Source organism: Microtus ochrogaster, unplaced genomic scaffold (genome assembly GCF_000317375.1).
Source record: "Microtus ochrogaster isolate Prairie Vole_2 unplaced genomic scaffold, MicOch1.0 UNK3, whole genome shotgun sequence".
NCBI classification, from domain to species: domain Eukaryota; kingdom Metazoa; phylum Chordata; class Mammalia; order Rodentia; family Cricetidae; genus Microtus; species Microtus ochrogaster.
The window spans coordinates 14,326,366-14,398,454 of NW_004949101.1; positions in this window are offsets into that span (position 1 = coordinate 14,326,366).

Sequence of the window (72,089 nt, forward strand, 5' to 3'; positions counted from 1 at the left end):
AGTGTGTGTTTGAGTGGGTAGGGTGAGTGTGGGAAGGGATGAGTGGGGGGGTCAGGTGAGTGGGGGGTGAGTGGAGGGGGTTGGGAGAGTATGCGTGTGGTTCAGTATATATGTAAGTAGGTTGGGTGTGTGTGCGTGTGTGCACGGGGGTCAGTGTGTGTTTGGGTTGTGTGAGTGTGTGGGGTGAGTGGGGGGGACCAGGTGAATGTGTGTGTGTGGCTGACTGTGAGGGGTTAGGTAAGTATGTGTGGATCAGTGTATATGTACATGGGTTGGGGGTGTGTATATGTAAATGTGTGTGTTTGAGTGGGTCCGCTGAGTGTGGGGGGATGAGTGTGGGGGATCAGGTGAGTGTGGGGGGCTTGGGTGACTATCTGTGGGTCCGTGTATATGTAAGTGGGTTGGGTGAGTGTGTGTATGTGTCGGGGTGGGTCAGTGTGTGTTTGAGTGGGTTGTGTGAGTGTGACTCGGGGGAAGTCTGAATGAATGTGAGGGGTTGAGTGAGTGAGTGAGTGTGTGTGGGGGGGGGGAGAGTTGAATCAGTGTGGGGAAGGGTCAGGTGAGTGTGTGGGTCAGTGTGCATGTGAATGGGTTAGGTCAGTGTTTATGTCTGTGTGTGTGGTCTGGTCAACATAGGGGGGTCAGTGTGCATGTGAGTAGGTCAGGTCAGTGTGTGTGTGTGTGTGTGTGTGAGAGAGAGAGAGAGAGAGAGAGAGAGAGAGAGAGAGAGAGAGAGAGAGCAAGAGAGAGATGGGGGAGCATTGATATTGATAATCTTAGAATAATTGAAAAAAGGGGTCACAACCAGAACTCGTGGCCCAAGGAAACTATTAGCAACTTTGAGTTCTGGAAGAGATACCCTAATATCTTATTACCCCACTACCAAACCTCCTTGTGGCTTTTATGACACTTCTGATACCTTTCTATTCCTTCCCAAGTCACCATTATCTTAGTGACTTAATATAGATATACCCGTTTTCTCTTTCTTATTTTGTGGGAGGCAGGTTCACTGAGGTATAATTTATTTAGCCTGTTTTGACAGGTGTTTCAGGCAGCCCTGAATAGTTCCTCTCCCTGCAAAACCCCTTGAGCTGTTTCCATGTCCCCTCTTCCTAAGATTAGGGTTAGGAAGGTCCAGGCAGCTGCAACCAGTGTTCTGTCCCTCACAACTTCGCTTTTCCATAGGTATCATCATATTTGGGGGGCTGTGTAGTCAGTAGTCTTTTCCTACATGGAACACCACATGGAGATTCCTTCACACTGCTGCTCAGGATATTAGTTTGTTGCTTTTGGTTTTTAGGAGCTCATTGACCAGCTGCACCCCCGATATGTTGTCGGCACACCACTAACTCATCCAGTAGTTCTCTTTATATTTTATCAATTATTGGTAAACCCGCTACAAACAACTACACATAACTTTGTCCGTGAACCTCGATTTTCATTTGTCTTGAGTCAAAACTCAGACGTGGGATTCCCATTTTGTATAGCAAGTATCATTTAATATTATGGATATGCCACGCCGTGCTTAAAGAGATCCTATAATTGATCCACTTATCTAAAGGTTTTTAAAAAGCCAGCAGGGCCCCTGGTCTTGCCTATTAATGCAGGAGAACATGGAGTGTCAACAGAATCATGACCCCACTTCAGTATGACCAGGCAACTGTTTACCCATGTGACTAGTCCATTTGTTACGTTCAGTACGGGATCCAATTTATCATGCAAAATGTCCGACATTTTATTTTATTTTATTCCTTTCTTTCTTTTTTATTATTACTTAAAAAATTCCAATCTAAATTCTCCCTCCCTCCCCTCTTCTCAGTCCCCTCCCTCTCCCTCCACAGACCCTCCCCCACACCCCTCCAACCCTAAGGGAGTGCCATGCACCCCACCCTGTGAAAAGTCCAAGGCCCTCCCTACTACATCTAGGTTGAGCAAGGTTTACATTCCAAGAGAATAGGATCCCATGAAGCCGGTATGTGCAGTAGAGACACATCTCAGTGTCACTATCAGTGGCCCCACAGTTTGTCCCAGCTGTCAACCCCCTTCAGAGGGGCTTGGTTGTTCCCATGCTCCTTCACTTCCAGTCCAGTTGAAGTTGGTGAGCTACTATTAGCTCAATCAAACTGTCTCAGTGGATGAACCCCTCATGGTCCTGACTTCCTTGCTCATATTCTCACTCCTTCCACTCTTCAACTGGATGTTGGGAGCTCAGTCCAGTGCTCTGATGTGAGTCATTACCTCTGTTTCCATCTGTTGTGTCCAACATTTTAAAATAAAGTAAATTTTGCATGAAACAACCTTAATACAAGTGTTGTGAGCCCATTTAAGGCAGGTGATTTGGCTGTAAATGCCTACTACATTCAACAGAGTGACTGTGTTCAATGCACTTTGGACTTAAAGGTTTTTGATTTGCAATGGCCTTAGGGGGTCTTTGTTCCTCTGTAGGTCCAGGAATATGCGATATTACAACTTTCCGGCATCATAACACTATCTTTGCCATAGCACTATGGCCTGTGAGGGTCAACTTATCCACAGGTTATATATGACTAAGTCTTTCTGGCTCATGAAAGAACCAGGCCTTTTTGCACCAGTTTCTCCATTTCCTGGAGGAGATGAAAAGACCTGGAGAACTGAAGAATGACCTGGTGTGTAAATGTTCTGGTACCTAATTCCTACTGCCATGGTGACTCATAATTCTAGTACACAGCCTTGATGAAACTTGGTATCCTAAAGTCTGGGATAGAACTGCCCTATTGACTCAACCATTGCTTGGGACAAAATTGGAGGAGCGTCCCATCCGAGTTAGAGCTCCTAGTCTCATGGCATCATGGGCCAGGGCACCTTTCTTCCCAAGAGTGACAAAGGCCATTATCATGCCAGTCCATAGGTAGAGACTCTCATAAAGAGAAGCCACGGACGAGCCCTGTGAGACACAGTGAGTCAGAAGAGCTTGAAGAGTCCCCGGGACTCTTGCAGAAGGTGCTTAGTGACTCACAGACTCCCTTCCATCTTGCCTAATTTCCAAGCTGAGAACATTGTCGAACATGTAACTTGGTCCTTCTCAAAGGTGTTAATAGGCAAAGTCATTCATCTACCCATGGGCTACATTACTGTCAGGTGCCCCACCCCCACCGACATAATTCCTTAAGAAATTGGTCTAGGATGAGTCTTTGAGTGTCCCCTTGTCCCTTATACTATGCAAATAAACTGCTTTCCTTGAAATCCTCATTGTGGGTGTCATTCTAGGAAATCTCAACTAAGACAGATACCCTTGTTTACACACACACACACACACACACACACACACACACACACACACACACACATATTTTCCCCCTTAAGGCATATAAAGAATTTCAAGATTTCCCAAAGAAGTGCATGATTCATTTCAAATAACTGAGCAGACTGGGGGCTTCTGCCAGCAACTGGGGTAGAAGAATGAACAGAGCAAGGGCCAGAGGCAGGAGCAAGACACAATCCCTAATCTCCTTTGGAGGAGCCTGGAGTTCCCCAGCCCTACGAGCCCTCTGGGGCATACAGCCTCTGGTGGCTTCCCCTTCACTTTACACAGGGCTAGAAATTGATCTTGAGGTAATGGGCCCCAGTTGCTTTGGTTAGCTACTGGATTTACAAAAGCTGCTCAGGTACCTGGTTGGCATTTGCTTCCACACCCCTCCAACCACTTTGCTTATCAGTCGAAGCATCAGAAGATGCTATGCTAATCGTAATAAGGGACACATGCTTCCACCCTACGAAAACCCCCTCTCTTTCTCTTTTCATAACTCATGTCCTCTACCAGCCTCAGAATATGACCCCGTTTGCTATTGAAATCAGCCTACAGGAAACTTAAACTTATACACACTATATTTTAATTGATCACAACTTCTCATAATCTATAATAAATGAAGACAGTAAATTCCCAGGGATATTTTTATTTGAGGAAGTAGGTCTACTGTGTATGAGGAATCCCAAGAATTCTGGGTACCGTAAGGGAAAATTTTAGTCAAAGTAGTAAGGAAAAGAGTGAAGCCAGTAAGTGTCGACCATGGTTCTAATAAAACAGTGCTTGTGTGTTTCATCATGTAGATGAGACTCTGGCTACTGAGTTTATATGAGAACACAAATCTTACATGCAGACCAAAGACAATTATAAATCTTACAAGCATATAGGATGGACACAATTGCTTTTAACTGTCCATAAAAGTAAAGGTGTGTACCTCTCTAGAAAAGGGGAGCAGCTAGGGGGTGTCATTCAGACAGTTTTACTCACTAATTTATGACCTGTGATTCCCTGTGTCCTCAAGTTACTCTAATGTATGGACCACACACACACACAGAGACACACACATGCACGCACACACACACACACACACACACAAGTGTACTCATTTCAAATCAAATATACAACATTTTTCATATCCAGTATCAGTATTAAGGACTAGTATCCATCATAGTGGTCAGTCTGAGGTTTGTTTTGTAATCCCGAGGAGCCGTGAAAATGTATAGACAGGAACACTGTGTCATAGCGGGGCTTTTGCTAGTTTACAGAATCTGAAATTCAACACTATCATCGCTCCCAATGTTCTCACTTACTTGCCTTAGGAAAAGGGGGAAAATTCATTTTCTTCAGCAGAAAACCACTGTCTCGTTTGACAAAGCTCGTGTTTGATCTTCATGTACCTACCCTGGCCAAGAAACACAGATCAAATCCTAGTCCTGTGACAGGGAAGAAATATAACCTTGAACTTATTAAAGAAACAGCATGGATGTGTCATTGCCGTGGAACATTGCCAGACAGAGCCACGGGCTTGTGAAAAGAATCCACTCTTTGCAAATTAGCAGGGGCTGTGAACACCCGTCAGTTCCACTGTCCGGAAAGGAGAGATGCCTACATGTAATCAGACTACTTCCTTCATGCACAATTGACAATCGCCACCCTCTCCAAGCCAAGTAAAACTGTTCCAAGCTGAAGGAGTTGGAATTGGGCATTCGCTGTTGGACACACAGATGCTTGGGTCCGACATGCCCATTTTTAGGGATGCCACATGGCGCCTGACGAAGAGTAAGGGTTCAGTTGGACAGAAAGTGACCTAAAATTTTAGACATAGAGCAAGACTCCAACTTCTAGATTCAGGAGATAGTTCAGTCATTAAAGTCATTGCCTTGAAGACACGAGGACCTGAGGTTGAGCCCCAGAACCCACATTCTGAGGGCTAACCCCTGAGAGGTAGAGTCAGGCGGATCTTTGGGATTTGCTAGTCAGTTAGAATAAGCTCACTTGGCAAATTCCAGGCCAGTGAGAAACTCTGTCTGCTAAAACTGGACAGCACCTAAGGAATAGCACCCCAGATTGATTTTAGGCCTCCATACCATGTGCTTTTGTGCTCTCTCTCTCTCTCTCTCTCTCTTTCTCTCTCTATCTGTACCTCCCTCCCTTCCTCCCTCCCTTTTTCCCTTTCCCTCCCTCCCTCCTCTCTCTCTTTTTCTCTCTCTCTCTATCTGCACCTCCCTCCCTTCCTCCATCCCTCCCTCCTTCCCTTTCCCTCCTTCCCTCCCTCCCCCCTCTCTCTCTCACACACACACACACACACACACACACACACACACACACACACACACAGGGTTTAGCTTCCCAGCGAGATTCCATGCTAACTTGGATGCGATTCTATCATTCTGGAGACAGCGCTGAAGTACGTTGTGAGACCTGGAATTTCATGCAGATGTAGAGCCTTTTTTTTCTCTCCCCAATTCACTGCACTTTGCAAAATAGTGTCTCTTCACTGTGTTTCCTTTATTTGCCCTCCTTCCTCTCCTCATACTGCATCTCCACTACTTTATCACAGTACCAATCAGATCTGAGAGCAGCAAACACTATGCCCTCAGTGAGAACTCTTCAGAGCCAGATCCCAGAAGAACAAAGCACAGCAACAGCCAGGGAGAAGCCATGGGATCTCTTCCAGTCAGGTCCTCCTCCATAAAGAGCACCGCACTGCGAACCCAGAGATCCACTTTTCCCCTTTCTGCCTGTGAGGTGGAATTACACAGACATGCCCTTCTGTGCCTGGCCTTTTATGGTCTTCAGTGCTGTTTGTGATGTCTATCATGGCTTCCTTCTTGTTACCTCACCGTTGCACTTTGTAGTCCTATGTACACATGCCATGCCAATAAATACCATTGTCTCTTTGTAAATTGTCACGCTTGTGGGTATTTGGGGGCTTTCCAGTCTTTGGTATCATAAACCGTAGCCATTATAAACCTTCTGGAGTAAGTTACTGGGTGATCATAAATATTTGTTTCCTTAGAGAATATACTCAGAAGTAGAATTTCTAGATCTTACATCATGCTTAGCTCCTGTCGATACAGCCAAACAACTTCACAAAAGCTTTACAATTGGCATTTTTAATATTTTGGTTATTCTGTTCTGTGTATTCTTTCGATTTTCAGAATTTAAAAAAGTTTCCGAAAGGTATCACAGTATCAAGCATGCCCTTGGAACAAACTCCAAAGCCTGATCTTGGAAATTCTTCTCAGAAGAGAGATGTAAAACAGTGACCACAGCTGAGGATGATGGGAGATGTGATAAAGTCCAGTGAACGACATGGTAGACACATCACGGGGAACTCATCAAGTCCTCTAAGGAGGTGATTAGGGACGTATGAGTTGAGTGTGGAGGGATGAGGGGATGCAGAGGAGAAGGTGAGCAGGCAGACATACAGAGACCAGAGCAGACTGTGAGCAGCTGGAACACCATTTACACCACGTAATGATAGGAGAAGGTGAGCAGACAGACCTACAGAGACCAGAGTGGATTGTTGGAACACCGTTCACACTCTGCAGTGATAGGGAAACCAGAGAAGCTGAGCACTCTCTCCAGGTCTTCATGATGCTGGAGCAAGGCTAAAATGACTGGATCACACTTTTTTTTTTTTTTTTGGTTTTTTGAGACAGGGTTTCTCTGTGGTTTTGGAGCCTGTCCTGGAACTAGCTCAGTAGACCAGGCTGGTCTCAAACTCACAGAGATCCGCCTGCCTCTGCCTCCCGAGTGCTGGGATTAAAGGCGTGCGCCACCACCGCCCGGCTCGATCACACTTTGAAGGTATGATACTTGCAGCTGTACTGAGTCTCCAAGGCAGAAGAGGTACCTGAGGGTGTTGCCTACCAATCTTGGAGAAGTGGACTTTTTTTGTTTAAGATTCCACTGTTTGTCATGGCCTGAGTTCAAGTCTTGTCCCTGGAATGGGCTGACGATATGTGATGCTGGGAAACTAGGTTTGAGTTTTGTTATTTGTACAAGTAAGTCCAGCATGCCCTCGAGCAGCTGGAGGGAGATTAGCCAAACAAAGGCCTCAACTGATCTCTGGCATAACACAGGGGTTCTAAGAGTTAATTCTTAGGTTAAAAATTAGCGATGAAAAGTACCAGCTGGTGGCGTGTGCGTTCCTGGGAGAGCACTAGGCATGTTTCATGTACAAACGCGGGCAGGCAGAAGAGTTGACATGCTTGAAGATGCTCTGTGAGTCTAATATTCTTCTATGGCTTCAACAGATTGATAGTGCAGATGTTCTTTAGGCAACATGGGTAGATGATAAAGTCAACAGGTTTGAACACTTTTGATTTTCTGTTTTCATCTTCAGCAGGCTCAAGGCTCCCACGGGGAAGGCTAATGCTGCGCAGTCCAGAACCTGAGAGATAAAGCTATCTCTTCTGTTCAGAGTGACCGCTTTTCTTGACTTCTTACCCCCAAGGTGTGAAGAGAAAGCAGTTGACTACGTATGGGACATTAAAGAGGGGGTGTTGAGAAATAGCAAATAAATGAGATTCAAAGAGTAGGCTGAGAACGGGCTGTAAACATAAGGACAGCGGGGCGTGGAAGGACAACGCGCAGAGACAGTAAGATGATTAAGAGCAGCCATACAGAGTGACTTTCAGAGGCCACTTCTTCTGGCGCAGTGTGCTAGTGAGGCGACAGTAGTCATGGATCTATTATGTCCCTTAGAACACTTTTCTGGGGCATCAGCTTTGTGCAAAAAAAAAAAAAATGTTGCAAGTTCTTGAGACAGAGTCATCTGGATGAGATAGCCCTTCCATCTTGGGTTCTATACTTATTTATCAAGAGAGATAAGCAATAAGTAAATTAAAAAATGACAAACAGTGTTAGGTTCTAGAAACGAAGTGCAATGGAATAATGTGATGGTGTGCTTGGTTTAGACAGGAGGGGGAAGAAGACAAAACACAGAAACTGACTTCATTTTTTAACACTACATTTATTTGTGTTTGTGTATACGTGTGCATATACGTGTGCACGCACAAGCATGGTGGTGAGAAGACAGCCTGCAGGAGTTTGTTCTCCCTTCCACTACATGGCTATGAGGGATTGAATTCAGGTTGTCACGTTTATCAGCAAAGTCTCTCTGTTGAGCCATCTCACCAGCCCTAGAGCCATGGTTTTAAAGGATCATGAAAAGAATGGTCCAAGGAAAAAAATCTTTGAAGTGGAATTTCATTGGAGGGGCATGAGTTTGGGAATATAAGCAGTGCTTGCTCTTGTAGAGTTCTGCAGGTTAGTACAGGGGTAATTTTATTCCAGCTTCAATGAGAAGCCAATGGGTGGGGAACTCAAGTTGATCAATGGCATACCAGCAAGCCTACTGTGTGGCAAAGGAGGTTAGATCAAAGGGGTAGAGAAGTCTGGCCTCTGGGTATTTTCTAAGGTGAAGTCCACTGTATCTGTTTCATATTAGTAGGATCCAGAGATGGGTAACATCTATGTAGTTTCTTATTCTCTTGGTCATAGGAGAGGGAGGTCCATGTTTACCAGACTACCGTGAGAATATAATGATTTTAAGTCAATGGATAAGGACTCATGCAATCAAGACTATTCATTGCTGCTTCCCCTATCAACCTGTAAAGCTGGAGCAGTACTAGCAAGCGTTAATCAATTAAAAAGAAACGTAAGGAACTAAAATGTTAATCAAAAGTAAACAAGGAATAAATCAAAAGGAACCAGGCACCACTAATAATTCTTATTGCCTTTTCTGTGGCCAGCAAGGGGATTTTAGGTGAAATTCCCCCTTTGGCCTCCAGGAAAGGGTGACTTTATTCAAGGAAAGGAACTCCTCTTCCTGTGTCTCTGGGTGCCCATGGTCCCTAAGGCCTGCCTTCCTTTCACCGTGCTCAAACAGTGGCATGATGTGCAACATCTTTCTGCCGCCTTGATTTCTCAGTAGAAAAGAGGCGTTCCTCAGTCCAGATTTCAGAGCCCAAGAAATGAATGTGAACAGCTCCACTAGGGAACAAGGCGTAATGTGAGAGATGGGGATTGCATGCGGGCTGTCTTCAGCATCTTCAGCATTCCCACTAAGGAGGCTGCCAGGGTTTACATTAGTAAAAACCTTCAACTGACCAGGACTGTGAATCCCTAAGGCACTGTAAGGAGTAGGAGAAATCACAGAAAATGTAGATTGGCACTGGTTCTACATTTTTTAAAACTATAAACTGTTGGTGTCGGTGAAGAAAAACTATGAATTGACTATAACTAAGACGTTATTTTATTTTGTATTTTGAAGTGGTTGAGGGTGGGAGATTTTCATCTCTTCATGCTTTAGCTACCTTTGTACAGTCTGACATTCTAAAATGAGCAATTATTGCTTCTATAAATTAAGAAATTATAGAAATTACACTAAATAAAAATATTTTACCCGTGAAGCTCGTAAAGCTTATGTCTTTCTCTCTGTTACTGCCATACCCAGTAGTGGAAATCTAGTATAACCCCTATGATCACTGTACCTGACAATGTGAAACTGTCTGTCCCTTGTCATAGCATAACTCTGGAAGCTCACCATTCATTACCCATTATGGTGTGCTAATTTGTTTAATCATTAACGTAAAAGATGAGTGCACTAGTAAAAACAGGGCAAGCAGGAAGTTTCAAGACTGAGCTGACTGAAGCAGGATGCCTTCATTGCTTAGCTCTTCACTGACATAGCTTAAGAATTGTTTTGATTTACTTCCAAGAAACACAGATATGGAAACATCTATTACGTGTTGAAAGAGCATCACCCTTAACCCAAGGGTTGATGCAGATATGGTCGGGCACCCTATCTGTGATGCTTCCATTCAGAAAGATAACTTTCGTCCACCTACCAAAGCCTCCGATCAATGATTCTATAACAAGTTATTATAGAGGTTGTTTTCTTGTTCTTGTTTATTGCCTCTAACATTTCATGAACTTTTTGTAACACAATAGTTCTTGTTGTTCTTATATAAATGATCAAAATCAGTCTATTTCTAGAGGATAAAATTCCATACTTGCTACTCACAGAGGAGCCTCCTTAGTTAACTCAGAAATTTCAGTTTTGATGTGGGCAACTATAAATTTAATTTTGTGCTAATAATATGTTCAAATTACGAGTCACACAAGGGTGGAGTTGGGTGTCAAGGCTATAGCTCTCTTTTCTTCCCTGACTTCCCATTTTTAATTTATGCCTTTTTTTTTAGTTTTTAGGAAGCTGGCGTTGACACAGTCTTTCATGGCTGTTTTTTGAATTACACTCAGAGGAAGCATATCATTAAGTTAAATGTGATCAGAATGAAATTTATGATGAAGTACCAAAATACGCTTCATCCATCACCCAGCAGAGTTGCTTGAAGATTATTGCAGGACTGATGAGCTCTGCAGTCCCCAAGAATTATTGCTTAATAATATCCACAGTTATTATAAGTCGTGTTCTTTCCCTAATCTTACATCCACTTTCTTCTTCCCACTCAACCACCGCCAAACAAAAAATGTCTCGGAAACCAAATCTGTCTGTTTGTGGAGCTTTCCCTGATGATTAATAAATGCCCATGGCTGATGATGCAAGGCTAGGGCACTCTTTAGGGTTCTAACTATTTTAAGAAAATTCTTCACGTTTTTACTAATACACATTTACTATTTTCGATAAGCGCTTAAAGTTACTGGGGATGACCTGGGCACAATGGTGCACATCTTTAATCCCAGCCTCTGGAAGGAAAAAGAAGAAAAAAATTTCAGGCCAGTCAGGGCAACATATTGAGACCTTGTCTAAATAAATAAATTAATAACTAGGTATATTTTAAGGAGTTTTGCAATTGAGATGCATTGTTGACAAAATTGGTATACCATATATTTTCTATATAATAATATTTATGCTCATATTCATTTGAAGACCTAACACTCTTATTAAGAAGCAAATGCCTTATTTTAAGAGGAAATGACCCAAACTGAAACCTTCTAATATATCAGCTTTCCCCCAAAGACTTCGAGTACTTTGTGCACTTAAGTCTACTGCTGGAGAAGTTTTATTGAATTAAACTTTGCATCATTCACAGACAATCTTGGCTCTAAACATGTAATCTCACAGTATCAGAGCTAAAAAAAAATAAACTTGATTTAACTTAATCCAAGTATTTTTTTTTTATTTTAAAGACAGAAATACTAGGAGATAGAGATGATGAATGCCTTTCCCAGAGTTTTTATTAGTTTAAAAAGTCCTTAAAAGAGTATTCAAGTCAGGCTTGTTGGCCCATCCTGTAAGAGAGGTAACGGCAAGCAGATCAGGAGTCAAGGGTCATTCTAGGTTATCTAGCAGGTTGGAAGACTGCCTAAGCTATTTGCAACTACATCTCAATAAATAAATTTAAAGTAGCATTCAAAGTAACCAACATATATAATACAAGAGACTAGGAAGTAGAAAAGGACTTAAGTAGTGGCTAAACTCAGCACAGCTATGGTTCTGGCTGTCGGTTCAGCAAATGCAGAATACATCCTCTAAAAAGAAAAAGGTGCCTCTGAGGCACATCAGATCAAAACATCACTTTGCACACTCCCAATGAAGAAGAATTTCTTGTGTTTAAATGATGGTTTTAAAACAAGGAAATGAGAATAAAAAGGAATGACTATAACCCAAAAGGGTTCATAAAGAGTGGAACAGTCTTCAATAGAAGAAGCAACTGTGAGTGAAAAAGGACTGTGGTCACAACGGGCTCAATCTTTCCGTGGCCTCTCTTTTTAAATATTGAAATTCTAACCTTTAACATGATAGTATTAAAAATGGGGATTTTAGCCAGGCACCAAAGGTGCATACCTTTAATCCTAGCTTTTGGGAGGCAGAGATAGGCAGATCTCTTTGAGTTTGAGGCTAGCCTGGTCTACAGAGCAAGTTCCAGGACTGGCTCCATAGCTACTGAGAAGCTTTGTCTCAACACAACAACAAAAATTGGAGGAGGAAATTGAGTTGTGAAGGAAGAGCAGTTGGGAATGGTACCCAGCTCTCTCAGAAAGCCCTTGCTTTTCCATCTTGTGAGCATGTGTAGAGATGACAGCAGTCTATACCTGGAAGAGACCCTCACAAGAGTCTGACTGCCTGTGACTAGGACTTTCAGGCCTAAAGCCAGGGGAAAGCATCATTTATGAGCCTCTTGTATGCTATTTCTAACAGCAGCTTGAGCTAAGACACAGCTGTAGGGGAGAGAAGCGGGGAGCTAGGAGAGTGAGGAGATCAAGCAGGGAGCAGAAGCTCAGAGTACAAACAATGATTGAGACTGCTTCTCCGGAGCTGTGAGAAAGAAGACCGAAGTGAGGAAGACAGAAGGGAGTAGTGTCCCCACTTCAGCATCCAGGGATGCTCATTAACGATGCTAGAAGACATGTGGGCATGAGTGTGATCCTGACAGCAGTGAGGGTACATGCAGCCTTAAAGCAGTACATGAAGGTGTGGCGCGGGTTTTTGTTTAACGCATTTGTTCTTTGCCGATTTTTCTTGACAAGAAAGAGCATCCTTTACCAATTGCCTACAAAATTGAAAAGATGATGGTGTCTCATCTTTTCCATGCCTGCCTGATGAGGCCAGAGAAAATTCATGGTTGAAAACACAATCAAACACTCTAGTTCTTGCCTGATGTATCCCGGAGCAGAAGGAGTCCAAGTGGCCCAAGAACGGCCTTGTATAAAACTTCAAGCATTTCGAGGATGGAGTGCCTTCTCTGGTCTATGGTTGAAATTCTACACCCTCCCAGCGCAAACATTCCCTTCCTTGCTTGGCTGGTTCAACCTTCGTACACTACGGGAAAGAACACTTCCTTTGGATCCTTCCAAAATTTTCATGGTCTTCCTAATGTGTCCTAAGGTGATCATCAGGACTAAAGACATCCAGAAGGAGAAAATGATTTGATTTACTTACTCAGTATGTCCAGGTCCAAAGGCATTCCATTGCCTCTTAAGTTTAAAACTATTACTCTCCTGTTACAAGAAGGTGTCACATGTAAAGGGGGCAGTCCTGGTGCTGTCCCACCAGGATCTGGGGAAATCAGGATGTATCTATCCTTCGTCATGTGACATAAAGATTGTTCTCCTGCTGTAGAAAGCAAAACAAATTCTTTTCCCTTCTAAATATCATATTGCAAACTGTGAAATTTGCCCCCTGCCATATTTCTCTAGATCTTTTTCTGGCTGACTGGTTTCTAGTTTTTTTTTTTTTTTTTTAACTCCAATGGAATATCTGTGTTTCTCATTAATTTCCACAGATGTATTTCCCTTCCCTCTAAGTGGAATCTTGGCATTCTGTGCCTGGTCAGGTTTCTCACCTACAGACCTTAGCCCATTGCTTCTGTCTTGGTAGGGTGTTCTCTCTGCCTCTACTGCTCTCAGACAGTGAACCCGGACAAACAAAGCCAAGTGAAGTCAGGCAGTCAGAAGCATCTATGTTCCTTACTCACTGGCTAGACTTCCTAGTGCCCATTGCATCTTGAGATATTTTTTAATGGACTAGTCTTTCTCATGGAAAACTACACCAGTGGCAATCCCTTGAATCCCTTGTGCTAATGGACAATAACAAGCTCCTCTCTTGAACTGCTTAGTTAACCCTGAGTGGAAAGGAAACGAGCTATTCCCATCAAACTCTGCCTTATCATACAACAATAGACAAAGAAAATCAGCATCACTTTTAAGCCACTAAGGTTTGTGGTAACTTCTTATGTGTGATAGTAAATAGGAAAAGCTGTAAACCAAGGAGGGGATTAAACATGACTTAATTTAGGAGTATATTTTGATGGGGTAATAATTCAAAATAAACAACTATTAACAAGAAAGTCATTCTTTTCTTTGAGATTCTCAGAAAATAATCACGGTTCCGGTTTCCTTTTTGCTTATCAAGAAAATTTAAAAATATCTATCATCTTTTCTCCTGGCATGCGATTCAGTCACTTCACTAATCCCAAGGAAGCTGTGCATTGGACCTTCATATAGCTATCACAAGGCTGGCTCTCTTGTGCCTTCTCAGAACTAGCTGGAGCATTGTCCTGGGCTCTCATCTCCAGAAACACCCTCCCATGCTTTGGATCAGAGGTTTCCTCTTAGCCGGGCAGTGGTGGTGCACGCCTTTAATCGGGAGGCAGAGGCAGGCGGATCTCTGTGAGTTTGAGGCCAGCCTGGTCTACAAGAGCTAGTGCCAGGACAGGCTCCAAAGCTACAGAGAAACCCTGTCTCATGATGGCTCTTCAAGCTGATGAGGGAGAGGGACTTAATCGGGGGAGGGGGAGGGAAATGGGAGGCGGTGGCGGGGAGGAGGCAGAAATCCTCAATAAATAAATAAATTAAAAAAAAATAAAATCCCATTTTACAAAAGAAAAAAAAAAACAGAGATTTCCTCTGTGTATCTATGATGGCTCCCATGGGTCCATATCTCTGAATGCTTAGCTATCAAGGAGTGAAACTGAGAAGAATTGGAATTAGGCATGACTTCCTTGGAGTATGTGTGACCTTGTTAGAGAAGATGTGTCACTGGAAGGGGGACTTTGCAGTGGTTTCTAAAGCTCACACCACCACCACAACCACCACCCTCTGCTGCCTAAGGATTTGGATGCAAATCTCAATTACCACTCCAGTGCTAGTGTCTGTCTGCTTCCCAGCACAATGATCATGGACTAATCCTCCAAAACTGTAGGCAAGCTCCCAAGTAGGACAGAAGGTGGTACCCAGCATGAGGTATTGCTGTGACTGGTTTGACCAGGCTGCTTGTTGGAGGGAGAGGAAGACTTTAGGGCTTTGGACTATTAAAGCAGTTGGATGCTTCAAAAGCAGGACTTAATGGTCAATCCTAGAAGAATCGTGGAAAACAGTGGTGCCGAGAGTGATGTGGACTATGGGGGCCCAGTCCAAGAAGTTTCAGAGGGGAAGAATATTATCAGCTAAGCTAGAGACCATTCTCGTAATCTTTGGGCAAAGAACGTGTCTGCTCTCTGCCGTTACCCTAAAAAATCTCTCTAAGGTAAAATTGAAGAGTTTTGGATTAATGGCATTGGCAGAGAACATTTCAAGAAAGCCTAGGATTGAATGGGTCATGTGGTTATTATTGATCGCTCTTAGGCAGGTCATCAATGAGAGGAGCAAGTGGAGCAAAGAAATATAAAGTGTACAGTATGAGGAGAAAAGGAACACGGAAAACTGTAATGCTGGAGTCAAGTCCTGTGCTCAAGTTCGAAGAAAGGGCTGATTCAAGAGGGAATGAAGGAAGTGGTACCCTCAGGGTCTGATCCCACGCAGCACAGCTTCTAACTTGTGAAAGGAATTAGCGGAAAGCTTAAGAAAGGAAGGAAACTGTCAACAATGGAAAACATATGCAAATGTAACTCCATGAAGGAGCAAGGTTCTGGCCCCAGCAAGCAGAAGCACTGATCGCCTTGGACACCAGGCTCTGGCTTTCCAGTCAAGAAAGATAGAGAAATAAAGGAGTTGTGGAATCTTCCTCCCCAGTTAAAGAAAGCAGCTAGCTAACATGTGGCAGGGGTGTCCCTTCACGGAGCAAAGCCGGGAAAGAGAAGCCTGGATTGTGTTGGAGATCCCAAGATGTTTGAGATTTCTGAGCCTGGTGTACTTGCCATGGAAAGCCGCACACTGTGCCCCCTTTCCTCACTGTGGGAATGATAATGTATATTTTGTGCCACTGTATGTTGGAAACATGTGGTTTGCTTTTTGCTTGGGTTTTACATGGGGTTACAGTTAAGAGATTGCTTTGAGTCTCAGAAGAGACACTGGACTTTTAAACAGTGTCAAGACTGTTACAGATGATGGGAATTTTAGAAGCTGGACTAAACTCATGTTACATTATGACATAGCTATAGGGGCCAGTGAGCCGAATGAGGTTGTTTAAACTAAGACAATGTCTTTGAGAATACTAATCATATATGGATTATTTCAGTGACTTGTTTGGTTGTTCATTGTTCATTTCTGCCTGTTTACCACTCTAAAGGTAGTGAAACCTGGGAGAATAGAGCTTAAAAAATGAGATTGGATCAAAGTCTCATGCAATAGCCAACTTTATCCAGAGCATCAAACAGTTTATACTCTGAGGTCACATGAGTAAAGCTCTCATGAGTTTAGGCTATATATAATCACAAGGGCAAGCTGCTCATGGCAAAAACCATGTTTTTTTTCATAGAGGCATATAAACGAATAACAATAAGCAGTTGTAATGAATAATAACAATGGCCAGTCATAATGAACAATCGGAAGCAAACTTACTCCTATCTGCTACACCTAGAAGGAGCATAAAAACACATTCTAAGAGCAATTCTACAGTTTTGAGGAGATTGGGGTCACAAGACTCTTGTCTTGTTTACTTATAGTTTTCTCATAAGTAGTCAGAATTCCCCTCACAGGATTCTATTCTTGGTCTACCATCTGCCTACTAGAGTTCAATTATTTAGTGTTCTCTGTCGTTCACTATAAACCCATACAAGCTTGACAAGAGTAAGTATTTGTTGGATGAATGGACAATAATTAGAAGGCCGCTGTGCTGGCAGGTAGAAAACTGGCTTCCAGCATTGTCTTGCAGTTATGTAGTTTTAGAAGCAAGGGCCCTGTGCTCTATGCCTTGGCTGCAGTTTGAGTGGTAGAAACATGACCTCTGAAAGCTTCGTGTATCTCCCTTCTGTGGCTTAAGCTTGTGAGGATTTCTCATGGCCCGAAGTTCAACTTTAACCAATCCTCTTACTATTAAAGTGGATTTTTTTTTCTTTTAAACCACAGAAGTTGTATTCAGTCATTTTCAGATCTGGGTTATAGTTTCATCTGATAAAGCCATTTATTTGGGGGAACATTTGGTTCTGGCATGCACACCTCTGTTCTCAGTCTGGCCTGTCTATTCCAAACACGATTCAGACAACCCGAGGTAACCAGGTTACCTCTGACTCCGCTCTACTATACAACCCTTGGTTCAGGTAAGTCTCCATATCCAGTCCAGGACAGGGTGCTGCTAGTACTTCCATCCAGAAAACAGGCCAAACCAAAATCATCCGACATAAGTAAGGACACTCGGTCATTATTATCTAAAGCCTAGAGATTACCAAGGGAGCAAAGAGTTCTATTCCCTTTAGTTGGTCAACTGAAGAGCCATTGATGCCCAGTCTATGAGCAGCAAGGCTATGATAATATCAGTACTTTATCAGCTGTTGTAATTTTTGCACTGTCTGTCTTATAACAACAACATTCAGAGACTGGCCAGGAGAAAGCATTTCCCTAGAACAAAGGCAGCTGAGGGAAATGAAAGACAGGCTTATCTACTCAATTGTAGGGAAGCTTTGTCTCCATGTGTATGCAGTTACGCTTCATGAAAAATCATTGTGTCAATAACATTTCAGGGTCCCAGAAAGAGGAAGCTGAAAATGAAGAGTCCCACCTTCCCCTATGTTAACACTGTTTGGTGTGGTCCATGTCTACAGATGATGAACTATTTATCCATTACTATCGACTAATGTCTACCAACAGCATGAGAGTTATACTGATGAAAAGTCAGTCTGTAGACTTTACCCGTACACGATAACTTTTTCCAATATTTCAGTGTGATACTCAATAGTTCAATGCCCTAAAATTATGGGCGATTTCACCTATTTATCCCTTTCTCTCTTCTCCCTGTCTGACATGACCACTGATGCTTTCCCTGTCAACACAGTTTTCCTGTTTTACGTTTTAAGTCCCATAGTTAGAACCATGGAGTATTTAGCCTTCTTAAACTGGGCTACTTTCCTTTAGCACTAAAGATGGATTTGAGCTTTCTTTGTGTCTTTTTATGGATTGACAGCCCTAATTTCATTCCTTTATTCCTTCAAAGACATTTTGGTTCCTGCAAATTAATATACAAACTGTTACAAAATGATGATCCAGACAGACTGGAAGGCACTAACGTGCATGATTTCAAGAGTGCAGCGTCGTTTTTCTGGAGCAGTGTCTTCATATAATTGGGAACTTCGGGAATGACAGCACCCTCTTCACTCTCAGGAGTAACGCTTCATTGGCCCGCCTTACTGGAGTCTTCTCCTGAGCCTTTACAGCAGCCTTATCGCAGTAGCCATGCTGTTAATTTCTACTCAGCTTCTCTTCTCTCCAAACTCTATTTAGTCTAACCAAGCACAGACCTGTCTTATGAATGTGCGAAATAAAAACAAAACCTTCAATGCCCTTGTCTTTGGAGGTCTGCTATGGGCTCCTGCAGACCCATAGACAGGGGGCCCAACTTGCTGTCATTCGGTGTGTTCTAGTCTCAACACATTTAGATGCTCTATGCTGGGTAATTATTTGTTGCTAGGAGCTGACTTTGCACTGAAGCACTCTTAGCATCCTCGGAAACATCCCGGTTTTTAGACATTAGGTACCAGGATCCTCTGCTATGACTACACACCAGAAGCATCTGCAGATATGTCCAAATGTCCCCCAGACATAGTTTGCACTACCCCCACCTCTCTGCTTGTGAGCTCTCTCCTAGGCCCTAATTCTGTCTATTTTGTTGTCTAAAACAACCTCTTTTACTCAACAACAACATCATTCTGCTTTTGTAATAGAAGGATTTGCAAAGTAGATCCCAACTTATTGTTAGAAATGCTCTCTTCTAGAAAAGTCCATTGAGAGGAAATATCTTTTCTGTCGCGATCCTTTGTTGTTTCCCACTGTCTTTTACCCACAGTCAAGCGATTCCTGCGTTGTCTGTTATTGTGTTCATCTCTGAAACAGAAAAGCCCAATTTTAACCCACTCCCCACTGTAGTCAGCCCTCTTCCACTGAGGTAGTCAGTGTTTAGCAATGTCCAGCCCTCCGACACACAGGTGGTACTGTTGCAAGGATAGAATGTCCATCCTTGGCTTACCGCTTCGGAAGTGAAGGCCACCTATTAGCCTTGCTATTTTGGGCCTGTGCCCAGGCAAACAGCTTAGCAGGAACATGCAGCAGAGCAGATTCTTTTATCCTATGGCTGATATACAAAAGGGAGCAACAAAAAACCAGAGTCCCTCACCTTACTTCACAGGTCTTCAAAGGGTGTTTCAGATGTCCATCTGAACAACTTTGCTTATTTACATATGCTTGTCGTGAAAGTACTACTGTGAAACATGCCATTCTATGGCATGTTCTGTTTAAACAGGGTACCATTTTCATTTACTGATTCCGGTGATGCCTGACTTAAAATTAGGTCTTAGTAGATCTCAGCATCCTTTCTGCAGATGGGTTGGATCAGTGATAAAGGCTATGGAAGGAGCTTCAAGAAGAGTTGGAATATCGGATTTGGATGTTCTGAGATCTGTGTGCTGGATACAGTTGGCAAAACACACAGCAGTAATGGCTTGTGTCTCCATCATCACCGATTTTCTCTTAAGACGTATTTATTGTCCTTGTGTAAGACTAGAATGCATCAGCTTCCTTCAAGTATTTGAGAGAAACTACTCTTCAACTTGTCCAACAGCCTTTTACTTCAGGGACAGCTTTATTTGTTTATTTTTTATCCTGCCTCATTCCAAAAAAGGTTTTGAGGAGAGCGAAGAAACTGAATGGCCTGGGTCAGTGAGAAAGAAACTGGAAACGACATTCTCCAATCCGACACTATTTTCTGAAACAATGTCAAGCCCTTACAAGGATGGGAAAATAGCTAAGTCACATACCGTGAAAGTCAAGGATTCTCTCTCAGGGAATAAGTGTCCTGGAGCCACTGTCCTCCCAGTACATTTGTGAGCTTAGCGGTTTGGAATGTCAACACAAAGGGTGACTAGGGGCAGAGGCCTGCAGGAGGCTTTGTGGCCACTCATTGATCAAGGCATGGAGCAGAGACAGAACTGGAAACTGTGTGCAAAGAATGTGCAGACTAAGCTCCTTGAATTAACATGCAAGAGACATTTCTCTTTCCCAAGCATGAAATCAATTCTAAATAAGAATTGAGCAAACAGGCCTTCTGAATACTGTGCAGTGAGAGGGGGGAAATCTATTCCCATAAATGTTTGCTGTTTGGTATCCTTCACTGATCAATCTTGCACATATACAGGCAAATATCCAGCCAAGGAGATGGGATCTTGTACTTTGTTTTATAGTAAAGTTCAAAGCCAAATCTGGGCTTGACATTTTCTGTGTTGATTCATAAGAAAAGAAAGAAAGCCACGGTGAGAGTGAAGAAGGGGAGAAAACAGAAAGGTGCAAGGGAAGAGAACACAATGTTGGAGGGCTCTACTCTGCCATCTTTCAGAAGAGGAAGTGGTTTTAGGACCCAGTAACTGGGTAAACACTCGGAGAGGGTTTTGAGCTTAGCCAACAACAGATGCAGCTGGCAATCCTTGCCACAAGAGGTCCAAGGTATCTCAGCTCTTATTGTCCTGTGTTAAGACCCAAAGGCGCAGACTACCAACAGCACCTGCATGCATTCTGCAGACTCCCACATTTACTGGGAGGACACAGGCTTCAGACAGCTTATTTTGTTGTAACTCACGCACTAGGGCTAGGAATAAGGCAGGAAGTAGATGTAAGCCCATGGCTGACCAAAATGTGGAAAATGCAGCTCGCAATTTGCCCAACCTAGAGCAGCAACAAGGATATGCCAGATGTGTGTGTAATTTCAGATGTCCTAGGAGTTATATTTAAAAAGTAAGAAGAAATAAAGAAAATGATTTTGAATAGTGCATTTTAGCTATTCCATTGTATCAAAAATGTTATTATTATCACGTATAAACAGTAAAAATGTAACCAATGAAGTCATTTGCATTTATTTACATGACATGTCCTTTGTCACACTTTTGTTTACTATATTGGACAGAACAGTGTCACAAGAAAGTGACTATGAATTTTAATCTCCCAGTAACCTAGTGCATTAGGACAAACCACCACACATCAATGGGATGACTCCATCAACGTGACTGAGAAACAAGAGACAATAGAGACAAGAGTTAGGAGAGCTGACTCTGCTCTCTGTGCCCAGGTAGCTGTGTGACCTCAGGGATACCAATTCATTCTGCTGTCATTTGGCACTGTGTCTACAGCAGTGGTTCTCACAATCCCTTTGGGAGTTGAACGATCTTTTCACTGAAATCACATATCAGATATCCTGCATATCAGACAGTTACATTACAATTCATAACAGTAGCAAAATTACAATTCATTATGAAGTAGCAATAAAAATAATTTTATGGTTGGGGGTCACCACAACATGAGAAACTGTATTAAAAGGCTGAAGCATTAGGAAGACTGAGAACAACTGGTCTATAGACTCCGTTAAACTGAAATACCCACAGACTCTAGACTGTGAAAGATGCTTGTGCTAGTTTAAAAGCCATCACAATCTCTCCAATAATTGTTCCCATTTATGCTGAGGTCTGTTTCTACCTATTCAGAATGAGTTAGATTTGTGATGTGCTTCTAGAGAATAGGGTATGCATGGCAGAAGTTATAAGACATTGCTTCAAGGGTTAGGCTATAAAAAGATTGCCTTGGGTTCTCTCTTCTCTCTCTTTCTCTCTCTCTCTCTCTCTCTCTCTCTCTCTCTCTCTCTCTCTCTCTCTCTCTCTCTGCCTCTGTCTCTCTCTGGGGCAACCAGCTATCCTGCCAGGAGGCCACCTAAGCAGTTTATAGAGAGGCCCCTGTGGTAAGGAGCTGAGGCTAGCCTTCATCCTTGTGAGTGAATTTGGAAGTTTATCATCTTCCACTTGTGTCCAGGGGTGACTTACCCAAGCTAACAAGGTGACCGCACTCTCACAAGAGAGCTGGAGCCGGAACTACACTATTAAATTACTTTTGAATTTCTGGATTTTAAAAACGAAGATGATAAACATGCATTTTCAGTAGCTAAGTTTGGGCGAATTTGTTACACAATAAGAGATAGCAAATAGAACACTTTTGATGAATGAAAGACAAGTTGAATAAATTTAAAAGCAGGCCGACTACAAGTTGAATAGCCCAAAACCATCCATTCCACCTTACAAGGGTATTTCCCGGAAGCAGGGCTAACAGCTGGCTCATACGCTACAAGAAGTAACGTTAACTCAGTGTTTCTGTGTACTTAGCACTGCTCCAAAACTTCCGTGCGTCTTAACTCACTTAATCCTTACGAAGTGGATCATATTATTAATACTCTATTTCACAGATAAGCAAATGCAATCATAAAGCTGAGTAACTCTCCGAAGACTATATTAGGCTGCAAAAGACAAGACTGTGATTGATTGGAAGAGTCATGTTCACCCCTCCCCCTGTGTTTTTCTAGGAAGTGTCCTTGACAGAAGATTGGTGGATAGTCTCCCCTCTCCAAGGTCCACTCTACAGAAATGATCCATAGGCTTAGCCAAGGGCCCAGATGTGGGGGCGGTCACTGTTCTTGTGCTCTGAGACAGGACAGTAGAGAGTCGAGGTCATCAGACCATGAAAGAGTTGCAATTCGGGTAGAATGTATTTCTCAGGCAGCAAGCTCAGAGCATGGTGATGTTTTAAGTGTATGACATAAGTGGGCAGAAATGAAAATGTGACCCTAAACCACAGCAGATAACAAGTAAAGACAAGGTCAGTGAGCATTTCCTCACAGAACATTCTGGAATGTAACCCGTGGGGTTTCCTCCCCTGGAGTTTCCCTCTAAGATTTTCTTTAGTACAACATTAGAAGAGGGGAGAGGTGAACTTCATTTGAGAGGAAAGAAGCATGCTTTAGAGTCAACTGGTTTGAAACCAGTTAGCCTTGTCCAGTGTAAGTCATTGAAACTCAGGTGACCCCCAGGCATACAATCCATAGTGCAAACTGACCTTAGCCAATTTGTCCCTTATCATCATCAGCTCCCTTGTGTTGATGCTGGCAGCTTTTCACAGTGAGAGGTTAGTGAAAAGCCTGCTCATCAACCTCCCTACCAGATAAGATGAAAACAATTAAAAAAAAAAGTTCAAAGAGAACATTTCCATAAATGCAAACGTTTGTCATAAACAGGTACCCCATGCCGGGATGTCGGGCCTGCCATTTTGTCTTGCTCAGAAGGTTCATTTGTAACAGACAACCAACCTCTCCTGGGGGCAAAATTTAGGCCAAGGTGGGAAGCAGAATTTTCCCATCAGTCATTAGAGTTAGAGCGTTGCATAGTCAAGGGCTGAAATTTTATTTAGAATTTTACTTACTCTTTGGAGTCCAACACTCTGTTCACTAAAGGATGGTACAGCACAACATCCCACATGGTACCCAGGGCTTAGCTAACCCCAGTGCTGACAACACCAGACCACTTCGGTTCTTGCTTGCTAAGTTTCTAATGTAGGTCAAGAAGGAAGAGCTGTAGCGACTCTGGTTGAGCTTTTGAAGTACAGTAGCATGCTAGTAAATTATATCTCAAACAAAATGTATTGTTTTTTATTTCCATTGTGTAACTATTCCTACCACACCGATTTTATGCTAAGAACATGCAGTTTTTGAATGCAGACTTAGAAAGAATTGGGCATTCCTGGCATAGAGCTGATTCAGGTTAGCTCTGCATCACAGTCGAATATGATTTTAGGATTTGAATTTTCCAAATGCACACTACCTAGTTCTGATAAAAAAAAATGTCTAGTGTTAACAGATTTCATTCAGGACAATTATTTCATGTTGCTTAAACAGTGACCCCTGACCTAACTAACATCTGAAAACAACACATATTCAAGGAATCTTGTCATGACAGCTAGATTCTGTCTTGGGAGGCTACAATGCAGGTGTTGGCCATATTTATGGTCTCTTTTGAAGACCTAGCTAGGGAAGGACAAACTTCCAAACTCCATCTAGAGGGCACAGAAAGTTAGCTAGAGGCTGCTATAATTGCTTGCCGTGTGGCTTTGTTCAGCTGGAGGAAAGAGGGGTGGGAGGAATGAGCAGAAGTTGGAAGTCTCATCACTTGCATCCTTTTACCTGTGGAAGAATGAAGCCATAGCAGCCCGCATTCTGAGGGGAAATACACAAAGTCATGGAGACTGGCAGGTATGGATCCCAGGCCGCTGTTTGCGAGGCAATATACCATGAGATCTTAGATCAACGTGAATTCTCTGTACCCATGGGCTCCATGTCTCTGGCTTCAACCTACCTGAAAAAAAAAATGTTTGAAAGAAATGTGCCCGTACCAACTGTGTATCTATTGCTTACTTTCTATGAGCTGCTGAACAATACCGGGCAAACCTTATGACCTTTTATGTAAGAGATTTGAGCGTCTTCAGATTAGGGCACCTGTGCGAGTCCTAGAACCAATCCCACATGGATAGCAATAGAAGGCTGTGCATATAAGAGATGCCACACCGCTCATGATGAACATATTTTTCCTAATTAAATTATAAGCCATATAACAATCTAAAAATGCTTTGTAACTTCTCCCTTTCTTACCCTTAGAATTACAAAATGGAGAAAGAAGGATCTACAATTTGAAAGTTGGTAGCTAAAAAACTTCAACCTGGCTAATAAAGTGCTGAAAACATTTGAGGCTCTTTATGCATGGATTTCCTCTCCTCTTCACCTAGCTGCTACTTCTCATAAAACCAGTGCACAGTGTGATATCATTGGCCTGGTCCCTTGGATGACTTGCATGTGGCACTCCCTGACATTGACAGTGGCAATCTAAAGTTCACATAACACTTTCCCTAATCTCCATTATTATGGTGTGTGTGTATGTGTTACAAACAATCTTAGGCAAGTCATATGACATAGAGCTGGATAAAATATACCCCTGTGGTTGATTTAAAGCCCAGTGTTCATTTTATTTATTTTTTCCTTTCAAACTTTAGTGTTTCCCAACATAATTGATCTGAAAGTAGAAGAAAGCAAATCAGAGGACCAGAAATATTTAAAAAATTAAATCTTCTCATGCAAAAGAGGAGCCCTCGTCCTGTGGCGCTATGGGTATGTAAGATAGTCCAAAAAGATCTTCCAAGCGTGGCCGGGCATCAGAGAGGCTAACAGTGGTTCCCAAAGTATGGTTCCCAGATCAGCAGCTTAGTATCACTGGGGATTTACTAAAAAGTGGGTTTCTGCCTCCCTTTCTGAATCAGCAACCCCATGAACAGGGTTTTTCTGTATTAAGCTGTTAGTCCCTGTTCTTTGAGAGCCACCACACCAGACCGTGTCAGAGATGAGAGAAGTCTTGAGGGTGACATATTAAATACTGAGTATTTCCTCAGTACTGAGGAAACTGAGGTGGCAAACAGTGAGGTGATGGTTTATTCTGCCAGGTTGTGAGAAGCTGTCCCCGAAGACAGGTGTTCTTGAGTCTTCATATCTCAGGCAAGCTATGGGCTGGGTCTCTGGTGTCAGGCCCGAGCTCCTGCCTAAACCCTTTCCTTTGCCCAGAGTCTATCAGGCACCTCCATCCAGTCATGTACCGCACGTCCTACCAGGCTGTTGGGTGTGGTCATGTCCTCAGAGGTGTGTGCTGGAAGAGTTAAACAATTACCAACCTTTGATGGCCTTCCTGTTCTTTAATGCCACATGCCTGTCCCATTACCTGTAAAGGTGAGCTCAGACAGAGGCTGTGAACGCACACCTACCTGGACGCCTGCCAAACGCATCTGGGGCTGGGATCGGACCTCTAGGCCTGGCACCTCACTTACACAGTTAATGTTTGGACAGTAAACTTGAGCCTCCCTAGCACAACTTACCCTGACACACAGGATCACGGCAAAGGGTACAGATACCCTGACTCGGGTATAACCGTTGAATAGCACAGTGGAATGCACAGACCTAGCAAAGACACATCGTGTTAGGTGGGAAGTGGGTGGAAGGTAAGATCACAGTGAGAAGTGTGCTTGGTAGAGCGAGGGAACCATCATTAGTCAGAAGAGATATGGAGATACTGATAGCCCTGTCATCCCATCTCCATGGAGACTGAGAGATGAGAGTCCTCGGTTACGTCTCGGTAGAGAAAGTGCTTTCTGTGCAAACATGAGGACCTGAGCTTGAATCCCCAGAACTCAAGTAAAGCTGGGTGTGGCAGTACGCAACCGTAATCCAAGTGTTCCTTCCACAAGGTGGGGAAGTGGGAGGTAGAGAGAACACCCCTGAGTGCTCATGAGCCAGCTAGCCTGGAATATGCAGCAGAAAATAAAGACTGTTTCAAATAAGGCCAAAGGAGAGGGAAACACACACACGAGCCACGGCATGAGCCTTTACTCTCTCCTCAAATATGTACACAGACAAACACACACACACACACAGCAAGAGGAGCCTAATTTTAACCTCGCTTAAATTCTTATGCTCGAAGGCCAATGTAAAAAGCTGGTGCCCACCCCACACATACATCTGCGCCATGTACAGACGTGTTTCATAGTGCACATTTCGAGTTTGATTTGTTTTTTCCTTGTTTGTTTCAATCTTATTCTTTTTTTAATAAATTTTTTTCCTTTTTTTTATTGAAAAAAAATTTCTGCCTCCTCCCAGCCTCCCATTTCCCTCCCCCTCCTCCCGCCCCAGTCCGAAGAGCAGTCAGGGTTCCCTGCCCTGTGGAAAGTCCAAGGTCCTTCCCCCTCCATCCAGGTCTAGGAAGGTGAACATCCAAACTGGCTAGGCTCCCACAAAGCCAGAACATGAAGTAGGAACAAAACCCCATGCCATTGTCCTTGGCTTCTCATCAGCCCTCATTGTCTGCCATGTTCAGAGAGTCCGGTTCTATCCCATGCTTTTTCAGTCACAGTCCAGCTGGCCTTGGTGAGCTCCCAATAGATTAACCCCACTGTCTCAGTGGGTGGGTGCACCTCTCGTGGTCCTGACTTCCATGCTCATGTTCTCCCTCCTTCTGCTCCTCACTGGGACTTTGGGAGCTTAGTCCGATGCTCCAGTGTGGGTCTCTGTCTCTATCTCCATCCATCGCTAGATGAAGGTTCTATGGTGATATGCAAGATATTCATCAGTATGGCTATAGGATAGGGTCATTTAAGGTTCCGTATCCTCAGCTGCCCAAGGAACTAACTGGGGACATTGCCCTGGGCACCTGGGAGCCACTTTAGGTTCAAGTCTCTTACTAACCCTAAGGTGGTTCCCTTAATTAAGTTATGTGATTCCCTGCTCCTCTATTCAACCTTGTTTTATCCCCAATAATCCCGTTTCCCCAAGTTCCCCCCATCCTCCCCTTCTCACTTTTTCTCCCCTTCTCCCCTTACCCCCATCCCACCCCACCCTCCAATGATAGCCTTTGCTGGAGAGGTTGTGGAGAAAGGGGTACCCTCATCCATTGCTGGTGGGAATGCAAACTTGTGCAACCACTTTGGAAAGCAGTGTGGCGGTTTCTCAGGAAGTTTGGGATCAACCTACCCCTGGACCCAGCAATACCACTCTTGGGAATATACCCAAGAGATGCCCTATCATATGACAAAAGCATTTGTTCAACTATGTTCATAGCAGCATTATTTGTAATAGCCAGAACCTGGAAACAACCTAGATGTCCTTCAATGGAAGAATGGATGAAGAAAGTGTGGAATATATACACATTAGAGTACTACTCTGCCACAAAAAACAATGACTTCTCGAATTTTGCATGCAAATGGATGGAAATAGAAAACACTATCCTGAGTGAGGTAACCCAGACCCAAAAAGAGGATCATGGGATGTACTCACTCATAATTGGTTTCTAGTCATAAATAAAGGTCACTGAGTCTATAGTTTGTGATCCTAAAGAAGCTAAATAAGAAGGTGAACCCAAAGAAAAACATATAGTTATTATCCCTGCTATGGGATATAGACAAGATTGCTGAGTTTGATTTATTTTTAAAGTAAAGGGTGTTTATTGGTATTTCTAGGGCTGAACGATTGGAGTCTAGGCCTCATATTGTAGACAAGTCCTGTCCGGCTAAGCCACGGCCCCAGCTCCGAGGCAAAGCTTCGACTCGGGGACTGCAATAGATAATATATCTACACAGAGTGTAGAAACTCCTGCTCCCCATGTTTTTCTGGGGTGGAAACTCACTCCTGAAGCAAGAGCCAGAGTTTAATTCTCCTCCACTGGAGTCTGGATAGGTCTGCCACTGTTTACACTGGAGATGAAGACTGAAGAAACACCTTACGATGTCTAAGACCAGATCTTAAAAGGCCATGAAGCATTCCCCTTGTTTGAGGGAATCTTCAGGCATGCAGCTCTGAGTCACCATGGAAAATGTCTGCATTGGTTAGAATTTACGGTCAATCTGACCAATCTGGTGTCACCCAGGAAGGAGAAACCCAGTTGAACAAGTACCTCCTCCAGACTGATTTGTGAACATTTCTGGGGTACATTTCTTTGATTGCTACTTGAAACACAGTGGTCCATCCCACTGTGATTAGTGGCTGCCCCAGGCAGGTGGCCCTGGGCTGTATAAGCAAGTTAGCTGAGCATGAGCCAGTGAGAGAGCCAGAGAGCCAGCCAGTAACCAGCATTTCTCCATGGTTTCAGGTTTTGGCTCTTCCCTTGGCTTCCTGCTGCGGCTTTCCCCCATGATGGATTAGGAGCTGGAAGGGTGAGGTGAAATAAACCCTTGCCTCCCAAGTTGTTTTTGGATGGACTACTTTCTCACAGCATTAGAAATCCAAACCAACACAATGCCCAGCTTCTCTGAGGCTACCATGATAAGACAGAGAGCTTGGTCAATTGGCAATTTTGGTCATTGAGTCTTTCCAGAAAGATCTCTAAGTAGTCATTCCCATGGTTCCAGCCTCTGATTTTCCATGTTATCAGCTCAGACTTCATTCAGACATGGAAGAACAGAAGCAAGGCAACCCCCACTGTGTCTGTGAATACAACCTGAAGAATCTATGAGAAGCAATAGGATGGTTGCTAAGTGGCTATGTATGAAGGAATTTATTACTTAACTAGAATGATAGAAGTTTCCATATTTTTCTTTAAAAAAAAAAGTACCATATTTCCTGGAAAATTTGGAGGGCAAAACCAGATAGAAGTTGGAGATCCACACAGGATTTAGAGAGCCGTACTCAACACTGCAGGCTGAGGATTGCTGGCACGCTGTCAAACATCACCTGTTGTTTCCTTTTCAAGGGGGAGATAAAGGCAGAGAACGTTCTGACCTCATCTGCCGGCACCGTCCTGCCTGGTTCCTTATGTGTCGAAGTTTGCAACCCTTGCCCTGGAATAGAGAAAGCACACGATAAATATTTGTTGAATTTCGAAATCCATCCATTCTTCCTGCTGACTTTATATTTATCTCTGTGTTCTTGGAGATAGAAATCTACTTTCCCACACGTTTAATAGAGTGTAAGTCTCCCGTGTTTTCTTATGTTCCTTCTTCATTTCCCATCCGTTCTTCTCTTTCCTTCTGTTTTTCTTAGTCCATTTTCTGATGCTACAGTAAAATACCTGAGATGAGGTCGCTTAAAATCGGCAAAACTTTACTTGGTTTATGATTGCAGAGGCTGCGGTGAAGGTCTTATTTCTGTATTCATAGCATATCTTCCACAGCACTGTGGAAGCCTCTGAAGGGAAAGATAGCAAGGGGGTAAACATATCTCCCCCCCCTTGTAGCTACCCGTCCTAGTGATAGTGGCCTTAAATCATCCGCCAGTATGACAACCCCACAGTTAAAGGCCTTTCACAGCTCTCAACACTCAATACCATAAAAATGACACTTGCATTTCCACTTGAGTGTGGCAGTGTGGCTTCCTCCACCCTCTGTCTCTCCCTCTGTCCTTCCTTCCAATTCCTGTTCTTTTACAGCTGGATCTGTCTTTTCATGTCACTGAACAGTGGCTACCCATTCACCCCCAACTCTGAATATAGGACAGTAAGAGATTTTCAACTGGGCAGAGGCTTCTTTTTTTAGCAGAAGTGTCATCCTGTTAAAGAGGCACCTCCTTCAGAAAAGCTGGAGAGTTCTAGAAAATACTGAAACCAGGCCCCCTCTCCTGGAAGCCAAGAACAACATGGCCTGGCCTTCACTAGGCACTTCAAATGGTGCTATTGCCCACTGCAGTATTGAACATCATCCTGGCCTTCTTCAGATAGCTATAGGGAAAGTCTGTCACCCAGGAATGAAGTCAGAAAATGTGTATAGAAAGTCATGAGAACCAAGAAGGGGCTGCAAAGCTGCAGTTAGTGCCTCTAACGCATAGCTTGGGTGATCAGCAGTGTCAGGGCAAGCTGAGGCAGGTTCTTTATCCCAGCTCCTGTGGACGAAGCTCTGGGAAGTTTATATTGTCTATGAACTAATGGCCATCTGAAAAATTTCTTTTCCTTTAATTATGAATATACACAACAAACCACGGTAGCAATGGATAGAAAGAAACATTACTTTGTCCCTAAGAAACAAAATCATAGTTATTTTTAGACCCCAGATAATTTATTTTTACTCATCACTACTTCCAAATGATGATAGTTTTAGGTTTCCTGCTATAATATATTGACTATTAGAGGAACACATGTATTATTATAATTTTAAAATATTTTGATTTCCTTTTCAATGCCATGTACTCATTACTACTATGGTTTTAACATATTCTTCAGAAGGGATACACAGCCTTCTCCAGACGGTCATAAGTCCAGGGCCCAGAAGCCTGGATGAAAGAGACAGGCAATTTGTGGCACAAGCCAGCTTGGTCCCCCCAAGCTGGTGCACCACAGAGATCCAACCTGCTGCCCTTTGCCTAATCTCTTTCTCAAAAAGGAAGAAGCTGAGGCTACCAGAAAAGAAGCCCTGAAGTACAAGCTAATGGGCTAGGAAGTATCTAAAGTCATTTTTCCACCTTCACAAAATGTCCTACACACTTCAGAGGTTTTTGTTTCTAGTGTAAACATAAATACATCCATTGTTCAGAGGAAGAAAAGGAAACTGTGAGACAAATCAGTAGATGTTAACATCTATCAATCATTGGCAATGCTAGTAATTATCAATTACAGATGATGTGCATGAATAATGTTATAATAATGTGATACTTGTCCTCTATATTACATTAATTACAGTTCATAGTTACTTTCTAATATCTTCACGATAGCGATTAGTACTGATAACAAACCGAATCCTGCCATGTACTAGATCATGGATTGTGCATGCTCCTTTCAGTATCTCATGCAATCTCAACAGAATCTGCTAAGTGGACAGGACCACTGTTGTTATTTTCTACGTGGAGAAGTCTTAAGCAAAGTCTAATTATCCTCTTGGAAACCTGGCATGTGCAGGGAAGCCTGGTGTGTGCAGGGAAGCCTGGTGTGTGCAGGGAAGCCTGGTGTGTGCAGGAAAGCCTGGTGTGTGCAGGGAAGCCTGGTGGTGTGAGATAATTTTGTATTCTGCCAATTATGTTTTAAATAAATGCTGATTGGCAAGTAGCCAGGCAGAAAGTATAGGCGGGACAACCAGATGGGAAGTAGAGGTGGGGGCAGGAGAACAGGAGAATTCTGGGAAGAGGAAAGCCCATTCCTCTGCAGTTGTGAGCCCGCCACAGAAGAAGCAAGGTGTACCTCCCCTGCCGAATAAGATACTGAGCCACGTGGCTAACACAGATAAGAATAATGGGTTAATATAAGTTATAAGAGTTAAGAAGAAGCCTGAGCTAATGGGCCAATCAGTTTATAACTAATGTAGACCTCTGTGTGATTTCTTTTGGGGCTAAACAACTGGGGGACCAGGCAGGACAGAAACTCAGTCAACAGCCTGGTGTGTGGGCAAGCCTCTGTGGCAGAAAGCACATGATCTCTCCCCTTGCCTTCAGGGTGACTGGTCCTCAATGCACTACATTGGTTTCCTTGGCTCTACACATTCCTGGCTAGTTAGAATTAGAGACTCAGTCATGGGGTCATGGAGCCTTCCAAGAATTTGAGGAGGAGAAGGGGGTTCAGCTTCAATGTTTCAGAGTTGTGGAGTCTCTGGGGCTTTACTTTGGCACAGAAGTGGGCAAATATCCTTCCGCTATCCCTTATGCCTTCCACGACTTGAGTCAGCAGCTCAGCAAAAGTCGCAAAGACAATCCCAGGAGGTGTGACGTGGTCAGGAATAAATAAGGCAGGAAATATTTGAACCAAATTGTACAGAAACCGGACAACCAGGATGTGCCAGGACACGCCAACTCATGACTTACAAAGGCTACGGCTTTCATAATGAACATTCACATCACTTGGTTAAAATCAAAATAACAATAACTGTTGGGGTTCTCCTGGGCTCTGGGGCTGTGCTGTGTGAAAGCTAGTATGGGAAGAGCTGTGAAGCTAAAGACAACGTGGATATTTCTGTCCTAGAAAAGAAAGAGTGCAGAGGAAGATGAAGAGCGGAATTTCCCCAATTCCATGATGCCCAAATCGATGTTAGGAATGAACTGAACTGCCGTGTAAGACAGCATCATGTATTCATCTGTCTACATCAGCTGCTGCTCTCATAGCTCCACGTTCCTATAAAGAGTTTAAAGCAAACACTGTGAGTGGCTAAAAGAACAAAATGGTTTCTGACTCTACTAAAACCCAATTCATTCACAAAATGGGTTTCTGAACTTAAAATCAAGGGAGGGGAGGAGAGAGGGTATTTCACATCGTGTTCACAATGAAAACCGGCACAGAAGCCAACCACATACGTTAACATAGCCTGGGCTAGTTTAAAGCTTATGAATACTTTTCTGTGGGAAACTGTGGACATAGAAAAATCCATTCTCTTATTTTGTTTTTTTCCAAAAAGCAGTGAGTTCAGGGCTCAATGTGTATTCAGAACCTTGCCCAGAAATGCCAAGTGAGTGTTGATGGGGGAAGACCAAGTCTGAAGGAGACAGGAAACCAGAACAGAGGAAGGAAAGAGGCCTGCCAAACCCTCACCAGGGGCAGATTTCCACACTAGTCAGGAAAGGGGCAACTGGAGGGTCTCCACCTCTCTCGGATGCCGTCCATGCTTGTGGAAGACTCCTTGAATCAAGAGGACAGAGCATCCTAAGTCTTGTACAAAACACAGCAACCTTTTAAAGGAGGAGCATGGGCCCGTGGGTAGGGAACTGCACAAAGCAAGAGTTAAGAGACTGATGTGATGAGTTTGTCACTCAATTTTGATCACACGAACTTTCCTTGAATAACTTAGCATTGAGAAACAGAAAGCAACTGATTCCTCTAAAAGCTGCCTTGAAGCTAGAGGTGTCTGCTGCTATTTCTTCAAGCTTTTGTTAATCTTCAGGAACTAGTAGGAGCATTGTGTAACAGTTCTCCTGGAGAATAAAAAGCCCAGCAAATTCATTCACACAAAGAGAAAAATAGTTTAGAGGTAAATGGGCTAAAAACTTTGGTTTATAATGCAGAACACCATTCTTCAGTATATTTGTCTACTCTCGATCCTTGCATGTCTACGTCTCTTTACACACCTATCTCTCCGTTCATTTACCTGTCCTTCCATCTGCTATAGATCCCCTCAACAAATATTATTCAAAACCCAAGTCGCACAAAATACTATACAAAAGTCTATAGATGACCTAAGATGGTCACCATTCTTGGAGTTCATCTTCAGTGCATAAAAAAACCAGAGTTATGAATATTGATCTTAGTATAGGACAGAGAACATACGCGGTCATTACTTGGGAAAGACATAATGTATAAACCAAGAACAGAACGCTAAGCAAATACATCAGAAACCATTTTTGCTGGCAAAGAACATGAAACACATATGATGTTGAAAAAAACTACAAAAAAAAAACCAAATAGAATGTTGAAAAAGTTATCAATTAGTGTATTTCCAGGAATCACTTGTAAAATATTCACAGAGGACTTCTTTTGTGGCATGGTCCACTCTCACCCTATAACACAGGCGCACTCTGCATGGTCACTCCTTAACTACACCTAGGAAGGCAGACAAAAGAGACAACGTCTCTCTACAGCAGTGGTTCTCAACCTTCCTAATGCTGTGACCCTCTAATACAGTTCCTCATGCTGGGGTGACCCCCAACCATAAAGTTATTTCGTTCCTACTTCATAGCTGTAATTTCGCTACTGTTATGAATTATAATGTAAATACCCGTGTTTTCCTATAGTCTCTTTGGGGTTGCAACCCACAGGTTGTGACCTACTGCTCTAGCATGAAACGTAATGCCAGATCAAAAGGTTGACCTACCAGCTTGACGAGGAAGCAGAATGTATGAATGACGTCTAAACGCCTTTATGACCCATGGTGCCAAACATTCTAGGTCTCGTACCTCTGCCGAAGGTGATTACAAACACTGCCAGTTTTCAGCAGGGAAGAGGCATGGCAGTGAGTACCCTCTGGACCTCTGCTACTGGCACCTAATGAAGACCAGCCTAGGGTAACTGTGGTAGCAGCCAGGAGATGACTAGGGCTCTCATTCTGGCAAGATGGCGGTGTCACATGACCTAGGACCTTTCCGTGGAGGTGGTTGATGAATAAGAGCTACATAGTGGATTGGCACTGTAGGAGAGAATAATGGAGTCTATTTGGGGGGAAACAAACTAACGGAAAAGGAAGAAAATGTGCATCTGTTGCAGAGTGGACACTTCGGAAATTGAGGAGATTTGGGGGAGACTCATGTTCATTACTGGGGTGGCTATAGGTGGGCCGCTTCTGAGACATGATGCTCCCCTAACTCACCTGACACTAGAGAAGCAACTGTGGAAGCATCTTCCAGAATGCCAACTGCTTCATCCACTTGTGCTATTCTTTGTGAGATCTCAGCCTTTGTCTCAGTTTGCACTGTGATTCTCCTTGACCAAAAGGAAGCGAATGACAAGTCCTTGATGTTTGGAATTACAGGTCCTCACATCAGAATAAATTATTTATAAAATAGACACATAAATACTAAAATACTATTGTTTTCAAATTTAAATTCTGAAAATCGTGAAATAAAGTAGGGCAGCGTGGACTATACCTGTAATCCCAGAACTGGGAAGGCTGAGGTAGAGGATCACTGCTTTCGAGACAGTGCTGAAAGAGAGGAGAGTGGAGGGAGGGAATAGGCAGCAGGGGACGGGAAAAAAGAAAAGCCTGAAAGAAAAAAAAGTGACTGGCTTGGAATCATCATGCTTTGGCAAATCCGTATGTCTTACGTTTCAAAAGAGGACACATTCTTCTTGCGTATGGGTTCGTGACACACCAATCACCGCCATCCACACTCATGTTGTCACTGTGCGTGTAGGCCGTCTGTCGCTGTGTGGACAGTGTTGTGTCATCAATGACCTTGGGCTTTCTGCTAGTGGACTTTATAAACTGCAAATCAGAATCCCTTATCTGATCAAAACACAGGACCTAGATGGCATACCATAGGAATCGTTTTCCTACACACACTTGGTAAGTGGTTTCTTTAAAAAAAATAAAATAAAATAAAACAGGTGTCATTTTGCCAGTCATCCACTCTGAGTATGACTGAGCAATGTGTCCAGTGGTAAAATGGACCAGGGACTCTAAAAGCAGACGCAGGTGACAAGGGTTTGTGCGGCTCGTGCATCTTTTACAATCTCCACCATTTCTTTCCTTTGTTACAGAAAGAAGGTAGGCAGGCAGGCAGAGAATAGAAGGTGGTTCTTGTTATTTTTCAAAACCAGTTCATCTTTTCTGATGAGTCACATCCCTGTGTCTCAGCCAAGTTCTTCCATGTCCCCACTTGGCTTGAGGAACCTGGGTGTAACTCACGGGTCATGATCCTGAAGACAGAGCCTTATATTTCTCCAAAAACAATTTGGGCCCCTCCACCCGTGATGCAATACTCCAACCCCATATAAACCAGTGGGAGCTTTTACGGGTTGACTAATCTGTTAACACCCTGTGATCCAGAAGGGGAGTTGCTTAACCCTTTTTCAGGCTGGGTCATATAAACTGTGTCTCAGACCGTGGTTCTAGCGATCTTAATGTCCTTCACGAAGCTGCCACAGGATGACACGGACAGGCGACCATCAGTAGGCAAGGATTTGTGCAAGCTCTACCTATTTGGACCTGGAAAGAGATCAATTCCTGTACATTGCCTCTCAGCCTTAAGCCACCTTGTATTATAAGGACTGCGCCTAGTTCCCAGGATAGGAAGTGGGAATAATAATATTTAAGTCTCATAACTTGTGAACACAATTCCATTTAGCCACATTCAAAGGGGTGAATGAACTCCAACTTGTGTTGCTTTTCCAACATTTGTTCTTCAGGCAGCAAGAACCGCAGTTTGCCTTCTTAACAGGTTCTCAGTGGGCTGGCTAATATCATCCAATCTTTGCAGACAAATAGAAACCAACAAAATCTTTCAAATTTCAACAAACAAAATCCAAGCCCTCCCCCCAAAAAAAATCAATGCTGTTTTTCAACTAGATATGTTTCCAAAACTAAACCAAGGTGGCAAATGTATATGAATTGCAATCGATTAGTTGCTATGGGAGCAAAGACTTAGTAAGTATACCAGTTCAGAGAGGAAAACAAGGAGATGGATTAGTGATGTCTGTCATAGGCTCAGAATCGGAAGTACTGGTCTTAATGCCTTGTTTGCTAGCTATCGCTTTTGACTGAGCCAGACATTGAGAATCATTTCACTGTAAGTAAAAGGGACACAATCATAAGACATGTCATCTAGTATGTCTCCACTGCTCTTATCACTAAAAATCAGAGGAGCTGACCAGACCAGTGAAGAACACCTCCCTCCGGATGGGACACATTCTTCTGCATCCTCCTCACCGAGCATCTGTCAGTAACTTTGGACTGTGTATGCATCAGATTAGGAATCTTTCCCAGCACTGTCTGTATTTTAATTGTTTATGAAATGCCTTTTTCTCAAAAGTAACAAAAATGAAAAAAGAAACAAAGCAAAATCAAGTCCAGAATTGTTTTCCTTTTTGTACTGGTATGAGACTTCTACAGCACATCATAAATCATCAAAAATTCAGCACTTTAGAAGTGTTTTTATTTATATTTACTTAGGAAAGTTTCATGCATGCATACAATGGATTTTGATGACCACATTCCCCCATTTCTTGGAATAAGAAGTTTGGAGGGTTGGCAAAGTATTTATCAAAGAGGTTTGTATCTGAAGACTCTGGCAAAGTCTGTTTCTGTGATCCTTTAGATGGGGAAAAAAAAATCCGGTTCCTTGCCATTGTCTAAGATCCCATTTCCTTGTGTGGGCCACTCTTGGAGGCACACACTCCTTGCCATGTGTCACAGCTACTAGTGGGAAGTGCCATCATAACCTGATCTCTCATGTCCCCAGTATTTCTTGTGAGGAAGATTCCAATGCCTTTTCGGGACTCATCCAATAGCTAAAGACTTAGTCAAAACAATCCTGTTCTCAAAGTCCATCTAGGGAGGACCTTAATTATTCTATAAACACCCTCAGGCTGCACTGGCATTAGTGTTTGCCTGGATAGTAGAGGGGTGTATATATACCAAGAAGTGGGACGTTTTGGAATTCTGCACAAAATTTTAGTTGGGACTGTAATTATCACCACAGTGGTCCTCTGACCATCTCAGATTCACATTCTTAGAAAATGTTTTATTCAGTTCTCAGCAGCTTTGCTTAATTTAAAACCATTCTCCCTACTGTGTCTAGGTAAGGTATTAATCATGAAATAGCCCATTCACCATTGGCTGTGAGCACTGCTCCAGTGTCTCCCCTCCAACTGTGCTTGTGACTTTTAATGTCCCCCACTTCAGGGACTGTAGCTTAAGATGCCCTTCTGGAGAAAACAGATGGAGCCTCTGTGAAAGCATGAAATAACACTGGGGTGAAGCCATGACATTCGTCTGCTGAGAACAATTGTGTTAAGACCTCTTTTCCTCTGGCATTTCCAGATGCACATGATTTTTGATTAGATCTGCATCTCTGCATGAGCGATACACAATAGATAGAGAGTTAGCTGGAAAGATAATTGATGGTTGATAAAAATAGAGGTGAAAATAAAAATGCATCTGTCAGGGAGAGAAAAGGAGATAACAGATAAATGTGCTAGGTTTTTTCTATGGAGGAACATTTGACAACCCAAGGGGAGGAAAGATTCATTTTTGTCAGCAAAGCAGGGAGGGTGTGGTGAAGAATCTCCTCCATGGCAGACAGAGAAAAGAGCAAAACAGCAGTCCCCAAAAGCACACCCCGAATGGTTCATGTCCTCCAAGTTGGCCCTAACTTCTGTTATTCCACTACCTCTCAGCAGTCTACTGAAACATTGAGCATATACATGAATTAAGCCGTTCATTAAGTCAGACTGTCATTAGCCTATTGTCTCTGGAAATGTCCTCACAGACACACCTGGAGATATGCTTTCTCAGGCTGCTAGGAATCTCTCAGTCTAGACAAGTTGACAACGAAGGATAACGTCACAAAAACGGTAGCAACTGTGATCTATACATCAGCGGTTGGTAGGATTCTGCACAGGGTGGTCTGGCCACAGTTTCCTTGGGTTTTGTTTTCAAGCAGGTGGACTTCAAGGTTAGATAAGTCAAATCCTCCATTGTTACCAGCATTGTCTTTCCTTCGAGAATAGATATTTTTCAGCCTATCCTCACTGGCTTTGCTAGATTTCTCTTTTCCTTTTAGAGCAAGTAAGTATTCAGGAGCATATGGATAATACATATGTCCATATTAAAATGACTATACATATGTCCATATTTCAATGACTACAGTTTAAAGACTCAGCTTTATTCTCATGAAACACATTGCACATCATAAAGTACATGCAAGAGACTTCTATTGGCAATATAAGGAAGGTTAAAATCTCTGTGAGCCTATATGAGGAACCGTGTACTTCAATCAAAAATGTCCGTCCTACATACTGACACAGAAAATAAATTCTTGGGCTCAGAAATATTAGGTACATACTTGAGATTCCATTTGTTTCCCCCAAGTCCTTTTTCGTTCAAGAAAACTGCCAATTCTAGTCTATTTCTCTTACTTGAAACTTTGCTTTTAATAGAGCTGTCAAGCACCCAGAATATGTTAAACACCACACCCCATGCTCAAGCTTAATAAAAGAAATACATATAGAAAGAAATGGTACCTGCCTTAGTAAACAACAGACCCAAATATTTTCAAAATTCAAATGGGAAAAGACCCAAGTTAATATCTGATAACAACTCCTGGATGTGAGATCAGAAAGAACATGGCAAAAAAGACTTTTCCTAGAGAAACTGACAAGGACGAGGTCTCCCAAAAGTCAAGAAACATCTAATCTGCCAGAGTTTTTAAGGTTCCTGTAATAGTAAACAATAAAAATTTTATCTCTCAGCTTTTAAAATTGCAGAACATTTTACGTATTTGCCCTGAGCATGGTGGTACTTTTAATTCGACAGTGCAGTGTGACATTTACAAGAGCACATGAATGTGTTACCTTACAGATTCCTAGAGACCGAAGGGTTGTGTGAAATGAAGACAAATTGAAAACTATAGCACAACATCTTTGAATTGATTCACTGTTGGTTTCTATAATAACCATGTCCACACCCGCCCTATCTTGGGGAAAGCCCCTTACTTATTAATGAGTTTGGATGTGGAAAGTGAACATCTTGGGTGTGCTGGAAGGTCCACACTACCAGGATAGATGAACCTAGGGCTAGAAGAAATTAGGCAGAGATCCATCTACAAAGGAGATAGGAAAGAAAAGGGGATGAGAAGGGGGGCATGGCGGAAGAAAATAGCCCTCATGCCTTTTTCTACGGAAGGCCGGGAGGCTTGCCTAACTAGGCAGAAGGAACGGTGAAGATCTTCAGGTCTCTCTTCCTCCACCTGGAGCCCGTGGCTTTGGTCCTACCCAACAATGCAGGGATAGGGGAATCCGGGCCCAGTGCAACACCTGCATAGTTGTGGACAAAGGTTCTTTCCCCCATAGGTTTACAGAATTCTGAAAGCACAGGAATAGCTGCTGGACCGTAAGCAGCTTTTGCAAAATACTTTAACTCGGAGATGTTTTCATGCTAGCCTGGGCACTCCGGTGAAATGTAAATAAGTGGAAAGGTTCAGCTATCTTGGAGACTTCTTCATTGTAAATAATCGTATGCAGATCAGATACACCAGAGAGCATAAAAAGTGGGTATGTTCATGTTAACGACATAAATCAAGATGGCTGAATGTTTAAAAAACAAACCCAAAGCACCCCGAGGCTGCAACCAATTATGAGAATTCTCGGCAGAAAGGAATCAGTCATTAGATCATTTATAACAAGGAGCGTGGAGAGCAAATGAAAACTGCTGGCTGTGTCGGAGCTACCACAAGCGCGGTGATGCTTTCTTTCTATTTATAAGTCTGATCTTGAGGACCACGGAGGGCCGAGGGCGGGAGGATGAGCTTGGAGCCTGGCAGCTGATACAGCTGGCCTCACTCTGCTTTCTGAGACCATGGCTGTGCAGTCGGCTAAGGGCGGCCATTATTCCATCTGTGATTCTGTCCTCTGACTCTGTACTCTTAGGGCATTTGCTTGTATCGACCCATTTGTATCAACGCATAGTGGGCAAAGCCCTCCTCACCTGCCTCCTTCCCGTCTTTTTCCAGAGAGTTGCTCGGGCTTCACTTTCACAAGGCGGCCTCTGTGGCCACAGACTTCCCACAAAGTCAAGATAAATGGCTGATAGCCTCTAATTACTTTCTGTCTCTTCCTGCACTGGACTTCCCACAGGGCAGCAGTAATGTCTACACTTATGGGGAGAACTCCAGCACCTCGCAACCTGGTCTTACTGAATGATTTAGAAAAATAGCGAAGCACTTTTGGGAAATCGTCATAACAGACAGAACATCATTCTCTACTCGCCAAGATTCCAAGGAGCAATGGTGCCTGGTGCAGCATCTTCTTCATGGCTTCCTAGTTTTCCCTCAGGGTCACACGCATGGCTGCCACAATCATAAGCACACATACTCTTAGAGCTGAGCTTAAAGATGGTGGGGGTGGGGATTACATCTCCAGCTCTAATCTGACACTGGAGAAGAAAGTCTTTTCTTGGGGACCTTCTCTGCAGCCTTCCCCTTACCTCCCAGAAGCCAGCATATGACCATGTGCCCTTGCCCTGCCTGTGAGAAAGGCTTAGTAATTTTGGTCCTGATGTTTTCTACATGTATAATAAAAGATTGCAATAAGGCTCTACAGGAATTCGAAGAGCAAGGAAGTGGCTACTTGATTATCATGCAATGTCTGGCAGAAAGACCTTAGTTGGCACTTCTTCACTAATTATTTTGGAAAGATTCATTAAAATATATGCACCATTGTTCTGTGAGAGCATAGAACTTTCCCTGGTTCATAGAGAACCTAATTCCACTGGTAAAATAAAAATCTCTGTTAATAAGTACATCCGGTGTCCTATAGGAATGCGGCCAACATGATTGATGGATGACCTTGAATATTGAGATGATGCTGTTAACTTATGGCTTCAGCCCATCAGCTTGCTGCTGTTGTTACTGAGGCAGAATGACTATTCCATCCAGAAAAAAGTCTTCCAGGCCTTAGTTAATGCTTCTCTATTAATTAAAAAGCTGCTTCAAGGTCCAAACTAACAAAAATACCCAGTGAGTATTACTGAGTAGACAAACATTGTTTGGGGACCAAAAGAGTCCTTGATTACTTAGTAAATTGATAGAGCATGCCTACACGTTATACTGAAATCCATTGATATGGATAAGTAATAGGCCTGTAGCCCAGATTCCCTTCATGACTAGAATATTGGATTTAAGTATCTGTGCTAGAGACAGACATGGTATCTTTTATTTTCTCTGTCTTGATTAAACCCACTTCCAGTTATAGTTTAAAAACTCATTGCTAAGGTGCAGGCTGCTGAGATATATTGTTTCGACTTTCTTGGCAGGCATTTGACTAGAGGTCTGCCTAGACCATGAACTTTGATATCAAAGAAGAGTTTTGTCTTGGATTTGGAAGGATAGAACCATGAAGACCACTCTAAAAGTTTTTCCAGATTTGGAAACTAAGTCATTCTATTGTCCCCCCCAGACCATTAACTATATCTGCAAAACTGTTCACTAGCTCAAAGTGACTATGGCATTGTCAAGAGCTCTGCCATCCCAAGCTTCCTTCAGAATGAGACATCTTTATACACCGATTGTGCCCATTCATTTTGATTACCTGAAATTTTGTACAAGATAACTCCCTAGCTGACCTGATAGATGTTTTCATATTATAGGAGATTCCTGGTTTAGCTTGTGGCTGTCTCATAGAGAACAAACCCTTACAAACAGTATTATTTAGACTCTATTTCCCCTGGCCACATTGTGAACCACTGGACTTTCAGTAGCCTTTCTCATAGTTACAACATTTGCTATTTTTAAGAGTTATATACTAAACTCTTCCCCTCCAAGATTATTTCTCATCCTCCATCCTAACAGGCTCCTTAACCAGAGCCACACACCCTCTTTTTGCAGTGACTTTTCACATAATTCTCTGGCTATAATGTGATGAGTCCCAAGAATATATAGGCAAACACCAATTCACTTGTGCAAATCTTAGACATGATGGTATTCCTCTGGGAAATTTGAAATAGCTGCTTTAATTTTGAAGACTTGACATTGGTCAAAGGACATGCCAATGAAAAGAAAATCTGTTAACTTTTTTTTTTTTTATCATTCCTGTGACCAAATACCTGGAAAAAAAAAGAAAAAAGAAACCTAAAGGAACAGCCGTGCATCTTGGCTCACTGAGGGGATAGAATTCATGCAGGGGCAATATGGTGGCTGATAGCTCCATGACTGTGGCAGCTGCTTGTTACCTGGCACCAAGCAGGAAGCAGAGAAAAGGGTGGGCTGGGTCAGGGTCTGGACCACCACCCAGTGACCTATTTCCTGACGCTAAGTCCCACTTCCCAAAGGTTTCACATCCTTCCCAAACAGAACTGCCAGCTGGGAACTAAGAGTTCAAACACATCAGCCCATGCAAGGAATTTCACATGCAAATCACAAGAGCAAGGTGAGTGATATGTTTCCTGTGGTCAAAGGCCACTTTCATAAAACTTTTTTTTTTTTTTTGAAAACTACAAATTCTTGATCTCCTTTGTGAAGATATTAAGTAAGGTGCTTTCAGGGTCAGATGTCAAAATATAGACTTTTGCAATCTGGCCTTTAGTCTCCTGATGATGCCATCATTATCTCTTTTTTTTACAAGGGTTTGTTTCTTTTTTCATTATGTGTATTGTGTGGGGATGGTTTACACTCATGAGTACAGTTGCCTGTGGAGGCCAAAAGAGCCTTAGGTTCCCCTGAAGCAGGAGTTACAGGGAATTGTGAGCTGCCTTATGCAGGTGCTGGAAACTGGACTCAGGTCCTTGGCATGAGTTTATCTGAGTTAACCACTGAGTCATCTCTCTGGCCCCAACATTTATCATCTCAAAGAAGACATTTATGGCCTACTAGATTTTGTGATTCATCGGTCAACCTGAAACGGGATGAGTGGTAGACAAAATGAGCAAGTATTAGTTTATAAAGACAAAAAGCTACCAGTGATATGTATGGTGAAGGATTTCGCCGTCTGTGTGCTGTGGACTTCCCCCACACCATAGGAAGGCAGTGCCTGCTCCTGAGAGCAATACTGTCAACAGCGTAACCCAGAAATCACAGGGTCACGAAGGGAAGAAATGAAGGTTTACTTTTATCTAGGGCCTCCGGGAAATCTTTGGAGATCAGATTAAGATGTTCTTAGCCAAGTGACAAAATAACCGAGCTATTGAAACCTGTTAAATAGCAACAACGGGTCAAATTTGCTTAGACAATACCTGAAGTTGCCAGTCTGATTCAGAACGCGTCAGGGAGAGGGGTCCAGGGAGACAGTAACTAATGTGTTTGCAATGGAGAGCCATAGGGAACGGTAAGGCTCATCACTTAAGCCCTCCCTCGAATGTTTACTGTCTACCTACACAAAGAAAAATTTTCCTCTATTTTATTTCTTTTTTCTAAAAGTATGTTTTGTTTATTTATAAAGAAATAAAAATCATATTTCCAAATATTGTACGACAGTAGTGTAGTGTTCTAAAATGTCCATGGTCATATATGTGTATAATCCCAGCACGGGGTAAGTTGAAGATCATGAATTGAAGACCAACCCTTGCTACATTAGGAGATTCTGCCCCATAAAAGAGACCAACCAACCAACTAAATAAACAAACAAAAAAATGCCCCATAGGACTATTTTGAACTTGGAATCTTACCTCTAACCAGAATCATTTCACCCTCATTCAGTAGAATACACAGGATATAATTCATCAAAATGAAAAATTTAGAAAAAAATATATATGAGATTCCAAGAAAACAATGCAACTTATTTCTTAGCTCCAAGTTGTAGATAAATTTAGCTAAGAAATTTAATGTAATGCTAAGAGCTCTTTAAGTCTTTTTTTTAATAACATAATTTTTATTGAATCTTTGGGTATTTTACATCATGTACCCTAATCCCACTGTTTCCCAGTTCTTCTGTATCCACTCCACCCCACAAAAGATAATAAAAAATAAATTAAAATAAAGAATAGAAAAGGAATAAAAAAAAAAAACACCTAACAAATAAACAAGAAAAACCATCTTGTTGACCCCTCTGGGTGACGGTTCAACGGGCTCCTCCATTACCCGTAGCATTCTGTGTGCACCTCCATCTTTTCCAAATGCCCACCACATATCTGCTCATCGTAGCGGCCCTGGAAGCTGCCATGTGTCACACATCTACCCTTTTACACAGCCAAACAAAACACCCTTACTTGTGAGTAGGGTTAGTTCAAGGCCTCTTTCTTCTGCTACAACATCAATACTGAACTCTCATAGAAACTCTCAGATATCAGTTATGTAGTTACAGGCCCAGCCCCTTCAAGGGCAGCAGCTACTAGACAGGGAAGATATTGGGGTGGGCCAACTCAAAGCCCTGGATCCGGCCGAGCCTGGTGGGTAGTGAAGCTGCTAACCCGTCCAGGTTTCTCAAATCCAGACCAGCGGAGTCAGCATCCCTCTGACCAGGTAAGGGGTCAGAGCAGCTCGCTTATCTCTTCCATTTTAAAAGCCACACTTTGTGCAGTATAGATCCACAATAGAGTTTTTGTTTTTCCAGTCATAATTGTATCATTTTTAGGAAAATCAATGAAACTGGAGGTTATTATGTTAAATGAAATAAGCCAGACTCAAGAAGACAAATACTGTGGTGTTTATCTCCTTAGAAAGATAAAATACTATGTGTTTATCTCCTACGCAGAATATAGATTGAAAGAAAGAAAACATGGAATTCAAGCAGAAGAGACACTATTTAGAGTGAAGAAAAAGAGGAAAAGAGCTTGGAAGATGATTCCCATGTATGAAAATGTCTCAGAGATGTGTTATTCTGTATGCTAAGTAAAATTATAATACAGATAGATAAAAGTCCTATCTTGGTCTTAGGTTTCCCTCCAGCTATCATGCTCCCTCTTTTATTTTGTCAAGTAATTATTTTTAATTTGCGCATCAAGCGTTTAGAATCACTCCGCATCTCTCTCACCCATGACCTCCCTCCCGTCACCATTGTGTCCCTGTTGTCTTTTCTACAATACCCAATGTCACTGGACACTACTGAGCACTCACTTCCTTTATTCCAGCCACTTAACTCCCTAGCCCAGCTTGGCCTGGCCTTCTCAGTCCCTAGCTGGGGGATTTCAGTCTTCCTTCCTTTACTCTCAGAGCATCCTTCATCCTTCACCAGTATCTGGCTTGTGTCCTGGCTCCTTCTCATCTTATCTGTCCATCTTTACCGTCTCCACAGGCTGCCCCATTGCAGGCCTCCTCTGTATGGCCTGAATCACTGTACCTACTTCATTTGCTTGCCCCCTGCTTGCCCCCATCCATCTTCCCCTCATTCCCAAAGCATTCTCTGCCTTGGCGCTCACACTTTCCGTTTTCATGACAATGTGTGTCTCAGTTTTCTTTCTCGATATCATTTTAGAAGGTATTCTCTTTTAATAATTATCTCTCTGTGTGTGCCGGGGCATCCTGATACATGCAGAGAAGTCTCAAAATTGCTTCACTTAGCTTTCTTAGTAGACTATCCAAAAAGAGGCCCACAACTCATCAATTAAGAAGAAGAGTTAAATGTCTCTCTTGACTTAGGATATTATGTTCTCTCTCTCTCTCTCTCTCTCTCTCTCTCTCTCTCTCTCTCTCTCTCTCTCTCTTCTGTGTATGTGTATGAGTGTTTATGTGTCAGCCATAGCATCACAGAGGTCAGAGGATGGTGTGCAGTCAGTTCTGTCCTACCTTGTGTGGAAGGTGTACATAATAACTAAAATCTATTACCATTCATTACCCACCTCTTTTCACCATGTTATAATAAATAATAATGTTAAATAACAAATATTATGAGGATTTTTGTTTGATGATATAAAGCATTAAAGACAGTGGGGGTGATTACTTAGTCATTTTGACACAGCCAAATAACTTTGTAAAAGATATATTTCTTTTATAATGTTGTCTGTAAGAGTGCTTTGCTTGTGTGTGTGGGTTGGTGGGTGCTCGTGCACACCGCATGCATCACTTGTGTGTCCAGTGGCCATAGAAGTCAGAAGAGGAAATCTGATATCCCCGGGACTGGAGTTACTGGCAGGCCACCCTGTGGAGGTTGGCTGTCCAACTCAGGTGCTCGGCAGGAAAACAATAAATGCCCTTCATTACTGATTTACCTCTTCAGCCCCAACACAGGGCAGAAAAAGCAACTACACTAGGTAAGTTTTAGTCATTTATTTATTCATTCAATAAGCTATAACTTGCAGTGGCATTATATGTAAGGCATGGGGAAGCCACAGTTCTATCTGCATGGATTCAAGAGGGCAGTAGTGGGGCTGATTGTGAGGGGTATGAAAACATCTCTAACAGGAAGGACATAGGCATACTTTATTTCTAGGTCTCTGAATCCCAGACAAATGAAATTACCCTGTGTAAGTCTTATTATTTCTTTTATCTCCCTAACTGAAAGTTTAAAGTTAGACATGCCCTAAAAAAAAAAAAAAAAAAGAATGTTGCAATTGTCCAACAGATGCTGTGAATTTGGGAGGAGATTATTAGCATGTGGGCCCCGTATTTAGAGATAATTGTTCTGGAGTAGTGGTTCTTCACCGCGAATGAAGTCACCATGACAGAATTTCTCCTGAGCAGCAACGTCTAAGCCTTACCTCAGAGACGCGAATTTATTGATTTGGGTGGGGCTAAGACACTATTAGTAAGTTTTTCAAGGTGATTTTTAACACGTAGCCAGGGCTGAGAAGCATTGGTTTAAGTAATAGGTCAGATCGTTATAAAAAGTAAGGAGGCCAGATCTTCCAAGTCTAAGAAAGCCCCTCCCAGCACAGTAACCCCATCCCGAACAGCACCCCAACTTAGACACTTTGGAAGGACAGCCTTGCCTCCAGCTCCCAAGTGCTTATCTGATCTCCACTTCTAGCATGGCGACACATTTAAATCCTCCTACTTATGAAAGCGTGAACTGGGCTCGGTTTAATAACGGGGTTTTCCCATTGGCTATGTTCCCATCCAGAATCTCCGCCTTCTCTAAGCACCTCTCCTCCTAAACACGGTCTATCTAGGACAGTTTAAAATCTCCTTTCCTGCCAGTAATCTATCGAATTACATCACCCAGCCACGGAACCTAGTCTTCTAAATAAGGCTTTTAAAGAGATTTCTTCTTCTTGAACCAGAAAGGAGGGACTTGACACTCCCCGGTGGCCTACTTTGGAAAGGAACCTTTATCTGCATGACAATGGCTCCGACGAGAAGATTCCCCACCTCCTGGCTGAGCTTTGTTTTTGGCCCAGCAGGTACTCATCAGGGCACCAAGTCTCATCCTCCCTGATGGCACAGGCAGTGCCTTCAAAGTAGGCCAAAGAATTTGGAGCTTGTCTAACCAGAAATTCTTACCCACTCCCAAAAAATGCATATCCTGTTCATCCGAGGGATAATTAGCACCTGCTTCCACCGCCGAGCTCCTGTGGGATTTGGCAAGTTGCTCTCACTGTTTCTCTAGCCTGTCTCGGCCACGGCTGCCTAATGAACCCGGTCACATGCCGTGCCACCTAATCGAGGCAGGGTGTTGCTGGACTTCAGTGTGACTGCTGCAACAAAACCATTAGGAACGCCTGAAGATGCGAAGACAGGACAGAGCCAGAGACGCAATCCAGTTCCCTTGGCAGCTCTGGACTCAGATACCCGCAAGACTGATTCCGGTATTACAGGTTCTTGAAACTCGGAGAAAGCCCAGAAATTACCTAATTCAAACGTTAATACTTGAGGACTCGCTGCCGCCTGTTACCAATTTATCGAAAGAGACCTCCTAGAGGTACACGCAGGTTTTCATACAGCGTCAGGAGGCTGGATCCCAATCACCTGGTTGCCCATTAAGGAACCCTGCTTGACTGACACATGCCTACGCTATGGATGGTCCAGAGAAGCATGAGGTTCTCGATAGCATGCAAAGGCTCTAAATTCCTCACTGTAGTCCCAAGGGACTCATGCCCAAGACCCCTGCTCTCTGACCCTTGGATGTTTAGGAATGGACCTGACACTTTCTGGGGCCATTGCTCTTCATACAAGGACTGCTGAGTCTCATCTTTCTGTCTACAAGTCATCTTTTTATTTTTCTAAGATGATCAGTCGTTTTCTTTTTGACTGTGTAGCCTAGGAATAATGACCGGATCTATTAAAAAGTATTCCCAAGCATAGAAACAAGGGGGTGGAGAACCTTAGAGAACCATGTCTTCACCAGAGCGCCACCTGGTGGAGTGTCGCGATACCTTCGGCCTAAACAGAGGCAACACCAGTTAATAGGGAATATTTTATCTTTGATATCAGGAAAGCAGTTTTATCTAGATATTTTGACTCAAATAATCTTTTAAATATCACCAGATAAAAATAAGATTTAAAGATAAAGTGATTATCTGAAAAAAAAACTCAATTTTTTTTTTATTTCCTAGTTCTTCATACAAACAGCCCTTCCACTCTCTCTAACATTACAAAAATCTAACAGCAAGGAGGTGTTTCTAGAGACCTTCTTTCCAGCTACACTTGGAAGATTAGAAGAGTCTTGTGTTAGTGTGGTCAGTGCAGCAGGAGCCCTTTATCTTCAGGCAATGGAATCCCCCGTCTATCTCTGCCATCTAGGGGCTGGATAACACCAGGAAATAGTTTAATTGCTCTCCTCTGGGCACAGAGAGAGCTAGAGGTAGTGACTGTGGCTTGGTATGTCTGTTGCTAGATGACTCTGACAGCTTCTTCCAACTTCCTGTCTTGAGTTCCTCTTCTTAAATAAGGAAGAAGTAGCTATTCATCCAAAGGCCCTTGCTGGAACACAGTTGCATAGTTTGTTTAGTCTTGTGGCCCTTTTGCCCAATGTCATGATATAGGCTTTGCTGGAGGAGTTTTTCATGGTTCCTGAAACAGCTAAAATAATCTCTACATTTTCCCAACGACGTTAGTTGTTGGGAAACCTCCTAAGTTAGGCACACTAAGCCTTCTGTCAGCCAGGCTTACTCTACAAACTTGACGGATTAATTTGTTTATTAAGTTTCAGTGGAAATGACTTAGTGGTTAGAATGAAGCTCCACCGATTTCAACACGATACATAAAGTTAGCATAATTTCGAGACTTAGAGAAACCAGATGTTAGGGCCCAGAAACTCAAGTTTGCATGCCATGCTTGCTCTTGGGAGGTGGAAGTGAAAGTCAAAGTCATTGGGGGATCACTTACTTAGGGCACACAGCTACGCAGGACAGAATAGAGCAAACCCAGGAGCCACATTTTTTTGTTTGTTTATTTAAATTCATACGTGTGTTTGTGTGTGTGTGTGTGTGTGTGTGTGTGTGTGTGTGTGTGTGTGCGTGCGTGCTAGTGATCAGGGGAAAACTTGTAGAAATCTGTACCTGTTCTTTCTTTCCATCTTATGGGCTCCTGGGATCCGACTTAGGAGGTAAGCTTTAGGAGACAGTGACTTTTGCTGAACTATCTCATCTCACAAGCCCAAGGAAAGTTCTTCATGATTTTTGTTTCCTGCTTATTTGTTTGCTAGATTACTGTAATTCTAGGACTTAAACCCATGGTTTCTTGCATGCTAAGCAAGCACTGCACCACTTAGCTGTATCTATAAAGCTAGGATTCAAGGTTTTATTTCTATTTCTTAACCCAACAATTGAGTGGGGGAAGGTAGGGAGGGGGAGATATTAAGGAGTGAATGCATAGGAAAGCCTTCTTACTAGTCATTTGAATTGGACAGCTAACTTTCAAACACTGGCTGCCATCCCTCACACTCATCCATGGGCTAAAAGAACCAGGCATGCAAAACTCCACCTCCCAGTGGCCATCGGTCTCACCTCCCTTATCTGCAAAGGCCAGACCCAGCCCAACTCTCTGTGTGGTCAGATTTATCTCCCCAGCAGCATCTGGACCTAAGGACATCTTGTACCATTCCACCCCAAGCCTGAGAACGCCTCTGCCACTGGGTGCTGTGCACTCCTGTCTCCCACCCAGCATAGGGACGACTGGCACACACCACCGTGGCAGTCAGGGTCTCTAGGGCGACAGCCAGGAATAGTGGAGGTCAGGATGTGAATGAGTCCTAGGGCTCCGGATTTGAAGGCTGCACCAGGAGTGGAGACAAAGCTTCTATGGAGGAATCTAGAAGCTGGTCTGCAGAGCTGGGAATGAGTGGAGATAAATTATCAAAGCAGAGTCATGTTATCAGAAGACATTCCTTCCCAGCTGTAAAGTTTAGAAGGCTCCAAGTGCGAGTTTTCTTTTCTTTCTTTCCTTTCTTTTGGTTAACAGGAAATGGATAAAGCAGAATTGCATAAAGATCCCTTGTTCGTAGGGCATACATTCGCTGCAGTTCAAAGAGAGTACGTAGACCCCTCTGAGGGATGTATTTTGCGCATTTCATGAGTAATAAAAGAAGATTTCGATTGACTTACTAGCCCTAGTTGTCAAATGAAAAGATAACCAGAGCAAACACAACAGACATGCAGGGGGAAATAAACAAGGCGTTTAAAAACAGAAACAAAGGCATGCCGGGTGAGATTACATGAATGCTGCATTTTTGACTTTTTAACATTTACAGTCTTGGATGATTTAATTTTTCACGTCAACTACATGTTCACAGCATTTCTATAACTGTCTCTTCCTTTTCTTCAGCACCGTAAGAGAATTCCATACTTGAGCATTATAGGATCCATGTGTCCATCTGAACATGCGCAAACAGGCAGCAGCAGCAAGAGGAGGCTTGAACAAGAAAAGCAGAAAAGGAGGGAAAATGGCTCTGGAAAGACAAAGGCCAGCCCCAGAGGGGTTAGTTGGTAAATGTCCCTTGTCATTCACCTCTGAGTAACTTTGTTTCGTCTTAATTTTCTTGAGGAGATGACTTGAGAGCAGGCCAGTGCCTTTAAACTAATGGAACCGGACTGGCAACAGAGTTGCCATATATTTCAACTACGATAATTGCTTACTATTTGGGGTCATGAAATCTTGACTGTAGTTCCCAGGCGTAGTCCTTTCTAGAGTTCTGTCTAGAGCTGTGACAGTTCCTAAAACAAGGGTCTAGGTGGCTAGAACATTTTTTATTAATATCATTTCTCTTTACGTGCACAAATAAATCGTACAAAGTACCGAGTTTCATAACATTTTCACAGTACACAATGGATTCTGTCCGTATCTGCCCCACCCATTCTTCTCTTCCCTCCCCCTTTTTCTTGTCCTAAACTCTTTCCTTCCTTAGCAGACAAATGATCATTCACGATTTTCTTCTGATGTTCCCTTAAGAGAAGCAGAGAAGTCTGCCTGAGCTCATCTTGCTGATTCATACCTGATGCTTGAAAAAAAAAATTGAATTGCATCCACTGTGCTTGGTCCATAGGTCAGATGGGCCAGTAACTCAAAGTTCATTTCCCACATTGGCCGACCAGAGTCACTCAGATAATGAACATCCTTCAAGGGGAGTGACAAACAGTCAGAGGAGATTTTACAAAAGAAAGAGGGAAGGGTGTAGTGGGGGAAGAGAGAGAGAGAAATCATAAAAACACGTAAGATGATGGTCTAATAAATCGATACAGCAGCAGCCCCAATCTTCGATTTCTAGTGGTATTGGGAATGGCAGGCTACCTCCTTCTCCATTCATTCTGAAGAATTCCTTTCTTAGGTGTGTTTGTTTGTTTGAAATAGGATCTCACACGGTAGCCCAGGCTAGTCTGGAACTCAGTACGCAGTCCAGGCTAGCCTCAAGTTCAATGCAATTCCCTTGCTTTAGCCTCATGTGCTCTGGAGTCACAAGTGTGTGTGCCGCCATGTCTGGTTCTGGGTTTGTTTGGTGTAAAACTTTCTTTCCTAACTGCTTTTGCTCTTTCAAAAGCTGTTAGCCAGGAGAAGCGTGCTAGCAGTGCATAAAGAAAGTGCATCCTAGCTGCACGGTTTTTTTTCGGACCAGGCAGAATCATCCATCTAAAAGCAGGTGCTCATTGACATCACAGTATCCTCAGCAGGTCCCAATTTAATTATTTCAACTAGTTATGAGAGGAGGCCAGAAGACTTTAGTTCTCCATAGTAGCTGGATGCACAGGAACACGGGCAGTGGTGCAGTGGATGCTTGCGGATACTATATTAAACCAGAATGAAGTAAGGTGGTTCTAGGCTGTGTGTCTCCTTGGAGAATGTCAGGAAAAAACCAGCAAGCTTTCCTCTCCACACTACAGCATGCAGAGGGTTGCTGTTTTATGGCTTCAGGCTAATCAAAGATTGGAGTGTAAGATTTTCGGATCTGCGCAGTCTCAGGGTTATGAGACGGTTCCCAAGGTTGGACAAAAGAGCAGGAAAGGATAAAAACTGTCATCCTTCATCCTGGCTCCAGGATCTGAGGCAGTTGCCTCACGACACTGTGAAGCCACTCAACAAGACGCAGCCCTTGCTCAGGAGTTCACTGACTGTGAAAAGAACGTCCCTGCAGGACGAAGGCAGGACAGGAAAGGCCTCTGCAGGGACTCTTCATTCCATACTTGTGGTTTCTCTGGGAAGGGCAGTTTCATGCTTCGTTATCTCCCTTAGTCATGGCTTGCTTAATTGAGAGGAATAGAAATCCATTCAAACAAGCAAAAGCCTTGAAATAACACAGAGCAAAGAGAAGAAGGGCAATGCTGCCGCTTGTCCCTAGAAGGTGGCTTCCGCATGTGCAGCGTCAAGGCAGAGACAACGTTGTTCTAAGGGGCTGGTTTGGGACTGTTGGATTCTCTTTAGACAAGAATGGAAGTTAACTTACAGTGTGACGACAGGAAGCCACAGGAGTGTCTTGTAGAATGGACCGGACACAGTGCTAGAAGTGGAAGTAGCTGAACCCAGTGGTTTCCTTAGGAAGAATCTGCGGCCCCAGAACACAAGGCCACACACCTTCCTATTGCTAAAGCAGAAAGTAAGTGGTCAGTGCCAGATAACAGCAGAGGGGTCAGAGAGCCTTTGTGTTGGCACTAACTCCTCCCTCTCAAGTTGTCGATCAAGTCCTGAGTTGTCTGGTAGGCAACTAAATGCAGTGTTCTGTTCTGCAGGAGGGAGGGGCACTGCCAGAGAAGCCCACGGTTCAGTAAGAAGAGAACACGGAGGAGACCAAGCAGAAGTTAATAAGCGCAATCAAAAGACAATTCCTGAATAGCAAACAGAATCAGCCCAGGAAGGTTAGGCCATGCTGATGGGAGAAAAGGCCACACACTCAGAGTAGGAGATACAGAGAGGGCTAAATCATGAATCCATGGAGGACGCTAATCATTCATAAACAGTAAGTCCTCGCAGTAAGCATGAATCACCTCTGTGGCTGTACCTGATCCGCAGATGTGGGTCAGAACTGGCAAGGAAGCGTCGACGGCAGGTAAATCAAAAAAAAAAAAAAAAAAAAGAATGAATCTACATAGGAAGAGTGGAAGAGGACCTCAGGGGACCCATGGACGACAAAACCTGAAGACAGTGCCATTAAGTTGCACAGTCTTTGCTATCAAGTTGCGTGCATGCCCTGTCGGCATTAGTGCCGGCTTGCTCTCACACACTGTGACCATAAACACAGAATTATAATCGGGTGGGAATGGTACGCCTGAGGTAGGCATTGGAGGAGAAAATCTGCAACTGGTTATTAAGTTGTCCCCTTAACATTGAATTAAAAATTAGATCAATGCCTAGAACCAGGCTCATGGAATCCTTGAAGAATAGTAAGGACTTCTTATTTTTTATTTTTTGTAGGGAACAGGGGAACACGTAAGGCCTTCGGAACTGCTGATGGTACAACCCATGCTGGGTGACTTGTTTGCTCTCAAACTCTTCCTCTGCAAACTCAATCTCCTGGACTTGCTTATGGGAAATTAGTCAATGAAAAGGACGGAGACAATAAGGAGATGGGAGAGGAAGCCAGGGTGGGCAGGGGCCCTGGAAGTAGCTGGGTCTTCTTTGTTTCTGTTTTACTCCCAACAGGAAACCTCTGCTGTTGTTATCAATTGTGCCCCGTGGGTGGTTCTGATTCCTGGGTTCTGATAACGCCCAATCTTCACTCCACCCTGTATGTCCTGTTAGAAGTCCTGGGATTCTTAAGCTGCTCCCCTTCTGGTTTTTGGATGTTTTTGCCTTCTCCCCGCTGGTTTCCTACATTCAATTCCTTCTACCGAGGCCCGCAGCATGGCCTGCCTGGACCCGGGCTGATACACCCAGGAAGCACCTCTTCTGCCATATGTTGCGTGTTTACCAGGTCATGCAGCCCCAGGATTCCCACTGGAAGTTACTAATGATTAATCTTTGTGTCAGCTTGGCTGGGTCTGTTATCAGCTAAGAGACAAGCCTCTAGACACATTTGTCATTGATTTTCTAGATTAGGTGAGTTGGCAGGGAAGACCTACCCTAAATGTCTGTGCAGCCCAGATGGAAGGAGACCCAACAGGAAAGTCCCATTTTCATCTGCTTGCCTTCATGTCCTGCTGGCAAATTCATCTATTCTGTTGTTCCTGTTGCCACCGCTGCTGTCATTTGCTGACATCAGAACCCAGCTTCCGTAGCCTTCCAACAGGGACAGATGACCAGTGGCTCTCCCGAGATCCCTAGACTTTCAGGGTCATGTTGGGGCTGCTGGAGTCATGCAGCCTCGTGCTCTGAGCAGTCATGGGTTCTCATTCTTTCCACGATAAGACAGTAATTGTTAGACTACCCAGACTGCATTGTATAACCCCACCTAATCGTTTCCTTTTAATAAATCCTCATTTCATCAACTCTGCTGCACTCGAGAACACTGGCCAATCCAACTATGGGAGGAAGCAGAACATGAAGAAGGGCTGAGGAATTTCACAAGAGTGGTTTTCATCTTCCAAAGACAAGGCCAGGAGAGGCATTGGCGGTCCTTAGGTAGAATGGGCAGCCTTCTAAGACAGAGCCAACAGCTCCTAGAATTTTCTTCCTATACCGAGAAAAGGGTCAGGCGCCTTACAACAAGTAGCCAATGGTAGATACCACTGGGTGACAAAGTAAGGTAGTAAAAGTGAGTGACACTGGGAGGAATAAACAGACTTGGAACACACTTGGGAAATGCGAGAAGAGAATGTCTTGCGCAGGAGAATGCAGGATTGCAGCAGGCAGCACAGAGGGACACTTCCTTGAAGTAGTTCAAAGTTGGAATTTGAACACGCTGTTACAAAGCTCCCCACACCAGGCTCCCATGGCCGTCATGGAAACTGCTGTGCGTAGCAGACAGAGGGCTTTGCAATCTGATTAAACGTGCCCTGCTAGAGAGACGAAGAGTCTAAGTTTTAGGCCCAACAGTCCCAACTGGAGGCATGACACTGATTTGTGGTCAGTGTCATGTTGACCCAGATGGTCAAAGGCCTGTTTCCCACAGACCCCTTCTTTTTACAATCCCCTTGATCTGCTTCTCATCTTAGAAGGAGGAAGTTGATCTCATTTTGGTTGAATTTTCTAGTAATCCACTGAAGATGGCTTCTGAGTGAGTTTTTTAAAGTTGGTTTTTGAGTGGGTTTAGCTAATAGGAAGCATTATTGGGATCCTGGAAGGTAAAAGATAGAAAACTAAAGAAGAAAACCAGAGTGTTCCGCCTCCCTCTTTGCCCTCTTTTCAACCACAGCCTGCATCTTTGCCCATACCTGAATTTTTTTGTAGGTCAAGATTTTTCTCTGTAGCCTACAAGGGTTCTGTTTTGCATCAATTGATCCCAATACTTAGGTACCAATGAGACCCTCCTTTCCCCTGTTCCTCCAGTTCCTATGGTAAAAGACTCCAGCGTTGCTAATTTCAGGGCTGCCTAATGAACCATTGTGTCAAGCTTCCCACAGCTTCAACCATCTGAATAACTGATCCCTATACACTGTCAGCTTTCTGTTTTAAAACTAATTTATGATTCCTAAATTCAACTCTGACTACTGTAACAACTTCATTCAGATGGTGCAGAGCCGCAGAGGGTCTAGACAAGTAACATCTAGCATGCAGCCCAGTTCGGTCTTGGGCTCCAATCCTCCTGTATCAGTTTCCCAAATGCTGGTATTTTCAAGTGTGTGCCATTATGCCTAATTTATGGCTACAGTTCTTGACCCCAGATCCAAAATCCTGGCTTATATACTTTTCTCTGAGGTCAGCCACACAGTTATCTACTTTTCAAACCACAGAACACTAAAGATAATGAATTTGCAAAAAAGAAAAAAAATGGATGATAATTGTGTTGTTTTCTTTTGGTATCTTGGAAATCAAAATCCAACTTACTCTGTTTCTCCTCTTTTATGAGTAAGTGACTCTAGGCTATGAGGAGGAAGTGGCTCCCTTTCCACATAACTAGGCTGTGGGCTTGGAAGAGGATTGCCTCTGCCTTTTAAGAAATGGTCTAAGAGTGTTGCTCTGTTAGAAATAATTCAAGAGATCTCAGTGCCATTTATCCTAGCCTCAATATAAGCAATAGTTGACTGTGGTGGTTGGACTTTATGACCAACATCTGTGTGGAACACACCGCTCAGAATGATAGGTCATGCCCCCAGCTCCAGGATGGTGGTACACAAGGAAATATAACAGAAGATGGACATGTTGTTCACATGTTCACATATTGTGAGTGCATGTTCACTGTTTTTCATTCAGTGCTTGCTCTCCCACTGTTGAACTTTGAGAGTTTTTTATATATTGTAGACGTAAGACTGTCTAGCACATGATTTACACATATATTTCCTAACCTACCCCTTACCTTTCCATCACTTTAGTGAGTCTCTATTGAAGCAAAATTTTCTCTTCTTTTAAAATATCTTTTAAAATTATTTGTATTTTTATCATATAGTATTCATGTATGTGTGGAGTATATGCAATATATAAGTACACGTGCCCATGGAGATCTTTAGATTCTGGACCTGGGGTCACAGGTTATTGTGATTCTCCCAACATTGGTCCTGGGAAGTGAACTCAGGTTCATCGCAAGAGCAGTACGTGTTCTTTACCACCAAGCCATTCCTCTGGTCTGTGACATAGTCTGAACTCTGACAAAGACCAATTGAATCCTTTCTTGTATGAATTACGCCTTTGGTCTCTTGCATACAAATTCTTTGTGTAAATGACTGTTTTGCCTCAGCATTTAAAGAGAGGATACAGTTTACAGAAGTTCTCCGGAAGATTCTCTTCCTCGCAGACCCAAACTATTCCTATAAAATGGCCTGGCTCACAAAGTTCTATTCTGTCTCAGAGATGGCAGCTGATCTGCGCAGCCAGCAGACCCCAGGTGACAATGGCATGTCTGCAGTGTTTACAACTTAGTCAAGAATTCTTTCTTTGTTTTAAGTCCAGAAGTGACTTTTCTTTGTACTGAAGTTGCCCTATAACCCTTTGACCCTTAGGGAAGTTGACCAGTCCAACGGAGGTCTAAGAAGCTCATTTCCCGGTTGTCCTTATCGACCTGTGGCCAGTGAGCCGGTTGCCTTTCTTGTTTGACAATTACCTTTGCACCACAATGGTCCCTCCTCTCAAATACCCTGTGAGTCTCACTATAAAGTAGGGAGAGAGATAACAGGAAGTGAAGGAAACCAGTTCGTGCAGTGGTCAACAGCACTGAAGTTAATGTGTCACTATAAGGAGGTTCAAATGACATTTCAGATAGCAAGGTCCTTACCACAGATTCAGTCCGTCCTGGCTCTCTGAAAGGCTTATTCTTACCCAGAAATGCTTTCCTTACAGTACCACCAAACAAGAACCTAGATGTGTGCATTCACTTGGATTTGTGCGTGTGTTGTTTCTGGAATGTAGTCAGTCGATAGTCGTCTTTGTCCACATATATAAGACATATATGTCTACATTAAAAAGACATTTTAACAATAGGCTTTTGTTTGCCTTAAGCCTAAAAGATTCTATGTGCGCAATATGATATATATGGATTAGAAGAGTATATATTGATGTATGTACTTAGTATAGTATATGCACAGGATTTCTTTGGGCCTCAACAGTAAAAGTTTAACCCAAGTATACTTTAATTCTGCTTAGACCAAACATCTAAGAAGGAACTAAATAAATCTCCAGATAGTGTTTGTGAATAGACCCTGAATGTATTAAGGTTGGCTGTTAGAATCTGTATTAAACAGGGTAGGACTCCTTGCAATCTTAGCCATTACAATCAGCTCTGCACCACCTGTAACTTAGCGTTGTTTCAGAGAACAGTGATTATTCAAGTACTTTAAATCTCCCTCTTTAAGCATGGAGTGGTATATGGAAGGGTTTGGAGGAAAGAAAGAGAAGAGGAAAATGAAGTAATTGCATTATAACCTCAAAAATAAAGAAAATAACTTAAAAATCCTGTTTTTTGCAATGCTATCTTAATTTTCACATTGAAATCAATTTCACCCCTCTGCAGGCTGCTTTGATGGGACTGACACCCCTGACTCCATAGGTAGTTGTGTGATTTTGACCTGGCTAAATCCGTTGAGCTGGCCACTGCCACTGTTTCAAGATTGGACACATGATTAATTCAGATCGCTGGATTAAGTCACCTCAGAGCTTTGGTTAGAGATTGCACTCCTTGTCTGAAGTTGCCACCCGGTGAGATGTAAAAATGGGTCACATGTCCATTGCACACAGCATATGGGGAAGCCAAGGCACAGCCAACAGACAGGAAGTGGAGAAAGATGCTGAGGATGCTCAGAGCACGCAGTGAGCATCTTAAGAGTGGTCTCCTTTCTGACCCTGATGCTATCTGGATGAATTTCTACCATTTTCATTACAGGAGGGCCCATTTACATTCCCCGTAGTCAAGGGTTTATCATAGTGTTGAAAAGAAAATTGTCCTCTCTGTCCGTGAGCCAACTATCTGGAGCTGATGATGGTTCTGATACGGTACCCACTATGAGCACACTATCCTCTATGTCTGTGTGTTTGTTTGTTTCTCTGTTTTTCCATGGATGCTAGGGAACCTCTTTTAAAGATCCCGATAACTGCACACAGACATGATAACTGCTTGTCTGAAAGGTTAAATAGATAAGCGTGTCATAAATCCAATCTACTTTGCCATTGTTGAGGATGGTTGGCAGTTTTGTAGTCTAGAATCGTTTTTTTCTTTCCAAAATGCACACTGGGTTCCTTGTCAAGAAAGTACTCTGCCTTCTATGTCGCCTTGGCAGATGCAGCCCTCACTGCCATGACCCAGCAGTGCGTAATCTCTCTTAGATTGTGCTCCGAGAACAAGCCTTAGACTAAGCTCTGGCCGATCAGTACTTTCTCCTGAGACTTTGAATTTTGAGTAATCAATTTTAGGTAATCAATTTCATGATCATGTGCATTTTTATTGTTGTTGTTGTTTGTTTGTTTGCCATTTTCTTTATTGGGCACCCACCAAGCTTTCATTTGTATAAAAAGATGGTCCTTCCCATGAGGCTTGGTGATGCTCCTGTAATCCTAGAAAAATGAGAAGCTGAGACAAAAAGCTCTCAAATTTGAGGCCAGTGTGAGCTATAATAAAACCCCGCCTCCAACAATCAAACAAAAGTAGTTCGTGCACCTTTCTGTCACTCACAATAACACAATGACTAGTTGTTTTTCTGAAGGCTCGGCCGCTTTCTACTTCATCCTCAAGCCTGTGCTACTTCTCTGCATTTCTTTCACCTCCTGGCTGCTCTGCCACTCTCTCTCTACTGGGAAATCTAGAGTTGAGCGGCCTCTTTTGCTGGCAATGATTTCTCTAAGGCTTGCAGCAGATCTGAGTTCAGCACACTGCTTCAATACTCCTCGGTAAGTATGTGTGAACGAAGGTGTGCAGACGGATGTGACGATAGCTCCCTACATTCTTCTGGAGCTTGCCGAAAACTGACTCGGGATGGCTTCCTTGGGATTTCACACGTTAGAGATGATTTATTACCCCCAAAAGGAAAAGAGAAAGAGAATGAGAAAGGATTAACAGGAAGATTAGCTGTTGCTCTAATCTGCAGAAAATGCCTTGCCTCAGCCGGCCAGAGTTTACCACTTCCCGGCTGTATAACCCTGGGCGTGTTTGCCTCGTCTTGATAAGGTTCAAGTTGTTAATCCCTGAATTCTAGATAGTGAGCAGCGCTTCATAGGCTTGTTAAAGGAGCCGTGGACAGCAGAATTGACTAAATGCCAGCCTCTACCCTCCAGGCCTGTACACAGATACGGGTGGCTTCTGCCTTCAGGTCCTTGCAGCTCGGAATCGGCAAGTCTTTCTCCTGAATTCAGTAGGTCCTTTCACGACATTGTCACCCCAGGAATCACCTTGCCCACATTTGAGCACAGGCCAGCCACATCATTTTATCTTTTGACATTTGTTCTTAAGCTGCAAATTCTAGTTTCCGTGAGAAGTTTCATGACGTTTGGACAAAAGAGTAAGTTTACCCCATCGAGAGGTCATACCACAGAACATTCCTAATGAAGAATCAAAGCAAAGATGCTGAACTCGTCCTATCTGGCTGCAGTGCCAGCTGGCTAAGTGCTTCCCATGCTTTGGGATTCATAAACAAGTCAGTGTAAAAATAAAATAAAATAGTTTCCAGATTATAAATTTGTCAGGTAAGAACGCTAGGACTACAAATAGGAATGAAGATAAAGTAGGCCCCCCCCCTCCCCTCCCCACCCCTCAGGGGGGCCAGCGGTTAGTGAAATCCACAGAAGCTTAATGTCAGCAGGTTCTTGGATCTGAAGCAGCAGCAACGGGATACAGTTGAGCATGACAGGTTTTTTATTTAAGGAAAATCTAAGTAGTCTCAAGTTGAAGCTGGGTGTGGGCCGGAGGCTGGGTTGCTCGTGATGTAAAGGAAGGAATCTCGCTTCACATGTGGCCGAGAACTAGTGCTTGTTTGTAGACAGGCAGCATTGCTCCCCAAGAGACACGAAGACACAAAAAACCGGGAGCCTGTACGGCCAATCTGGGGGCTATTTTTTTCTTTCCCTTTTGAATACCAGATTTAAAACTGAAATATTTCGGACAGATCTGATCTGAGTACACTTTTTATCGCAGGAAACGCTGTTATATTTCACATGATAACTGTGCCCTCTTCACATGCTCTTCGTGTTCCTTTGGACATCTGACTCTCCTTTTTAAAAAAATTTTATTGATTTTTATTGAGCTCTACATTTTTCTCTGCTCCCCTCCCTGCCTCTCCCCTCCCCTTCATCCCTCCCCCAAGGTCCCCATGCTCCCAATTTACTCAGGAGATCTTGTCTTTTTCTACTTCCCATGTAGATTAGATCCATGTATGTCTCTCTTAGGGTCCTCATGGTTGTCTAGGTTCTCTGGGATTGTGATTAGTGGGCTGATTGTCTTTGCTTTCTGTTTAAAAACCACTTATGAGTGAGTACATGTGATAATTGTCTTTTTGCGTCCGGGTTACCTCACTCAAAATGATGATTTCTAGCTCCACCCATTTGCCTGCAAATTTCAAGATGGACACCTGACTCTTCTAACCAGAGTTTAAACCAGGCACGAAGAGCTGTGTCCATAAGTAACCGGGAAGTAAGCATCAGATTCTGTGGGTCATGTGATCTCTTTTACAGCTACCCAACTTTGCCAGTGTAGCAGAAAAGCAGTTGTGACAAGCAAATAAACAAATAGGTGTGGTTGTATTCCAATAAAACTTTATCTACAAAAGTAGGAAATTAAAAAAAAGTAGGAAATAAAAAAATAAAGACAAGCAAAAAAAATGAAAATGAAATGAGTTAGGTTTAGTGCCAAGGACCACAGTTTACTGCTGTCTGCCTTCAACTACTGAGACTTTGATAGTGTGCGATCATCGATGATATCATAAGATCCTAAAGGATGTATGTGAATATACAACCAATTAGTCTGATTGGCTGATTAAAGAAATTAAACAAGGCTGTCTTCAAGTCACCTTATTAGATTTGCTAGCTGGAGTTGGGATGTATCCTTAACCCTAGACAGCTACTCTATAATGACTAAGTCAGACTTCTGAACGTACAATGCCATTGATAGGGGTCAAAATAGAGCAGAATTCCTTTTTTAAAAGTACAATTGAAGAAAAGCAATATTTTGATGAAAGGCCTTAACTTAAAATCAGAGAGTAAGTTAAGTGCATATAGATACAGTTGAGGAGAAATGTAATTCTTCCTTGTTTCCCACACACAGTAGGCCCCAGCAAACCTGGTTTGATAGAGACACGCATACACAGTCACATACCAGCACAATAAATATCCCTTCTTTAGCCAGGGGCACCGTGCTATGCTCAGGGCTTCTGAGAGCATACAGAGAAAGCCTAGGTATGCCAGGCTTCTCATGAGACCCCCCAAAAAGGTGGCACTTTTTCTAGACATGTGGCAAAGCACACCCAGGTGTATGCGCCTGGGGTGGCATGCAGGTCCAGAGTTCTGCTGTGTTCTTCAGCTCTTCACTCCACACAGGCAACTCTGTCAACCTTTGGCCTAGCCATTCACAGACATCCGTATTCTTGGAGATACATAGTCCAAGAATATAGACTCGCTTTGTGTCCTCACAGTGGGAGGCAGGGACTCGTGGCAGCACGCACTAGGAGGTTCTGTTGCACAGGCTAGTCACATTGCACATTCAGCTAGACAGCCATCTTCTATGGAGCCCTGAGAGAATTCACTCTAACTTGTCACTATGGAAGGTCTTCTAAGTCCACAGAATGGATTGGGCCACAATTCTTGCCATGCTCCCTGCCCATTCGGGCAAATCCTAAAATATCAGAAGATATCCAGGTACACGACAGCAGAAACATGTAGATCACTTTCATTTTTCTTCTTTATGTTGCAACTGTCCCATTGCGCTCAAGCACACTGCCTTTCTAGTGCTTTGAAATATAACTCTGCTCATCAGAGGCCAGACCAGGTGTGTAAAACCTCTGCTTATCAAGGACAAGATAAGCAATGCATTCAGAGTTAAAGAACTTAATAATCCAGTAGTTTTTCTCTTGAGATAACCATGCTTAGAATATGGTTTTATGTTTTCCTTTATCTGTTTCTACTTTTGAAAATGGAATTACAAAACCGTAGGAAAGCCCTGTTAAGCCAGACACTTAAAAGTCATTTTTCTCCTTTCCCAAGCAAGGGCTAACTTACAGTCTCTTGCAGTTAAGACCCATAGTCAGTTAGGATCATAGGATTGAGTTTGTTCATAGGAGTGGATTGTGGGTGAAGTGAATTTTGGTTGAATTGAATTGTGTCCTTTCTAGGCAAGCGAGTTGTCGGCATCTATTTCCATCCTCCCCTAATGTTCTCCTGTCGTAAGCAACTGAAAAGGCTGTAAGTGAGACATGTCAGAGACATACCATGGCAACCGAGTCTCCGATCCTTCTCATGGCAAAAATCCAGACAAAAATCCAGACAGCAGAGTTGCCCAGGACTTGACATGAGTGAGAAAGGATTCCGTTCACTGCGCTGCTAACATTTGAGAGCGTGTGTCTGGCAGCGACTCTTCCCTGGCATATGAGTAGATAGCTGTAGTTGCTCTGAAGAAGGAAGCCTGACTGACTTACACATGAGAAGAGGCCCCCACTGAGGGGATCTCAGGCTGCCCACATCCTGTCCTGTGAAGCTCTCTGAGCTGATAAGACACCAAAGAATGTCTGGGAGCTGACATCTCAGGACAAATACTAAACAGAGGAAACTCTCGAAGGAGGGAAACAGACGTGTGACTTTCCTACAGGTAGTTAAAGTGGGACGCCTCTGTCAGTTTATGCATTTTTGCTGTGTTTTCTGATTTTACTATAGATCATTAGAACTTCATTAGGGATCAATTTCCTTTCAGAGAGCATTTCCTGATGCTGATCGAATGGACTTTTCAGACAGACCCAGTTTTGGAAGCTGAAATTGCCAATTGTTATATCCTTTCCTAAATCACTCGGGGGAGACAAGATCCAATAAACTAACCTTGGGCATATCCCAACCTCCAGCAAGAACAGCCTTCACATGGAAACATGTAGGAAATGGCTTGATATGCTTTACTCTGTTGACGGAACGTCCTCACTGAAAGCAGATGTGCAGACCTCGTTTACCTGCCATCCACCATTTAATTTATCCATTTCCCCTTGTTCTTATCCTAAGGTTTGCAGGTCAAGATGACCTCAGAGTTTCTCACCCCTCCAGTGTTTATTGTAAATTACAACTGGCACTTTTAGTTTTATGCAATCATGAATTCATATAATCATAAGGCGGAACTGAAGTTTTATGAGTTCAGATAAGAAAATTTTCTGTTCTAAAACATGGAACTTTTCTTGATAAATGAGAAAAAAAAAATTCACATTTCTGGCTCCAAATTGATTCCTAGATTCCGGACTGTAGAACTTTTACAAGAAAAGGAAAAAAACATTCCCTGAAGTTGCTTTACAGATAGCCTTTCTTCTCATGCCTTGTATTTAGATAAACATAGAACACAAAGATCTGAAATGCACATTTCCTTACTTACTCTTCTATAGGTCTATGTGTCACATGTTTTTAAAAATCACTAAAGATTTGCCAATTTCAGGTAACAGGAAAGCCCACTTTGAAACGAAGGCGTCAGAGCTAGAAACTCATTGGCTGCAGACGGTCTCTGTGGGTTTTTGGCTGTATCTGGGACCACGATTTCTCAAAGGAAATGAGTTTATTTCCTCGACTCTTTAATTGTAAGGTGCTTTGATGGAACGAGTGTGCCAAAACAACAATCTGGAACTCAGAAGTTCAGACAGCTTCCTTTTTTACCCTTTGACCACTTCGCATTGCCGCCGCCATATAAATAAACTCGGGCAAACCATGTGGGAGAAAAGGATCCAGCCAATCTCTACTTGCCGTAGGGACTCGGATGAAATCCGCACTTCTGAATGAGTGAAGCCATTTCAAGTGTCCTGCTCCAAGCCAAGCCAACACTTGAGCTCATGTGTGACCCCTAACTGATGCCATATGGACCAGAAGAACCATACGAAATAAAACCAAGCTAATGCTTGGAATGCAAATAACCAAATAAATGTTGCCTTTTAAGCCCTTATGTTTTGGAATAGATCCTTACAGTTGTGGGTAACCTTGCAAATTCCTCTCATCTGTCTGCATTTATAGGAAACTTTCCTGGACTATTACTTTTAATAGAATTTGTGTCTTTTAAAGATGATATAAACATTTAATCATAAATTAAACATATTTGTTTGTGTCTTTCATTTATCTTAACCATGTTTCTTTTAGATTCGGTCATAGGTGGGAGATGACTTTTGCAAGTATAATCTTCTCTGGGGCCTTTGTATCTCAGATGAGCCCAGTTACACATACCTTGGAAAGGAACGAGAGGCGATCACTGTCCTGGATAGCCACTAACAAAGTGGTTCCCACCTCTTATTTAAGGACCCATAATGGACTACCATCTCTTTGTGTATGTCTCTATTCTGTGTTTTGGTGAACAGGATATGAAAGATGCTTACATGTTGTCCTTGGCCAACGTACTGGGACACACATGCTTTATAAAAAAGAACCACTTTGATATTTAGAATCAATTTCTGATGAAAAAGGATAATGACCTATGTGCTTAGAATAAATCTTGCTAAGAAGCCTGGCAAATTCAGAGGCTTTTGGAATTTTGCCTCATTTTACAGAAATATGCTGAATGAAAAGAGGCCAGGTATACTTGGTTTGTGAATGAGGAGGCGAGGAAAGCCTGGTTATATCATCTCAAATTAGGAAATACAAGTGTAAAGCACTGTAAGTATCCACCGCCCCTCGGGAGATGAGATTGGAGATGAGGAACGGCGCTTCGGAAACTCACCGAATGCCACACAGTTAACAACTGAAAGCAATAGGCAACAAGACAGGTTGCTGTCAGTATCAAGGTGCACATTCTCACTCTAGATGGAGGCCTGCTCTTCATTTCAACCCAATCAAATAGCTTCGTTTTGTTTAAAGCAGTGCTCTTTAAATCTGAATGCCTGGCCCAGTGGGTAAAGGCGGCACTCCCTGTGTGTTGTAGTATCTCTGCCATTGCTGTACCCTGAAAGCAACTTAAGGAAGAAAAGGTTCATTTTGGCTTGGTTCCAGGTAGAGATACAATCCATCAAGGCAGGGATATGAGAAAAGTAAACGTGTAAGGCCTTCAGGAAGAGGAAAGAACGTGGAGGGGGCCGGGCTGTAAACCCTCGAAGGCAACCCGCCTGGCATGCTTCCTTCAGCAAGGCTGCAGCTCCTGAAGTTGCCATCACGTTGCCAAACAGCACCACCAGCTGAAGAGCAAGAGACATTTCTCATCCAAACCGCAGGGCACAACCTGCCAACCTTGGCTTAATGCCTGGAGCCCACCTCGAGGAGGAAAGATAACTGAGTTCACAACATTGACATCCGGCCTCCATGTGCATGCTGTGGCAAGTGCAACCCCTCCCCTGCTGTGCGCACACACATACATAATCATAACAAATCAGAAATTCAAGCCTGGGTTCCTCAGAATCACCTGAGAGTGTTCTAAATACGGGTGCTCGGCCTCTCTCTGAGAGTTTCAGTTCTGGTAGCTTTGGAGTGGGAGTCTCTACCCATGTTGCCAATAAACAAGTTCCCAGTAACTGTGAGTGCTGTCTCTCTGGAGACCACCTTCTAGGTTTTACCAATTTACTACATGCCTTTTATTTGTCATCGTTCATGAAAATTATACGTGAATTTTCCTCTAAGTGTTGCTTCTAGTCCACTCTACCATATCCTGCCATTATTCAGATCGTATCAGCAGGCCATTTTATTCATTTTAAATTCTTCTTTTTTCTCCTCCTCCTCCTCCTCCTCTTCCTTTTCTTCTTCCTTCTTCTCCTTCTCCTTATTCTTTTGCTTTTTTGAGACAAGATCTCTCTTTTGTAGTTCTGGCTGTCCTGAAACTTCCTATGTAGGCCAGGCTGGCTTCAGACTCACAGAGGTTCATCTGCCTCTGCCTCCCTCCCTATTTCTGGAATTAATGGAATGCACCACCACTTCCAGCTTTCTTTAAATTCTTATTTTTTGCATCCATATATTACTGATATTTTGTCTAATATGAGCCACTTAATTATCTGCTTTTCTTTTTCCACACGTATGTTCTCTCATATCCGCATGTAAACTCCAACATAAATAACAGTGTCTTTGTCATCCCTGTACGGTATCCACTCAGAGACTGACTTTCCTGCAGCATACATCAATGTACGCCTAGAGGAAAGGATATGGTACACCCTAGCTTGCCTCCTTCCTGGTGGTTTGGAGAATGGATTGGAAGGTGCGTCTAGGGAAAGTACCTGATGCTCAGAGATAACCACTCCCAGTTACCACCTTGCCACCAGGAAACCTTTCTGTGACTCCTCACCGAGATTGAAGGTCATTTCCAGACATCACCCCACCTTACCTTTCCTGTCCTCAGAGTCTTACCACCCATCACCACTCCAGCTTGGCCTCCTGTGCTCTTTACCTGGACCCCTCTCACAAACGCCTGCGTTTGTTTCTGAGAGTTTCATCCTATAAAGAGATACAAAGAGTCGTGGTGTGCAGAATGACATAGTGTTCAGCTGTCTGGAGAGTCAGCAGCCATGTCAAAGAAGGACAGTCGAGCTGGCTTTGAATGCCTGGGATTGATTCAGCTACTGCATCAGTCACAATGGGTCAGGGTGTGTTGAAGTAACAAAGAAACCCAACTATTATCCGTGACTTAAAAACAAGGAAAGCCCTCATCTTTCATTTTGCTATTTGGAGCCTGTAGAGGTCTCTTGGTCCATGATCCCCTCACACAAAGGCTTGTGGCTTGATCACGCATTGGGACTCTAACAAATGGGATATACCCAACATCCCAAAATGTCCAAATTAATTTCTTTGGAATTCTTAGACCACTGTGTGCAGAAACCCAAAGCAGGCTGCTGGAGAATGAGAAACCATGCAGAGCAAAGAAAAACCAATGAAACAAAACCCCACAAAAGATAAACCAGCCTATCAGCTGCAGAGAGTTGGATGAAGTCATCATCCATTCCAACCACTGGAAGTCAAGTTGCCAGGTAACTACAGGCCTTGAAGGAGAAGCTGGCGACAGCAGGGAATCTGGCCCAAACGAGGAGGATCACAGAGACAACCTATCGATACAGAAGCTCAATAAAAGGTTGCTATTTTAAGCCCATGAGTTTTAAGCTGGTTTATTATACATCAAAATAGAGTTTGGAAAACCCTGATCATTAATTTAAGGACATTTTTAAAATATTGCCTTCCAATGCTTTCATGTTTGGTCTTACCTAACAACATCTAAATGTTCTTAATGGAAAGGCTGCATTATTTACAGCTGAAAAACCATTCCCTAAAAGCACCATAAGCAGTGCTAAATGTACTGTGGGAACTCACTTTTTTTCCCAGTTAAATTAAATAATGTTCCCATAATTCCCTGGGCGGGTTGAACTATACATTAGAAGAAAAAGAAGATATAAAAATACTAACAACATCTAAAAGTATCAGCCCCTAATTTTATTGCGCTGGCATTTGTTCTCATTAATTCCAGCACCCTCTGGGTAATGGAAATGCCATCCCGACTTCTAAAGAAATGACAGCATAACTGTACTCTGGCTCCTTGGAGCACGCCAAAGCTTGTGCTAAAAATAAAGAATGGCCCACACAGATACCACAAAGTGATGTGCGAGTTCTACCGAGAAACACAAGTCAATTCCCAGATGGTAAAGCCCTCCAGGAGGGGTGAGAAAGTGCTATGCGGATAAATAAGCAGGTAGCTGGACAGATGAGAGGTGCTTAGATAGGTGGTAGAGACATACGAACATATACAGATAGATGACAGACACATTTTTCTTCTGTTAGTCTTTCTCTTTCTACCCCCACCTCCATGAAGGACTCAGTTCACAGTGGAAATCCTCTGTGCTCTTGAGCTTGTGCCTCAAAGGGCCTTGCAGGAGGAATAGAGAGAATGGGGGGGTCGTCTTTTTCTGAAATCTTTTGGAATCCCATACTGCCGAAGTTTGAGTGAAATGACGTCATTATAAGTGCATCAGCATTTTCTTGTTAAAGGTATATATTTACCACTTCAACTAGAACAGTGATATTAGAAATAGAAAGCACCATTTACCCCTTAAACAAAAAGGAAAACTATTATGGAAACACTCAAAAGACAACAATCTAGTTCATAGCTTCCCTTTCTGTAACCATGGTGACCTTCAGGCAGTGCAGCTGCTGGATAAAATACTGCCTGATCATTTCCTCCTGTTTCCATTACGGGTGGTCTCTTTACCCAAATTAATTATATTATAAACATGAATAAATACTTACTGTATGTTGAAGAGATTCCAACCACTATTCTATTTTCTATAATGTTTTTTAGAATGACCATACACATGAACAGCCTAGGAGTTCTCACTTTTTTCTTTCTTACTTTCTTTTTCTTTTTTCTTTTCTTTATTTTATTTTTGAGACAAGGTTTCTCTGTGTATCTCTGGCTGTCCTGGAATTAACTCTGTAGACCAGGCTGGCCTCAAACTCATAGAGACCCACCTGCCTCTCCCCCTCTGAGTTCTAGGATTAAAGGTGTGAGCCACCATCACCCAGCAGAGTTCTCTCTTTTTTTTCTCTCTCTCTTTTTTTTATTGAGAAAAGGAAAAAAAAAAAAAGAAGTTTCCCCCTCCTCCCAGCCTCCCATTTCCCTCCCCCTCCTCCCACCCTTCTCCCCCTCTTCCCACTCCTCTCCCCCTCCCTCTCCAGTCCAAAGAGCAGTCAGGGTTCCCTGCCCTGTGGAAAGTCCAAGGTCCTCCCCCCTCCATCCACGTCTAGGAAGGTGAACATCTAAACTGGCTAGGCTCCCACAAAGCCAGAACATGAAGTAGGATCAAAACCCAGTGCCATTGTCCTTGGCCTCTCATCATTCCTCATTGTTCGCCATGTTCAGAGAGTCCAGTTTTATCCCATGCTTTTTCAGTCATAGTCCAGCTGGCCTTGGTGAGCTCCCAATAGATCAGCCCCACTGTCTCAGTGGGTGGGTGCGCCCCTCATGGTCCTGACTTCCTTGCTCATCTTCTCCCTCCTTCTGCTCCTCATTGGGACCTTGGGAGCTCAGTCCAGTGCTCCAGTGTGGATCTCTGTCTCTATCTCCATCCATCACCAGATGAAGGTTCCGTCCAGATGGAACTCCTCATTACCTAAACAGGGCCGCCTGGTCTCTCTCTCTTTTTTTTTTTAATACAGGGATTTGAGCAATTGGCCTAAAGTATTGGTAGATAACAGGACCTTGGGAGTGTGACAGTTGGGAATCTAATTCATCCATCAACTCTCTAAGTATTGTACAATTCAGAGATCAGATAATGGATTCACTCAAAAGCACCTAGCACAGCCATGTGTCACCTAGGGCAAGTCAATAATCTGCTAGTTCAATCGTCCCCATATCTGCGCGCATCTGTGAAGCGAAAGACAAACTGGACTCTGTACCTCATCTGACACTAACGTGAGATAAACCCTCGGTTCATCGCCTGCACAACCTGGGCATGCACAAGACCACAAAGGCAATGACCATGACCTCAGCCCAGCCTTGACAGTCACAAAAATATAGAGCAGCCCTTTCCAATACGGCAACCATTACATAGCCACAGGCACTCAAAATAGACGTAGCCTGAGATTGCCTGTGAATGTGCAATACACAGCAGATTTCAAACAATAGCATCCAAAAAAGAAAAGAAAAGGAAACAAAGAATACTCCAGCAATATTTTGATGTCAATCATATGATAAAATAAGAAGAGTCCTTGCAGGGTATTAGATAGAATAAATATATTACTAAAACTCATTTTTCCTATTTCTTTTGGCTTTACTTCATCTACTAGGAAGGTTGCACCCTCTCCCTGTGCTGTTTTTCTGCTGTATAGTGCTGGATCGGGTGGTGGGTACTAAAGTAGAAGCAGGACTTGGAACAGCTACGGTCAGTCTACATTTTGTACTGATTAGCGCAAGGTAAAATAAACAGCTTTGGGACTCCGATTCTAAAGGCAAGCACGACAGCATAGACTTACAGACACAGGACTCAGCAGGCAGGCAGGAGGACTGCAAAGTCAAGGCCAGCCTCTGCCAAAGAGTAAGACCTGCTTCTAAAGCAAGGAAGAGAAGAAGAAAATTAAGCCTTTCTTTTCCCACAGGCCTCCGTTCGTACTGTTTGTCTCGAGGAGGATTTGTGACAACAGTAGGAAGGCCCGATAGTCACCAGGGTGATAGTTTTCTGTTATTCTCTCCCTGCCCTCCACTATGCACGAGTGCTGATAAATGTTTGATGCTGGACTTGGGGAAAAGCCTGATTCACAGTCTGAGTTGCTAAGGTGTAACTGCTTGCACCCTGAGGTTGCATTCTAGTGCCTCCGTCACCGGGTGTGGAGCTAGGAAGAGCTGCCCAGCTCTAATGTTGGACAACCAGGTTCACCGCTCAGACATTACTATGTTCTGAGTGTCTCTCACAACCCATGTGCTGGAGTGTCTCTCCCTGGTGCACGGTGCCGGGAAATGGGGACGCCAGGGAGGGTTGATGTGGCTACTGGAAGCTGTGGGAGTAGGCTCTGGCCTGCTCTGTCACCCAAGAA